Raw genomic sequence first — 72,089 nt, 5'->3', positions numbered from 1 at the left:
CACTAACATGCTGCTCACGAAAGCCATCACAGATGCATTCTATGAAGTCCTCCTCAAGACTTCCTTGACCAACCTGATTCACCCAATCTATGTGGAAGTTAAAATCCCCCATGGCAATTGCCTTTCCGTTCAGTTATTTCTTGGTTAATTGCCTCTGCCACTGCAATATTTTTATTCGGTGGTCTACAGACAATTTCCACCACTGATTTTTTTCCCTTCACTATTCTTAATCTCTACCTAGATGGACTCAACATTCTGCTCCATAGATCTTATATCATCTCTCACTATCGCCCTGATATCATCCCTAATCAAGAGCACCAACTCACCTCCACTGCCTTCCTGCCTATCTTTCTGTATTACCTGATACCCTTTGATATTTAATTAATAATAATAATATTAACAAATAATAAGGTGAACTTACGTCATAAGTTAAAAAGTAATCAGTACAACGCTACTGGCATTTCATAGATGATGAAACCTGGGGGAAGAAGCTGTTTCCCATCCTAACAATCCTTGACTTAATGCTATGATGATGGGGGGGGGGGGGGGGGGAGTCAAAGAGATTGTTGAAGGGATGATGCTCTCAGCAGTCCTCACAATCCTTGGTAGGGTCTTGTGGTCAGATACATTGCAATTTCTGTACTATATGGTGATGTAGCTGGTCAGGACACTTTCAGTGGTGCTCCTATGAAAAATTGGTTCAAATGGGGCGAGGGGGGAGCCTCACTCTCTTCATGAAGTGGCGATGCTTCTCTGCTTTCTTGTCCAAAACAGTGGTGATGAGACACTCGAGTTGTTGTGCTTGCACCATTCTACCAGCCACTCTCTCTCCTCTCTGTATGCCATCTCACTCTTACCTTGTTGTATACCATTATAATATATAAAGAGAAGAGTCATCAAAATATTTTCCTTATGACTTAAAGATGCCGGATGCAAATCTCAACATAGATTAATGGGAAAAGCACTGTAAATAATTTAATCAATGCATATAGATAGATAGATAGATAGATAGATACTTTATTCATCCCCATGGGGAAATTCAACTTTTTTTCCAATGTCCCATACACTTGTTGTAGCAAAACTAATTACATACAATACTTAACTCAGTAAAAAATATGATATGCATCTAAATCACTATCTCAAAAAGCATTAATAATAGCTTTTAAAAAGTTCTTAAGTCCTGGCAGTTGAATTGTAAAGCCTAATGGCATTGGGGAGTATTGACCTCTTCATCCTGTCTGAGGAGCATTGCATCGATAGTAACCTGTTGCTGAAACTGCTTCTCTGTCTCTGGATGGTGCTATGTAGAGGATGTTCAGAGTTTTCCATAATTGACCGTAGCCTACTCAGCGCCCTTCGCTCAGCTACCGATGTTAAACTCTCCAGTACTTTGCCCACGACAGAGCCCGCCTTCCTTACCAGCTTATTAAGACGTGAGGCGTCCCTCTTCTTAATGCTTCCTCCCCAACACGCCACCACGAAGAAGAGGGCGCTCTCCACAACTGACCTATAGAACATCTTCAGCATCTCACTACAGACATTGAATGACGCCAACCTTCTAAGGAAGTACAGTCGACTCTGTGCCTTCCTGCACAAGGCATCTGTGTTGGCAGTCCAGTCTAGCTTCTCGTCTAACTGTACTCCCAGATACTTGTAGGTCTTAACCTGCTCCACACATTCTCCATTAATGATCACTGGCTCCATATGAGGCATAGATCTCCTAAAGTCCACCACCATCTCCTTGGTCTTGGTGATATTGAGACGCAGGTAGTTTGAGTTGCACCATATCACAAAGTCCTGTATCAGTTTCCTATACTCCTCCTCCTGTCCATTCCTGACACACCCCACTATGGCCGTGTCATCAGCGAACTTCTGCACATGGCAGGACTCCGAGTTATATTGGAAGTCCGATGTGTACAGGGTGAACAGGACCGGAGAGAGCACGGTCCCCTGCGGCGCTCCTGTGCTGCTGACCACCATGTCAGACCTACAGTCTCCCAACCGCACATACTGAGGTCTATCTGTCAAGTAGTCCACTATCCAATCCACCATGTGAGAGTCTACTCCCATCTCCGTTAGTTTGTGCCTTAAGATCTTGGGCTGGATGGTGTTATAGTCAGTGATTTTACAGTACAGAACACACCATTTCAGCCCAAGCTACCAGAATGAGTTTTCTCTTTGTAGGCTTGTAGCGGTGTGCTACACGCAGCGCTGAAATAACGACACGTAGTTGGTGAGCTGCAGTTGCGAAAGAGGTTTATTCAAACTTCGCGGCCTCGCTTTAAAGCCTTCCTGATCCCGCCCTCCCCGGGCGGGAATACTGTAGGGGGCGCATATTCACAGTCCCGTCCCACGTGGGGGCTTTCCCCCTTGCTGGTGAAGCAGGCTTGGCGCCCTCTTTCGGACCGGCCTCAATGTCGGCAAAAAACGCCACTTTGTGAGCCGGTTCGAGTGCGCTGGGAAGTGGGTCGCCACAGGCTATGATTTTCTGGTGTGAAGTTCATTCTGCTGCTTAAGGTCTGCTCAAAGATACCCAAACACAATTTGGATAGCTTTGAGCTATTCAAACTGTGTTGAGGTAGCTCAAACACTAACTGCTGGATAGCTAACTGCCAGGTAATTTTGGATTACAGACCCCGCCGTCAATCTCAGTGGCTCTACCAACCCAGGGCATATTCAAATCCTGGACTCCAGCACCATCAATGCGGGTTACAAAGACCATGGACACCTTCAAAGCGATTCCGCAACCTCCTCCAACTTCGACTCCAGCCTTGAACTCCAGGCCGGGTCTTTATGTGCTGCTATTGTGACTCCCGTCTCCCCCTCCCTCACTACCACTCTGCAATCCGGTCTCCCTCAGATGCCATCGTCAGCTCCTAGACCCTCAGAGGCTCCATCTTCCTCTCACCCCAACCCTAACCTCTCCACTGATGCTACCAGCCTCCCTCCCCCCTCTGATCCCAGCTCTCATCTGTGTTGGGTCTTTACCACCCCCTCTGACCTTCAACTCTCTGAGGCAGAGCGCTCTGTCCTCAGTAAGGGCCTTACCTTTATCCTCCTGTGCCCACACCTCAGCAAGTTCCATGTGCACCATGATACTGAAGTCTTCTTCTGCCGACTCCATCTTCGAGTCTCCTTCGACAAGGACTCTCCCACCCCCACCAATAACCCCTTCTCCCATCTTCAACCCTCCTGCTCTTCATGGACACCCCGCTCTGGTCTTCTGCCTGCTCTCGATCTCTTTATTGCTAACTGCCGATGGGACATCAACCGTCTCGACTTCACCACACCGTTTTCCAATTCCAACCTCACTCCTTACAAATGCTCTGCTCTCTACTCCCTCCGCACCAATCCTAACCTTACTATAAAACCCGCTGATAAGGGGGGGTGCTGTTGTAGTCTGGCATACTGACCTCTACCTTACTAAAGCACAGTGACAACTCGCTGATACCTCCTCTTATTTACCCCTCGATCATGACCCCACTAAGGAGCACCAGGCCATTGTCTCCCACACCATCACCAATCTTATCAGCTCTGGGGATCTCCCATCCACTGCCACCAACCACATAGTTCCCACACCCCACACTTTTTGTTTCTACCTCCTACCCAAGATCCACAAATCTGCCTGTCCAGGTAGACCCATTGTCTCAGCTTACTCCTGCCCCACCAAACTCATTTCTGCATACCTTGACACTGTTTTATCCCCCCTTGTTCAATCCCTTCCCACCTATGTTCATGAGACTTCTCACGCTCTGAATTTTTTCAATGATTTTAAGTTCCCTGGCCCCCACTGCCTTATTTTCACCATTATACCTCCACCTCTACCAGGAAGGTCTCAAAGCTCTCTGATTCTTTTTGGATTTGGATTCCAGACCTCACCAGTTCCCCTCTACCACCACTCTCCTCTGTCTAGCAGAATTAGTCCTTACTCTTAATAATTTCTCCTTTAGCTCCTCCAAACTAAAGTTGTAGCCATGAGCACCCGTATGGGTCCCAGCTATGCCTGCCTTTTTGTTGGCTTTGTGGAACAGACCATGTTCCAAGCCTATACTGGTACCCATCCCCCACTTTTTCTTCACTACATTGATGACTGCATTGGTGCTGCTTCCTGCATGCATGCTGAGCTCATTGACTTCATTAACTTTGCCTCTAACTTTCACCCTGCCCTCAAATTTACCTGATCCATTTCCGACACCTCCCTCCTCTTTCGTGATCTTTCTACCTCTGTCTCTGGAGACAGCTTATCTACTGATGTCTACTATAAGCCTACAGACTCTCACAGCTACCTGGACTATTCCTCTTCCCACCCTGTCTCTTGCTAAAATGCCATCCCTTTCTCGCAATTCCTCTGTCTCCGCTGCATCTGCTGTCAGGATGAAGCTTTTCATTCCAGGACGAAAGAGATGAATTTCCTTTTTTAAGCAAAGAGGCTTCCCTTCCTCCACGATCAACTCTGCTCTCAAACACATCATTCCCATTTCATGCACATCTGCTCTCACCCCATCCTCCCACCACCCCACTCGGGATAGGGTTTCCCTCATCCACACCTACCACCCCACCAGCCTCCAGGTCCAACATATAATTCTCCGTAACTTCCGCCACCTCCAACGGGATCCCACCACCAAGCACATCTTTCCCTCCCCCCACTTTCATGCTTTCTGCAAGGATCGCTCCCTACGCGATTCCCTTGTCCATTCCCCCCCCCCCCCCCCCCCCATTCCTTCCCAGCGATCTCCCTCCCGGCACTTATCCTTGTAAGCAGAACAAGTGCTACACCTGCCCTTACACTTCCTCCCTCACCACCATTCAGGGCCCCAGACAGTCCTTCCAGGTGAGGCGACACTTCACCTGTGAGTCGGCTGGTGTGATATACTGCGTCCGGTGCTCCTGGTGTGGCCTTCTATTTATTGGTGAGATCCGACGCAGACTGGGAGACCGTTTCGCTGATCACCTATGCTCTGTCTGCCAGAGGAAGCAGGATCTCCCAGTGGTCACACATTTTAATTCCACGTCCCCTTCCCATTCTGATATGTCAATCCATGGCCTCCTCTACTGTCAAGATGAAGCCACACTCAGGTTGGAGGAACAACACCTTATATTCTGTCTAGGTGGCCTCTAACCTGATGGCATGAACATTGATTTCTCTAAATTCCTTTAAATTAAATGCCCTTCCTCCCCTTCTTGCCCCATCCCCTATTTATTTATTCCTCTCCCTCTCTCTCTCCCCCCCATAGAACATTACAGCACAGAAACAGGCCCTTTGGCCCTTCTTGGCTGTGCTGAACCCACAGAATGCAAAGAATGGTTGTAGACAGGTCATATTCTGCATGGAGGTCGGTCACCAGTGGTGTGCCTCAGGGATCTGTTCTGGGATCCCTTCTCTTTGTGGTTTTTATAAATGACCTGGATGAAGAAGTGGAGGGATGGGTTAGTAAATTCGCTGAAGACACAAAGGTTGGAGGTGTTGTGGATAGCATGGAGGGCTGTCAGAGGTTACAGTGGGACATTGATAGGATGCAAAAATGAGCTGAGAAGTGGCAGATGGAGTTCAACCCAGATAAGTGTGAGGTGATTCTTTTTGGTAGGTCAAATATGATGGCAGAATATAGTATTAATGGTAAGACCTTTGGCAGTGTGGAGGATCAGAGGGATCTTGGGGTCTGAGTCCATAGGACACTCAAGGCTGCTGCACAGGTGGGCTCTGTGGTTAAGAAAGCACTGGCCTTCATCAGTTGTGGGATTGAGTTCAGGAGCGGACAGGTAATGTTGCAGCTATGTAGGATTCTGGTCAGACCCCACTTGGAATACTGTGCTCACTATAGAAAGGATGTAGAAACCATAGAAATGGTGCAGAGGAGATTTACAAGGATGTTGCCTGGATTGGGGACCATGCCTTATGAGAATAGGTTGAGTGAACTCAGCCTTTTTTCCTTGGAGTGATGGAGGATGAGAGGTGACCTGATAGAAGTGTATAAGGTGATGAGACATAAATCATATGAATAGTCAGAGGCTTTTTCCCAGGGCTAGAATGGCTAGCATGAGAGGGCACAGTTTTAAGGTGCTTGGAAGTAGGTACAGAGGAGATGTCAGATGTTTTTTTATGCAGAGTGGTGAGTGTATGGAACCGGCTGCCGGCGGCGGTGGTGTAGGCGGATATGATAGGGTCTTTTAAGACACTCCTGGAAAGAAAAATAGAGGGCTATGGGTAACCCTAGGTAAGTTCTCAGGTAAGGACATGTTCGGCACAGCTTTGTGGGCTGAAGGGCCTGTATTGTGCTATAGGTTTTTTATGTTTCTATAAGGACAATAAAGAGGGGGCCACAGGAGGCAGAGCAGTGACTACAGGATTGCTTTGAGTAGGTGGATTGGGTCGTGCTCAAGGGCTCATCTGTGGATCTGAATAACTACACCATGGTTGTAATTGACTTTATTAGAACCCCTGTATATGATTGTGTCCCCACAAAATCATTCAGTCTTCCCCAATCAGAAACTCTGGATGAACCATGAGATCTGCAATCTGCTGAGGCATTCAGACTGGTGACCAAGGAAGTTACAAGAAGTCCAGGTATGATCTCTGCAAAGCCATCCATGGATGAAGTGGCAACTCTGAACCAAATTTGAATCAACAAAAGACTCTTGACAGTTGTGGCAAGGCTTGATTACTATCACCTCTTATAAAGTTAAATCAAGTGACAAGTGGGAGCAGAGCTTTGTTTCCAGATGAGCTCAATGCCTTCTATGCTCGCTTGGACAGTCAAAACATGGAGGAACCATCAAAAACTCCCACATCCCTTAACAATCCTGTGATTTCAGTCTTTGAAGCCAACGTGCGAGCAGCCTTAAGGAGGGTGAACCCATGAAAAGCATCCGGTCCAGATGGGGTACATGGCCAAGTACTAAAGACCTGTGCTGATCAACTGGCTGGTGTATTTGCTGGGATGTTTAAGCTCTTCCTCCAGTAGTGTGTGGTACCCACCTGCCTCAAGTAGGCTTTAATTACACCGCTGCCCAAAAAGAGCATGGTGACCTGCCTCAATGACTACTGCCCAGTAGCACTTACATCCACTGTGATGAACTGTTTTGAGAGGTTGGTTTTGAAACATATCAATTCCTGCCTGAGAAGTGACTTAGATCCACTCCAATCTACTGGAGCAACAGGTCCATACCGGAAGCCACTTTATTGCCTCTTCACTCAATCTTGGAACACTTAGGCAGCAAAGATGCATACATCATGATGCTCTTTATCGATTACAGCTCAACATTCAATCCCATCATCTGCTCAACACTAATCATTAAGCTCCAAGACATCTTCAAAACTTCCTTATGCAATTGGATCTGCGATTTCCAGTCAGTTTGGACAAAATCGAAAGGGGTTCACCCTCCTGAAGGCTGCTCGCATGTTGGCTGAAGGCGTTATATTTGAATGCACACAGTATAAGGATAAGGCAGATGAACTTGTAGCACAGTTACAGATTGGAATGTATGATGTTGTGGGCATCACTGAATTGTGGCTGAAAGAAGATTATAGCTGGGACCTACAAGGATACACATTCTATTGAAAAGTTAGACAGGAAGACAGAAAGGGTTGTCGTGGCTCTGTTGGTCAAAAATGAAATCAAACCATTAGAAAGAGGTGACATAGGATCAGAAGGTATTGAATCATTGTGGGTAGAACTAAGAAGCTGCAAGCGTATAAAGACCCTTATGGGAGTTATATACAGATCTCCAAACTGTAGTAAAGATGTGGTCTACAAATTACAATGGGAGATAGAAAATGCATGACAAAAGGGCAAAGTTATAATAGTCATGGGAGATTTCAGTATGCAGGTAGTTTGGGAAAATCAGGTTGGTGCTGGATCCCAAGAGGGGGATTTTCAAGAATGCCTACGAGATGGCTTTTTAAAGCAGCTTGTAGTTGAGCCCTACTAACGGATCAGCTATTCTGGATTGGGTGTTGTGCAATGAACCAGAATTGATTAGATAAAGGAGTTAAAGTAAAGGAACCCTTAGGGGCCAGTGATCATAATATGATAGAATTTACCCTGCAACTTGAGAAGGAGAAGCTAAAGTCAGATGTATCAGTATTATAGTGGATTAAAGGGAATTACAGAGACATGAGAGAGGAGCTGGCCAAAATTGATTGGAAAAGAACACTGGCAGGGATGACAGCAGAGCATCAATGACTGGCATTTCTGGGAGCAATTCGGAAGGCACAGGATATATACATCCCAAAGAGGAAGGATTATTCTAAAGGCAGGATGACACAACCGTACTAACAAGAGAAGTCAAAGCCAACATAAAAGCCAAAGAAAGGGCATGTATTAGAGCAAAAATTAGTGGGAAGTTAAAGGATTGGGAAGCTTTAATAAGACAACAGAAGCAACTAAAAAAGTCATAAAGGAAGAAAAGATGGAATACAAAGGTAAGCTAGTCAATACTATTTAAGAGGACACTAAAAGTTTCTTCAGGTATATAAAGTGTAAAAGAGAGGCGGAAGTAGATATCAGACCACTGGAAAATGGAAAATGATGCTGTTGAGGTAGTGTTGGGGACAAGGAAATGGAAGATGAACTGAATGAGTATTTTGCATCTGTCTTCACTGTGGAAGACACTCGCAGTATTTTGGAAGTTCGAGAGTATCAGGGGACAGAAGTGTGTGAGGTTGCCATTATTAGGGCAAAGGTTCTTGGGAAACTGAAGGTTCTGAAGGTAGATAGGTCATCTTTGACAAGGTGCCACACATGAGACTGCTTAACAAGTTAAGAGCCCAAGGTATTACAGGAATGACACTTGAATGGATAGAGCATTAGTTGATTGGCAGGAGGCAAAGACTAGGAATAAATGGAGTCTTTTCTGGTCAGCTGCCAGTGATCAGTGGTGTTCCACAGGAGTCTGTGTTGGGATCACTTCATTACGTGTCAATGGCTTGGATGATAGAATTGATGCTCCTATATCTTATGGTCTTGTGCAGAAGGGAAGCATTAGGTTGATTGTGGAGAAGCTCTATATAGGTTGGCTAGCTTTGTGAGCCACTGTGCTGTAATATTCTATGTTCTATCTTATTGGTGTGATACTTATGTTAGCGGTAACAAAGAAATTATATTGGTCAGAGCATTTCTTACCTGCTTTAGTTTTCAAAATTGTGCCAATGCATCTTTTATTCAGTCATACAGCACAGAAAAAAACCCTTATGTGCATCCAGTTTACCTTTTTCTGCCTTGTCCAATTTACCTGCTCCTGAGTGATAGCCCTCTCTCATCCATGTACCTATCCAAACTTCTAGTAAATGTTGGTATTAAATCCACATCATCACTTCCACTGACAGCTCATTCTGCACTTGTATCACTCTCTGAGTGAAGAAGCTCCCACTCAGGTTCCCCTTTAATATTTTGCATTCCATCCCAAACCTATGACCTTTAGTTCGAATGAAAACAAACCTGCATGTATTCACCCTATCTAGAAACATAGAAACATAGAAAATAGGTGCAAGAGTAGGCCATTCGGCCCTTCGAGCCTGCACCACCATTCAGTATGATCATGGCTGATCATCCAACTCAAAACCCTGTACCTGCTTTCTCTCCATACCCCCGATCCCTTTAGCCACAAGGGCCATATCTAACTTCCTCTTAAATATAGCCAATGAACCGGCATCAATTGTTTCCTGTGGCAGAGAATTCCACAGATTCACCACTCTCTGTGTGAAGAAGTTTTTCCTCATCTCGGTCCTAAACGGCTTCCCCTTTATCCTTAAACTGTGACCCCTTGTTCTGGACTTCCCCAACATCGGAAACAATCTTCCTGCATCTAGCCTGTCCAATCCCTTTAGAATTTTATACGTTTCAATAAGATCCCCCCTCAATCTTCTAAATTCCAGTGAGTATAAGCCTAGTCGATCCAGTCTTTCTTCATATGAAAGTCCTGCCATCCCAGGAATCAATCTGGTGAACCTTCTTTGTACTCCCTCTATGGCAAGAATGTCTTTCCTCAGATTAGGGGACCAAAACTGCACACAATACTCTAGGTGCGGTCTCACCAAGGCCTTCTACAACTGCAGTAGAACCTCCCTGCTCCTGTACTCAAATCCTTTTGCTATGAATGCCAGCATACCATTTGCCTTTTTCACCGCCTGCTGTACCTGCATGCCCACTTTCAATGACTGGTGTACAATGACACCCAGGTCTCGTTGCACCTCCCCTTTTCCTAATCGGCCACCATTCAGATAATAATCTGTTTTCCTGTTCTTGCAACCAAAGTGGATAACCTCACATTTATCCACATTAAATTGCATCTGCCATGAATTTGCCTACTCACCTAACCTATCCAAGTCACCCTACATCCTCTGAGCATCCTCCTCACAGCTAACACCACCGCCCAGCTTCGTGTCATCTGCAAACTTGGAGATGCTGCATTTAATTCCCTCGTCTAAATCATTAATATATATTGTAAACAACTGGGGTCCCAGCACTGAGCCTTGCGGTACCCCACTAGTCACTGCCTGCCATTCTGAAAAGGTCCCGTTTACTCTCACTCTTTGCTTCCTGTCTGCCAACCAATTCTCTATCCACATCAATACCATACCCCCAATACCATGTGCTTTAAGTTTGCACACTAATCTCCTGTGTGGGACCTTGTCAAAAGCCTTTTGAAAATCTAAATATACCACATCCACTGGCTCTCCCCTATCCACTCTACTAGTTACACCTTCAAAAAATTCTATAAGATTCGTCAGACATGATTTTCCTTTCACAAATCCATGCTGACTTTGTCTGATGATTTCACCTCTTTCCAAATGTGCTGTTATCACATCTTTGATAACTGACTCTAGCATTTTCCCCACCACCAATGTCAGACTAACCGGTCTATAATTCCCCGGTTTCTCTCTCCCTCCTTTTTTAAAAAGTGGGGTTACATTAGCCACCCTCCAATCCTCAGGAACTAATCCAGAATCTAAGGAGTTTTGAAAAATTATCACTAATGCATCCACTATTTCTTGGGCTACTTCCTTAAGGACTCTGGGATGCAGACCATCTGGCCCTGGGGATCTATCTCCCTTTAATCCCTTCAATTTACCTAACACCGCTTCCCTACTAACATGTATTTCCCTCAGTTCCTCCATCTCACTAGACCCTCGGTCCCTTACTATTTCTGGAAGATTATTTATGTCCTCCTTAGTGAAGACAGAACCAAAGTAGTTATTCAATTGGTCTGCCATGTCTTTGTTCCCTATGATCAATTCACCTGTTTCTGACTGTAAAGGACCTACATTTGTCTTGACCAATCTTTTTCTTTTCACGTATCTATAAAAGCTTTTACAGTCAGTTTTTATGTTCCCTGCCAGCTTTCTCTCATAATCTTTTTTCCTTTTCCTAATTAAGCCCTTTGTCCTCCTCTGCCGGTCTCTGAATTTCTCCCAGTCCTCAGGTGTGCCACTTTTTTTTGCTAATTTATTTGTTTCTTCTTTGGACTTGATACTATCCCTAATTTCCCTTGTCAGCCACCGGTACACTACCTTCCCTGGTTTATTCTTTTGCCAAACTGGGATGAACAATTGTTGTAGTTCATCCATGCGATCTTTAAATGCTTGCCATTGCATATCCACCATCAACCCTTTAAGTATCATTTGCCAGTCTAAATTAGCTAATTCACGTCTCATACCTTCAAAGTTACCCTTCTTTAAGTTCAGAACCTTTGTTTCTGAATTAATTATGTCACTCTCCATCTTAATGAAGAATTCCACCATATTATGGTCACTCTTATCCAAGGGGCCTCGCATGACAAGATTGCTAACTAACCCTTCCTCATTGCTCAATACCCAATCTAGAATGGCCTGCTCTCTAGTTGGTTCCTCAACATGATGGCTCAGAAAACCATCCCGCATACATTCCAAGAAATCCTCTTCCTCAGCACTCTTACCAATTTGGTTCACCCAATCTATATGTAGATTGAAGTCACCCATTATAACTACTGTTCCTTTTTTGCACGCATTTCTAATTTCCTGTTTAATGCCATCCCCAACCTCACTACTACTGTTAGGTGGCCTGTACACAACTCCCACCAGCGTTTTCTGCCCCTTAGTGTTATGCAGTTCTACCCATATCGATTCCATATCCTCCAGGCTAATATCCTTCCTTTCTATTGCGTTAATCTCCTCTCTAACCAGCAATGCTACCCCACCTCCTTTTCTTTCCCGTCTATCCCTCCTGAATATTGAATATTCCTGGATGTTGAGCTCTCATCCTTGGTCACCCTGGAGCCATGTCTCTGTGATCCCAACTATATCATATTCATTAATAACTATCTGCACATTCAATTCATCCACCTTGTTACAAATGCTCCTCACATTGACACACAAAGCCTTCAGGCTTGTTTTTACAACACTCTTAGCCCTTATACAATTATGTTGAAAAGTGGCTCTTTTTGCTTTTTGCCCTGGATTTGCCTGCCTGCCACTTTTACTTTTCACCTTACTACTTCTTGCTTCTACCCTCATTTTACACCCCTCTGTCTCTCTGCACTTGTTCCCATCCCCCTGCCACATTAGCTTAAAGCCTCCTGAACAGCAGCAGCAAACGCTCCCCCTAGGACATTGGTTCCAGTCCAGCCCAGGTGCAAACCGTCCTGTTTATACCGGTCCCACCTCCCCCAGAACTGGTTCCAATGCCCCAGAAATTTGAATCCCTCCCCCTTGCACCATTTTTCAAGCCGCATATTCATCTGACACTCTGACTAGCATGTAGCACTGGTAGCAATCCAGAGATTATTACCTTTGTGGTCCTACTTTTTAGTTTATCTCCTAACTCCCTAAATTCACCTTGTAGGACCTCATCCCGTTTTTTACCTATATCGTTGGTACCTATGTGCACTGCGATCACTGGTTGTTCACCCTCCCACTCCAGAATGTCCTGCAACCGCTCAGAGACATCCTTGACCCTTGCACCAGGGAGGCAATATATCATCCTGGAGTCTCGTTTGCGGCCGCAGAAACACCTATCTATTCCCCTTACAATCGAATCCCCTATCACTATAGCTCTCCCACTCCTTTTCCTTCCCTCCTGTGCCGCAGAGCCACCCATGGTGCAATGAACTCAGCTGCTGCTGCCTTCCCCTGATGAGACATCTCCCCCAACAGTATCCAAAACAGTATATCTGTTTAGGAGGGAGATGACCCCAGGGGACTCCTGCACTACCTGCCTACTGCTACACTGTCTAGTGGCCACCCCTTCCCTTTCTGCCTGTGTAGCCTTTACCTGCGGTGTGGCCAACTCACTGAATGTGCTATTCACGACTTTCTCAGCATCGTGGATGCTCCAGTATGAATCCAATCGCAGCTTCAGACACTCAATGCGGTCTGCCAGAAGCTGCAGTTGGACACACTTCCTGCACGCATAGTCGTCAGGGGCACTGGAAGTATCCCTGATTTCCCACATGCTGCAGGTTGAACAAACCACGGGGCCAATCTCAGCTGCCATGACCTACCCAATACTTGCCTCAACTTTTGAAACTTTCTCCTTTGAAAGGAACTTACCCTGCCTTACCTCACTTGGAGTGAAACTCGTCCTCAGCCTCTTCTCGTCGAAGCCTCTCGAGTCAAAGCCTCAAATCTCCACTCCTTCACTGGCCCACTCACTCACTGGCCGCTTTCTATACCATTCTTAATTTTGTATACCTCTATAAGATCTCTCCTCATTCTCCTATGCTCCATAAAGTTCTTACCTATTTAACATTTCCCTATAACTTCCAGCAACATCCTACTAGATCGTCTCTGTGGTCCTTCAATCTTATTGATAGCTTTCCTGCAGTTCTATGACCAGACCTGTACTCAATACTCCAAATCTTGCCTCACCGTTGTGTTATACACTTCAACAAAATATCCCAACTCCTGTACTTAATGGACAAATTGATGAGGGCCAAAGTACCAAAAGCTCTCTTTACAACCTTATCTACTTGTGACACTGCTTTCAGTATTCCCAGCCATTTGTTCTACTGCACAACCCAGTGCCCTACTGCTCACTGTGAAGTCCTACCCTGATTTGTTCTGCCAAAGGTGAACACATCACACAATCAGCATTAAATTCCATCTGTCATTTCTCAACACACTCTTCCAGCTGTGTCAGACTCCACTACAAACTTTGACAGCCTTCCTCACTGTCCACTAGACCCCCAATCTTGGTGTCATCCGCAAACTTGCTGATTTAGTTTACTATGTTAACATTTAGATCATTAATATAACTGAGAAACAACAATGGACCTAGCACCATTCCCTGCAGCACTCCACTAGTCTTAGGCCTCCAGTCAGAGACAACCATCTACTACCTGGCTTCTCCCTCTAACCTAATACTGAAACACATTTATTACTTCATCCTGAATATCAAGTGACTTAACCTTCTGGATCAGCCTCCCATGCAGGACTTGGTCAAAGCCTTTTCTTCATAATCCTCCCCATAACCTCCTCAAAAAACTCTATAAGATTGGCTAAGCGTGACTAACCATGCACAAAACTATGTTGATTATCCTCAACCAGGCCCTGTCTATTCAGCTATTGATGTATCAAGTCCCTTAGCACACTTTTCAATAATTTAGCCAAAGAAGCAGTGATAGGGGACTCGATAGTTAGGGGGTCAGACAGGTGATTCTGTGGAGGCAGGAAAGAAACACAGATGGTAGTTTGCCTCTCAGGTGCCAGGGTCCAGGATGTTTCTGATCGCATCCATGAAATCCTGAAGTGGGAAGGTGAACAGCCAGAGGTCATGGTACATATTGGTACCAATGACATCGGTAGGAAAAGGGAGGAGGTCCTGAAAATGGACTACAGGGAGTTAGGAAGGAAGTTGAGAAACAGGACCTCAAAGGTAGTAATCTCGGGATTACTGCCTGTGCCACGCGACAGTGAGAATAGGAATAGAACGAGGTGGACTATAAATGCATGGCTGAGGAATTGAAGCAGGGGGCAGAGATTCAGATTTCTGGATCATTGGGACTTCTTTTGGGACAGGCGAGACCTTTACAAAAAGGATGAGCTGCACTTGAATCTGAGGGCGACCAATATACTGGTGGGGAGGTTTGCAACAGCTATTGGAAAGAGTTTAAACTAGAATTGCTGGGGGAGTGGGAACCGAACTGAAGGGACAGAGAAAGGTGCAGTTGACTCACAAATAGAGAAAGCTTGGAGACAGTACGAGAAGGAGGATAGGTAGGTGATAGAGAAGGGATGCACTCAGACTGATGGTTTGAGATGTGCTATTTTAATGCAAGAAACATCATGAACAAAACAGATGAGCGTGGGTCAGTACTTGGAGCTATGATGTTGTGGCCATTACAGAGACCTGGTTGGCTCAGGGGCAGGAATGGTTACTTAGAGTGCCAAACTTTAGATGTTTCAGAAAGGACACGGAAGGAGACAAAAGAGGTGGGGCGTGCCACAGCTGCAGAAAAGGAGGAAGTAATGGAGGGATTGTCTACTGAGACTCTGTGGGTGGAAGTTAGAAACAGGAAGGGGTCAATAACTCTACTGGGTGTTTTTTATAGACCACTCAATAGTAACAGGGACATCGAGGAGCAGATAGGGAGACAGATTCTGGAAAGGTGTAATAATAACAGGGTTGTCATGGTGGGAGATTTCAATTTCCCAAATATAACCATATAACAACTACAGCACGGAAACAGGCCATCTCAGCCCTTCTAGTTCATGCCAAACACTTACTCACCTAGTTCCACTGATGCGCACTCAGCCCATAACCCACCCTTCCCTTCCTGTCCATATACCTATCCAATTTTACTTTAAATGACTATACCGAACCTGCCTCTACCACTTCTACTGGAAGCTCGTTCCGCACAGCTACCACTCTCTGAGTAAAGAAATTCCCCCTCATGTTACCCTTAAACTTTTGCCCCCTAACTCTCAACTCATGTCCTCTTGTTTGAATCTCCCCTACTCTCAATGGAAAAAGCCTATCCACGTCAACTCTATCTATCCCCCTCATAACTTTAAATACCTCTATCAAGTCACCCCCGAAACCTTCTACGCTCCAAAGAATAAAGAAATAACTTGTTCAACCTTTCCCTGTAACTTAGGTGCTGAAACCCAGGCAACATTCTAGTAAATCTTCTCTGTACTCTCTCTATTTTGTTGACATCTTTCCTATAATTTGGTGACCAGAACTGTACACAGTACTCCAAATTCGGCCTTACCAATGCCTTGTACAATTTTAACATTACATCCCAACTCCTATACTCAATGCTCTGATTTATAAAGGCCAACATACCAAAGCTTTCTTCACCACCCTATCCACATGAGATTCTACCTTCAGGGAACTATGCACCATTATTCCTAGATCCCTCTGTTCTACTGCATTCTTCAATTCCCTACCATTTACCATGTATGTCCTATTTGGATTATTCCTACCAAAATGTAGCACCTCACACTTATCAGCATTAAACTCCATCTGCCATCGGTCAGCCCACTCTTCTAACTGGCCTAAATCTCCCTGCAAACTTTGAAAACCTACTTCATTATCCACAGCACCACCTACCTTAGTATCATCTGCATACTTACTAATCCAATTTACCATCCAATTTTTCCTAACCAGGTTTCCAATATCCCTTGAAAACCATGGCTCTCTCAAACTTTTAACCTTTCCTTTCAACCTAACGGGAACATAAAGATTCTGTACCCTCAAAATTTCACCTTTAAATGACTTCCATTTCTCTATTACATCCTTCCCATAAAACAAATTGTCCCAACCCACTCCTTCTAAATCCTTTCACATCTCCTCAAAGTTAGCCTTTCTCCAATCAAAAATCTCAACCCTGGGTCCAGTCCTACCCTTCTCCATAATTATATTGAAACTAATGGTATTAGGGCATAATCCTAACCTTAATGATCACTGGACCCAAAGTGCTCCCCAACACATACCTCCATCACCTGACCTATTTCATTCCCTAACAGAAGATGCAACACTGTCCCTTCTCTAGTCAGTACCTCTATGTATTGCTGCAAAAAACTATCCTGCACACATCTTACAAACTCCAAACCATCCATCCCTTTTACAGTATGGGCTTCCCAGTCTATGTGTGGAAAATTAAAATCTCTCACAATCACATCCCTGTGCTTACTACAAATATCTGCTATTTCCTTGCAAATTTGCTCCTCCAATTTTCGCTCCCCATTAGGTGGTCTATAATACACCCCTATAAGTGTTACTACACCTTCCCCATTCCTCAATTCCACCCAAATAGCCTCCCTGGATGAGCCCTCTAATCTATCCTGCCAGAGCACTGCCGTAATATTTTCTCTGACAAGCAACGCAACACCTCCCCCTCTTGTCCCTCTGATTCTATCACACCTGAAGAAACAGAATCCAGGAATATTTAGTTGCCAATCACACCCTTCCTGAAACCATGTTTCACTAATAGCTACAACATCATATTTCCAGGTATCAATCCATGCTCTAAGCTCATCCACCTTTCTTACAATGCTCCTAGCATTAAAATAAATGCATTTAAGAAATTCTCCACCTCCTCCTCTGTTTATCTCTAACAGTACAAAGAACTTTACTGTATTCTTTTTCTTCCTTCTCCCATACATCTGTTCCTATACTCTGGTTCCCCTCCCCCCTCGTATCTAGTTTAAATCCACTGCAGCCTCTCTAGCAAACCTACCTGCAAGAGTATTTGTCCCCCTCCAGTTCAGATGTAAACCGTCCCGCCAGAACAGGTGCCACCTTCCCTGGAAAACTGCCCAATTATCTATAAATCTGAAGCCCTCCTTCCTGCACCATGTCTTCAGCCCCATGTTGATCTGCACTATCTTACTATTCTCTAAACCCACCTGCACGTGGCACTGGTAGCAATCCTGAGACTGCTATCCTGGAGGTCCTGTCCTTTAACTTGGCACCTAGCTCCCTAAACTCACCTTTCAGGACCTCCTCACTCTTCCTACCTACGTCATTGGTTCCTACATGGACGACGACATCCAGCTGCTCACCCTCCCTCTTGAGAATACTGAAAACTTGATCCGAGATATCGCAGACTCTGGCACCAGGGAGGCAACAGTCCATCCGGGATTCTCGATCTCTTCCACAGAACCTCCTATCTGCTATCGAATCCCCTATCTCTACTGTTCTTCTCTTTTCCCTCCTTCCCTTCTGAGCTGAGGGTCCAGTCTCAGTGCCAGAGACGCAACCACTGCAACTTGTCCCTGGTAGGTCGTCCCCACCAACAGCATCCAAAACGGTATACTTATTGTTGATGGGAACAGCCACAGGGGTGCTCTGCTCTTCCTGTCTATTCCCCTTCCCTCTCCTGACAATCACCCAACTAACTACCTGTCTCCTGACTCCTAGAGGTAACTATCTTCCTGAAACTCCTGTCTATTTCTGCCTCTGCCTCCCGAATGATCCGAAGTTCATCCAGCTCCAGCTCCAGTTCCCTAACACGGGCTGTCAGGAGGTGCAACTGGATGGACCTTTTGCAGGTGTAGTCATCAGGGACAACAGTGCTCACCCTGACTTCCCACATAATGCAAACGGAGCAAACTGCCCTAACTGCTGCCTTCATTATCTACTCCTAAACTAATTAGATTAATTAAAGCAGCTTACCCGGCCTTACCTCACCTGGAGTGAAGCTTGTACTCGGCCTCTGCTCGCTATTTAAATTCTCCTGCTGCCTCACGGGTCGACTTTCACGTGCCTGCGCAGTCTAGCCGCTTTGCCGCGATCATTTTTGAAAAAAAAGCTTCTCTCCGAGCTTCTTTTACCTCTTCCCTCTCCGCCTCTTGCTGCGATTTAAATTGATTATATTGATTGGCATTGTCCTAGAGTGCGGGGTTTTGAAGGGGTGGAGTTTGTTAGGTGTGTTCAGGAAGGTTTCCTGACACAATATGTAGATAAGCCTACAAGAGGAGAAGCTGTACTTGATCTGGTATTGGGAAGTGAACCTGGTCAGGTGTCAAGTCTCTGAGTGGGAGAGTATTTTGGAGATAGTGATCACAATTCTATTTCCTTTACCATAGCATTGGAGAAGAATAGGAACAGACAAGTTAGGAAAGCATTTAATTGGAGTAAGGGGAAATATGTAGTTATCAGGTAGGAACTTGGAAGCATAAATTGGGAACATATATTCTCAGGGAAATGCACGGCAGAAATGAGGAAAATGTTCAGGGGATATTTGCGTGGCATTCTGCATAGGTACATTCCAATGAAAATTCCAAGGAAAGGATGGTAGGGTACAGGAACCATAGTGTACAAAGGCTGTTGAAAATCTAGTTAAGAAGAAAAGAAAAGCTTACAAAAGGTTCAAAGAATCTAGGTAATGATAGAGATCTAGAAAATTCTAAGGCTAGAAGGAAGGGGCTTAAGAATGAAATTAGGAGAGCCAGAAGGGGCCATGAGAAGGCTTTGGCGAAGATTAAAGAAAACCACAAGGTATTCTACAAGTATGCAAAGAGCAAGAGGATAAGATGTGAGAGAAAAGGACCAATCAAGTGTGATAGTGGAAAAGTGTGTATGGAACCAAAGGAGATAGTGGAGGTACTTAATGAATACTTTGCTTCAGTATTCACTACGGAAGAGGTTCTTGGTGATTGTAGGGATGTGTCACCGGCAGCCCATTCCACACACTCACCACTCTCTGCATAAAAAACTTACCCCTGATTTCTCCTCTGTACCTACTTCCAAGCACCTTAAAACTGTGCCCTCTCATGATAGCATGATCCCAGCCCTGGGGAAAAGCCTCTGACTATTCATATGATCAATACCTCTCATCATCGTATACACCTCTATCAGGTCACCTCTCATCCTCCGTCGCTCCGAGGAAAAAAAGACTGAGTTCACACAACCTATTATCATAAGGCATGCTCCCCAATCCAGGCAACATCCTTGTAAATCTCCTCTGCACCACATCCTTCCTGTAGTGAGGCGACCAGAATTAACCACAGTACTCCAAGTGGGGTCTGACCAGGGTCCTATATAGCTGCAACATTACCTCTCGGCTCTTGAACTCAATCCCACGGTTGATGAAGGCCAATGCACCGTATGCAGAGTCAACCTATGCAGCAGCTTTGAGTGTCTTGTGGACTCAGACCCCAAGATCCCTCTGATCCTCCACACTGCTAAGAGTCTTACCATTAATACTATATTCTGCCATCATATTTGACCTATCAAAATGAACCACCTCACACTATCTGGGTTGAACTCCATCTGCCACTTCCTAGCCCAGTTTTGTATCCTACCAATGTCCCAGCTGTAACCTCTGACAGCCCTCCACACTATCCACAACACCCCCAAACTTATTGTCATCAGCAAATTTACTAACTCATCCTTCCACTTCTTCATCCAGGTCATTTATAAAAATCACGAAGAGAAGGGGTCCCAGACCCACCTTTGACAAAACAATGCTGACTATTCCTAATCATATTATGCCTCTCCAAATGACACCAAGATTGGGGATGTAGTGGACAGCGAGGAAGACTATCAAAGCTTCAAAGGTTCATTTTATTATCAAAGTATGTATGCAGAATACAACTCAGAGATTTGATTTCCCCAGGTAGCCATAAAACACAGAGAACTATAGAAGTAGTTGGAAGAAAGACATCAATCCCAGTGACATGAACCAGTGGCCCCTCCAAGGGCACAGACACAAACAAGCGGCCCCTCCAAGGGCAGCGGCATGAACCAGTGGCCCCATCTGAGGGAAGCGATTCAAACCAATGGCCCCTCCAAGATCTGCAACACGAACCAGCAACCTCTGTGAGGAAAGAGACTTGAATCAGTGGCCTCTCCGAGAACCACTTGCTCTCCTCCGCATTTTCCTCCGTGCTTTAATCGGTAGTTGATCATGGCTCCTTGTCTCTGTTCTTCCCCTCTTCTGTGGTTTTCTCAGTGACAGAGTGTCAGTTCCAGGCTCCAACAATTTCAAAAACAAAATTAAGATAAACAGAATACATAGAAAATGTAGAAAAACTAAAATGATTTGGAAGATGTTGCCCGAGGAGTCATTCGCTGGCACCATCTTCACCAGAAGGCCAGTCTTGCAGCAGGATCTGGATCAGCTGGAAAATGGCAGATGGAACTTAATGCAGACAAGTGTGAAATGTTGCACTTTGGGAGGAAAAACTAGGATAGGACTTACGTGGTGAGCAGTAGAGCACTGTGGAGTGCAGGTGAACAGAGGGGTGTGGGAATTCCTTGAAAGTCATGTCACAGGTAGATAGGGTCATAAAGAGAGCTTTTGGCACATTGACCTTCATAAATAAAAGTATTAAGTACAGGAGTTGGGATGCTACGTTGAAGTGGTACAAAATGTTCATGAGGCCTATTTGGAGCACTGTGTAGTTCAGGTCACCTAATTAAAGGATGATGTACATAAGATGGTCACATGGTGGATTGGATAGTGGACTACTTGACAGATAGACCTCAGTATGTGCGGTTGGGAGACTGTAGGTCTGACACGGTGGTCAGCAGCACAGGAGCACCGCAGGGAACCGTACTCTCTCCGGTCCTGTTCACCCTGTACACATCAGACTTCCAATATAACTCGGAGTCTTGCCATGTGCAGAAGTTCGCTGATGACACGGCCATAGTGGGGTGTGTCAGGAATGGACAGGAGGAGGAGTATAGGAAACTGATACAGGACTTTGTGATATGGTGCAACTCAAACTACCTGCGTCTCAATATCACCAAGACCAAGGAGATGGTGGTGGACTTTAGGAGATCTATGCCTCATATGGAGCCAGTGATCATTAATGGAGAATGTGTGGAGCAGGTTAAGACCTACAAGTATCTGGGAGTACAGTTAGACGAGAAGCTAGACTGGACTGCCAACACAGATGCCTTGTGTAGGAAGGCACAGAGTCGACTGTACTTCCTTAGAAGGTTGGCGTCATTCAATGTCTGTAGTGAGATGCTGAAGATGTTCTATAGGTCAGTTGTGGAGAGCGCCCTCTTCTTTGTGGTGGCGTGTTGGGGAGGAAGCATTAAGAAGAGGGACGCCTCACATCTTAATAAGCTGGTAAGGAAGGCAGGCTCTGTCGTGGGCAAAGTACTGGAGAGTTTAACATCGGTAGCTGAGCGAAGGGCGCTGAGTAGGCTACGGTCAATTATGGAAAACTCTGAACATCCTCTACATAGCACCATCCAGAGACAGAGAAGCCGTTTCAGCGACAGGTTACTATCGATGCAATGCTCCTCAGACAGGATGAAGAGGTCAATACTCCCCAATGCCATTAGGCTTTACAATTCAACCGCCAGGACTTAAGAACTTTTTAAAAGCTATTATTAATGCTTTTTGAGATAGTGATTTAGATGCATATCATATTTTTTTTACTGAGTTAAGTATTGTATGTTATTAGTTTTGCTACAACAAGTGTATGGGACATTAGAAAAAAAGTTGAATTTCCCCATGGGGATGAATAAAGTATCTATCTATCTATCTATCTAGATTGAAAGAATGCAGAAAAAATTTACAAGATTGTTCTGGGATTTGATGATCTAAGTAAAAGTTAGACCATTACACCATAAGACATAGGAACAGAATTAGGCTATTCAGCCCATCGAGGCTGTTCCGCCATTTCATCATGGCTGATCCCGGATCCCATTCAATCCCTTTCACCTGTCCTCTCACCATATCCCTTGATGCCTTGACTAATACGGAGTCTATCAACTTCCACTTTGAATATACCTATGGACTTGGCCTCCATTGCAGTCTGTGGCAGAGCATTCTACAGATTCACCACTCTTTAGCTAAAAATAACTCTTACTTCTGTTCTTAAAGGTTGCCCCTCAATTTTGAGGCTGTGCCCTCTAGTTCTGGATACCCCCATCATAGGAAACATCTGCTACACATCCACTTTATTTAGTCTTTTCAACATTCAGTAGATCTCAATGAGATACCCACACATTCTTCTAATTCTCAGTGAGTACAGGCCAAAGCTGCCAAATGCTCCTCATATTTTAACCCCTTCATTCTGGAAATCATTCTCATTATATAGGGAGAGTATAGGGAGTTAGGAAGGCAGTTAAGAAGAAGGACCGCAAAGGTAGTAATCTCGGGATTACTGCCTGTACCACGCGACAGTGAGAGTAGGAATGGAATTAGGTGGAGGATGAATGCGTGGTTGAGGGATTGGAGCAGGGGGCAGGGATTCAAGTTTCTGGATCATTGGGACCTCTTCTGGGGCAGGCGTGACCTGTTCAAGAAGGACGGGTTACACTTGAATCCTGGGGGGACCAATATCCTAGCGGGGAGGTTTGCTAGGGCTACGGGGCAGACTTTAAACTAGTAAGATGGGGGGGCGGAAATCAATTTGAGGAAACTATGGGAGAGGAGGTTAGTTCACCAGTAGAGCAAGTAAGTAGACCGTGTGTGAGGGAGGACAGGCAGGTGATGGAGGAGGGATGCTCTCAGCCCGAAGTTGTAGGGGAGAAGAAAGAAAAGGATAATAAATTTGAATGCATTGCTAGGGATGAAAAGAGAGGAGGAGGTGGAGAGTATCTTAAATGTATCTATTTTAATGCTAGGAGCATTGTAAGAAAGGTGGATGAGCTTAAAGTGTGGATTGATACATGGAATTATGATGTTGTAGCTATTAGTGAAACATGGTTGCAGGAAGGGTGTGATTGGCAACTAAATATTCCTGGATTTAGTTGCTTCAGGTGTGATAGAGTAGGAGGGGCCAGAGGAGGAGGTGTTGCATTGCTTGTCCGAGAAAATCTTATGGCGGTGCTTTGGAAGGATAGATTACAGAGCTCCTCTAGGGAGGCTATTTGGGTGGAATTGAGGAATGGGAAAGGTGTAGTAACACTGATAGGAGTGTATTATAGGCCACCTAATGGGGAGCGTGAGTTGGAAGAGCAAATGTGTAAGGAGATAGCAGATATTTGTAGTAAACACAAGGTGGTGATTGTGGGAGATTTTAATTTTCCACACATAGATTGGGAAGCTCATTCTGTAAAAGGGCTGGATGGTTTAGAGTTTGTGAAATGTGTGCAGGATAACTTTTTGCAACAATACATAGAAGTACCGACTAGAGATGGGGCAGTGTTGGATCTCCTGTTAGGGAATGCGATAGGTCAGCTGACAGATGTATGTGTTGGGGAGCACTTCGGGTCCAGTGATCACAATAGCATTAGCTTCAATATAATTATGGAGAAGGACAGGACTGGACCTAGAGTTGAGATTTTTGATTGGAGAAAGGCTAACTTTGAGGAGATGCGCAGGGATTTAGAGAGAGTGGAATGGGTCAAGTTGTTTTATGGGAAGGATGTAATAGAGAAATGGAGGTCATTTAAGGGTGAAATTATGAGGGTACAGAATCTTTATGTTCCTGTTCGGTTGAAAGGAAAGATTAAAGGTTTGAAAGCGCCATGGTTTTCAAGGGATATTAGAAACTTGGTTCGAAAAAAGAGGGATGTCTACAATAGATATAGGCAGCATGGAGTAAAGGAATTGCTCGAGGAATATAAAGAATGTAAAAGGAAACTTAAGAAAGAGATTAGAAAAGCTAAAAGAAGTTACGAGTTTGGTTTGGCAAATAAGGTGGAAGTAAATCCGAAAGGCTTCTACAGTTATATTAAAAGCAAGAGGATAGTGAGGGATAAAATTGGTCCCTTAGAGAATCAGGGTGGTCAGCTATGTGTGGAGCCGAGGGAGATGGGAGAGATTTTGAACGATTTCTTCTCTTCGGTATTCACTAAGGAGAAGGATATCGAATGGTGTAAGGTGTGGGAAACAAGTAAGGAAGTTATGGAACCTATGACAATTAAAGAGGTGGAAGTACTGGCGCTTTTAAGAAATTTAAAAGTGGATAAATCTCCAGGTCCTGACCGGATATTCCCCAGGACCTTGAGGGAAGTTTGTGTAGAGATAGCAGGAGCTCTGACGGAGATCTTTCAGATGTCATTAGAAACAGGGATTGTGCCGGAGGATTGGCGTATTGCTCATGTGGTTCCATTGTTTAAAAAGGGTTCTAGAAGTAAGCCTGGCAATTATAGACCTGTCAGTTTGACATCAGTGGTGGGTAAATTAATGGAAAGTATTCTTAGAGATAGTATTTATAATTATCTGGATAGACAGGATCTGATTAGGAGTAGCCAGCATGGATTTGTGCGTGGAAGGTCATGTTTGACAAACCTTATTGAATTTTTTGAAGTAGTTACGAGGAATGTTGACGAGGGTAAGGCAGTGGATGTAGTCTATATGGACTTCAGCAAGGCCTTTGACAAAGTTCCACATGGAAGGTTAGTTAAGAAGGTTCAGTCGTTAGGTATTAGTGCTGGAGTAATAAAATGGATTCAACAGTGGCTAGATGGGAGATGCCAGAGAGTAGTGGTGGATAATTGTTTATCGGGATGGAGGCCGGTGACTAGCGGGGTGCCTCAGGGATCTGTTTTGGGCCCAATGTTGTTTGTAATATACATAAATGATCTGGATGATGGGGTGGTAAATTGGATTAGTAAGTATGCTGATGATACTAAGGTAGGAGGTGTTGTGGATAATGAGGTGGGTTTTCAAAGCTTGCAGGGAGATTTATGCCGGTTAGAAGAATGGGCTGAACGTTGGCAGATGGAGTTTAATGCTGAGAAGTGTGAGGTTCTACATTTTGGCAGGAATAATCCAAATAGAACATACAGGGTAAATGGTAGGGCATTGAGGAATGCAGTGGAACAGAGAGATCTAGGAATAACAGTGCATAGTTCCCTGAAGGTGGAGTCTCATGTAGATAGGGTGGTGAAGAAGGCTTTTGGAACGCTGGCCTTTATAAATCAGAGCATTGAGTACAGAAGTTGGGATGTAATGTTAAAATTGTACAAGGCATTGGTAAGGCCAAATTTGGAATATTGTGTACAGTTCTGGTCACCGAATTATAGGAAAGATATCAATAAATTAGAGAGAGTGCAGAGACGATTTACTAGGATGTTACCAGGGTTTCAGCACTTAAGTTACAGAGAAAGGTTGAACAAGTTAGGTCTCTATTCATTGGAGCGTAGAAGGTTGAGGGGGGATTTGATCGAGGTATTTAAAATGTTGAGAGGGATAGATAGAGTTGACGTGAATAGGCTGTTTCCATTGAGAGTAGGGGAGATTCAAACGAGAGGACATGATTTGAGAGTTAGGGGGCAAAAGTTTAAGGGAAACACGAGGGGGTATTTCTTTACTCAGAGAGTGATAGCTGTGTGGAATGAGCTTCCTGTAGAAGTAGTAGAGGCCAGATCAGTTGTGTCATTTAAGGTAAAATTGGATAGGTATATGGATAGGAAAGGAGTGGAGGGTTATGGGCTGAGTGCGGGTAGGTGGGACTAGGTGAGATTAAGAGTTCGGCACGGACTAGGAGGGCCGGAATGGCCTGTTTCCGTGCTGTGATTGTTATATGGTTATATGGTTATATGGTTAACCTCCTCTGGACTCTCTCCAACAACAAATCATCCTTTCTGAGATAAGGAGCTAAAAACTGTTGACAATACTCCAAGTGTGGCCTGACTGGTGTCTTATAAAGCTTCAGCATTATCTCCTTGTTTTTATATTCTATTCACCTTGAAATAAATGCCAACATTGCATTTGTCTACTTTACCACAGACTCAATTTGTGAATTAACCTTTTGGGAGTCTTGCAGGAGGATTCCTAAGCCCCTTTTCAACTCTGATGTTCGAATTTTCTCCTTATTTAGATAATAGTCAGCACTAGAAGGCATTATGATACATTTCCTAACACTGTATTCCATCTGGCAGATTTTGCCCATTTTTCCAATTTGTCTAAGTCCTGCTGCAATTGTGTTACTTCCTCAACACTACCTATCTTCGTATCATCTGCAAACTTTACCACAATATTATCAATTCCATTATCTAAATCATTGACAAACAATGTGAAAAGTAGCGGTCCCAATACTGACCCCTGAGGAACACTACTGGCAGCCAACAAGAAAAGGCCCCCTTTATCCCCACTTGCTGCCTCCTGCCTTCAGCCATTCTTCTATCTATGCCAGTATATTTCCTGTAACACCATGTTAAGTGGCCTCATATGAGGCACCTTATCAAATGCCTTCTGAATATCTGAGTAAATGACATTCACTGCCTCTCCTTTGTCCACCTTGCTTATTACTTCCTTGAAGAATTCTAACAGATTTGTCAGGGAAGATTTCCCCTTAAAGAAACTATGTTGACTTTGACTTATTTAACCATTAGTCTCCAAGTACTCTGAAACCTTGTCCTTAATAATGGACTCCAACATTTTCCCAACCATTGAGGATAACTGGCCTATAATTTCTTCTCTTTTATCTCCCTCCCTTCTTAAAGGAATGGACTGACATTTGCAATTCTCCAGTCCTCTGGGTTATCCCAGAATCAAGTGATTCTTGAAAGATCATGACTGATGCATCCATTATCTCTTCAGCAACTTCTCAGGACTCCGGGATGTAGTCCATCTGACTTATCCACCTTAAGACCTTTGAGGTTGCTTAGTACTTTTTCCTTTTAATAGCAATGGCACTCACTCTTGCTCCCTGGCACGTATCTAGTGTTTTTCACAGTAAAGACTGAAGCAACTTATTAAGTTCTTCTGCCACTTCTTTGTCCCCCATTACTATCATCTCGGCATCATTTTCCAGTGGTCTAATATCAACTCTCACCTTGTGTTTATTCTTTATGCAACTGAAAAAAACTTTTAGAGTCCTGTTTTACATTATTGGCTAGTTTGCCCCCATATTCCATATTTCCCCATCTTATTGCCTTTTTTTAGTTGTCTTTTGTTGAATTTTAAAAACTTCCCAATCATCCAAATTCCCACTTACTTTTGCTACCTTATATGCCCTTTCCTGGGCTTTTATGTAGTCTTCAAATTTCCTTGTCAGCCATGGTTGCCCAGCCCTGCTCTTTCGAGAACTTTTTCTGTGGGACATGCCTGTCCTGTGCCTTGTGAATTATTCCCAGAAACTTCAGCCACCTTTGTTCTGCCATCATCCCCACCAGTATCCCCTTCCAATCCACCTGTGCAAGCTCCTCTCTCATGCCTCTGTAATTCCCTTTATTCCATAGTGATACAGATACAGGTGACTTGTGCTTCTTCCTCTCAAATTGCAGTAAGAATTCAATCATATTATGACTACTGCCTCCTAAGGGTTCCTTTATGTTAAGCTGACAAATAAAATCTGGGTCATTACACAACAACCATTCTAAGATGGCCTTTCCTCTAGTAGGCTCAAGCACAAGCTGCTCCAAAAAGCCATCTCATAGGCATTCAACAACAACCTGGTTTTCCCAATCTCCATTGAAGTCCCCCATTACAATTGTGACATTACCCTTACTACAGCTGCCTTTGCAATTTCAACCCCACATCTAGGGACTTTATTCCCTACAGCGTAGGAGAATGATGAGATTTGATAGAGGCTTACAAATTAATGAGGCATATAGATAGGGTAAATAAAAGCAGACTTTTCCCACTGAGACTGGAACTAAAGGTCATGGGCTAAGGGTGAAAGATAAAATGAGAAATTCTTAAAGGGAACAGCTTCATTCAGAGGGTTGTGAAAGTGTGGAATTAACAGCCAGTGCAAGTGGTGCATGCATATTTGATTTCAACATTTAAGAGAAATTTGGATAGGTACATGGATAGGAGGGGTATGGAGGACTATGGGGTACAGGTTGATGAACTAGGCAGTATAATAGTTCAGCAGACTAGATGGGCTAAAGGGCCTGTTTCTGTGCTATAGTTTTCTATGACTTTGAAAACAAGTGTTCATTGTGACATTAGTAAAAGTAGAGTCCAAATTTCTTCAGCAGTGTCCCCTTTTCACATTCACCTACGAATCAATCATGCATCCCAAAAAAAATTCCGCTGGGAACTATCCTCATGGTTTTTGTCCAATGATGGCATCAACTATACACACATTTGCCTCAGAGCTTTACTGGTGATGTATTTTGGGCTGGGGGCAGTAAGGGTAGGTTGTATACTATGAATGGCAAGGCTTTGGGTAGCTTTGAGGAGCAGAGGTTGTGTACAAGTGCAAAGATCCCTGAAGGTGGCAGTACAAATAGATTGAAGAAGGATTAAGGCAAACTTACCTTTGGGGCACAGAATAAGAACAAGGTCTTGGTACAACTTTATAAAACATTGATTACAGCATAGCTGTAATACTGTGCACAATTCTGGCTGACACAGTATAGGAAGAAAACAATTACAATAGGGAGGCTGCAGAAGATTCAATGAGACGTTACCCCGGATAGAGTATTTCAATTATGAGGAAGCACCAGAGAGGCTTTATTTTCCTTGGAGCAGGGGAGGCTAATGTGGGAACCAATGAATGTTAGCAAAATTTTGAGGGGTGTGGATAAGGAAGATGTGAAAAAGCATATTACAAATTTGCAAATGCTACCCTATTTGTAACCTCAGTACTCTATTCAAGTTCACACATTTGCTCCTTCATAGAGATCATCTACTTCTACTATTATATTGCCCACATCATCACCCATCTCAGGCCATCCAGAAATTCTTTTTGTAACTTCATTCACTGCAATATTGTCCTTCGTCAAAAAAAAATGCAAGCCCCAAACTCCAATTATTTTATGTATCACTGCCTCCTGTTTTCAACTTCTTACCACTGTGATGACTATGCCATGTATTATTAGAGCCCAATGCTCCAGAATTCTTTTTCCATCCCTCTTTGAACATCTAGTCAAAAGAAAGTGTTATGTACTCCCAGGGTTCATTTTTTCTGTGGACTGTCACTTTAGAACGCCGAGAGAATGAGACTGACTTTTGGACACTGTTGGATTTCTGCTGACTACAGATTTGCTTGGCTGCTGTGGTGAGCAGCTTGTGTTTACATCTACTTTATAGTGTGTTTGGACTTATGCAAGGACACTGAATACTGCTGTCGGCTTGAGTTGCTATGGCGAAGAGAGGTGGAGTTATTTGATGGACAATCGATTGTTTATACAAGTTCGCGGCTTGTTTTGAATAAGCAAGGTCAGATGATTCTCTTACAGACACACAGTCAGAGTCGAGATGGATTCGGTCAATGGAAGAAACTAGTGAGTCGCTGGTTTAAACTTTCAGTAGCCCAAAGGGGTGAGTTGAGATTGATCCAGAGTATTGATAAATGACTCTCACAAGTGCTGCAACCAGAAGTTTGCAGAGAGGAGTGGAGACGAAGGTTTGAAACAGCAGAAACCTAGTGACAAAGAGATCACTCCAAGTAGCCCGTGGGAGTGTTTGATTCCATTCGAATACGAAGGTGTGATTGTCACATAGTTAATCAACAAGAGTGGGTTCTCTGGTGAGGGGAAACCTTTGTGAATACCACGTGTGTGTTTACCCTCGTCTGGGTGTGGTATTTCACTGAAGAAGGCACCCCTGTGGCAAATCACTGTTGGAGTTATTTCGTATGTCGTGGAATGGATAAGTGGCTATCATGTTGTATGGTTGGGGTAACCTTGTGGAATCTACCGGTCTATCTACCCTCGCCTGGGTTGGTAGTTAACCACTGCAAGACGGGACCCCTTTATGGACACATTTGACCAAACCAAAGGATTCGGAGGACAACGGGAAGATCAACGACATCTGTTTGTTTGGGTTACAAATATCTCTCACTTCAAATTCCGTGAATTGAACTGAACGGAACTTTCTTACACACCATTGTAAGACTGTACCTCTTACTACCTGAGCCTGAGTGAGTTTGGGAACTTTATCTATACACCTATATATGCCTAACACTGAACCCTTGATTTACCTGGTTGAAGTTAATGCATTACGTAGTTACTAATAAAATAGTGTTTGTTAACAGCAACATCAGACTCCAGATGTGTTCTATTGCTGCTGAAACTTTTACAGGGTTGCGTGTACGTAACAAAAGAAGGAAGCATACTTAAAAGTTTAGGATGCAAGGATCAGACAGGGATCTTGAAAGAGTTATCAGGTAACAAGAAAGGAGCTTAAGAAGGAACTTAGGAGAGCTAGAAAGGAACATGAGAAAGCCTTTCCTTAAGGATTAAGGAAAACCCCAAGGCATTCTACACATATGTGAAGAACAGGATGATGACCTAGAATGAAAGTAGGACCAATCAGGGATAAAAAAGGACATATGTGCCCAAAGTTAGAGGTTCAGAGGCCCTTAATGAATACTTGTTTCAGTATTCACCAGTGAGAGGAATCTTAATCAATGCGAGGACAGCATATGCTGGAATATATCCTTTTTCATAACATTGATGTGCTGGAACTTGCAAAAAACATTAGATCTGTCCTAGTGGCTGAATGTGATATACCCGAAGTTACTATGGGAAATGAGAGTTTTTCTTGTGCAGGAAGGCATCTTCACTACTTGGAATACTCTTTATTCCATCTTACAGCACATGCTTAGCTGTCGACACTGGATCCTAGTGCATGAAAGTTGAAGTATTGTTCTAATTTATAATGTACTACAAATATTCTCTTCTAGAGGTATGATTAAAAGGCTTTTTAGAAATAGTCATTAGGCTTTTAATGACAGTGGTTGTCTTTAAAAGTTTGATTAATATTTGAACAGGATGAAGCCCTCAAAAGATAATGATTGATATATGTGGATAGTCGCTCATGGAAAAATCTTTCAAATGTAATAATGTCACAGGACAAACAAAATGTTGCTTTTCTGACAGTAGACCAATGCGGTACTGTGTCAGTATAAATGTTAGCAGTATTGTGGACTGTATCTATTCACCATGAAACAGCTGTAATTCTGAGATCAAAATTAACCATAACACCATCCATTCAGCTAAGATATTCCTATCCACTATGTTTTATTGCTATTTAAGACAACCCTAAAAATCACTTGCTGGTTTCAGGAAACCCATAAAACTTTTTTTTGAAAAAAATGAAAGCAATTTAATAGTAAAATCTATGGGAAAAATACATTTAACTACCAGGAACTACACTGATGTTTAAAATTAGGATAATAGAATGTCATACATTAGAGCTGTTTAACAGTATTTCTGAGAACTTGTCAAGCACCACAATCCCCCAAAAATAATGCACCTGATCTATGAAACTTCCACTCTATTCAACATATTGATGACATTTTTTGCAAGTCACAAAAGTAGGTTTTATTAGAGCCATTCCATGTCACTTTGATGTGTGTCAATTATATTTTATAATATTAACCCTCAAGAAAATAAACAATATTCAAATGTTTTGGAATTTACAAAAACTAAAAGTTGGCTTGATTTAAAACTAAATAGTTATCAGGCACACAGCACTGAAATCATTAAAACAGCATGTGTGACTACTTTTGAACATTAAATGCAATTCCTGTTCCTCCATAAAGTGCCAAAAAGGTGGTACCTGAAAAGCTAAGATTCACAATTAAGAGTAAAATATTACATAATACCAAGAAAGGCAAAGAGCACATTTTATTCAGAGTACAACTGTCTTTTTGTTTAATCAACTTCATATGAAGAGTTAATTTACTGCTGGAAAATTCTATTTTCATTGATAGATTTCTAATCCACACTTTCATTACAAATGTCAAATCCAAAGCAAAATTTATCTTATGCATCTTGAACTCCAAGATAACGGTTTCAAATAAAGCTTACCTAATACTTTGAACACTTTAATTACAGCTGTTATCTTAAAAGCTTAGATAACAGATGATGCACCCAAGTACATTTTGCAGAAGCTTCTCATTTTAAAGTGCTTACTAAGGCACCCAACAGATTCACAGCACAAATCATTGTTACTTTAATTTTTTTTGATTTCTTTCTCTTCTATTAACTTTTAATTTTACACACAGCTCAAATACAGTTTTGCTTTTACAGAAATACAATACAGTGTGCTGGTTTCCTCTGGAAATTCTTGCGTTATAGATGTGTTACAGTGAATCCATCTATAGTAGTGATCTATGCTTTCCAACTTTCCTCTCAAATGGCGTTTCTAGTTGAAATTTAAGATCTTCTGTTCTCCTCATCCCCATAGCAAACTATAAATAGAAAATCAACCAGAATCAGGTTTATTATAACTAACATATCATCATGAAATTTATTGTTCTGCAGCAGCATTACAGTACAATACACAAAAATTACTATAACACAATAATATATTAAAAAATAAATCATGCAAAATGAGAGCAAAAGAGGTAGTGTTCATGGACTGTTCAGAAATCCGATGGCAGAGAGGAAGAAGCTGTTTGTAATATGTTAAGCATGTTCTGGGTAATGAGGGCCTTTCATGATGGATGCCACCTTCCTGAGGCATCGCCTTTTGAAAATGCCCTCGATGGTGGGAAGCCTAGTGCCTATGATGGAGATGGCTCTTTGGCACCAGCATACCAGACAGTGATGCCACCAGTCAGAACACCCTCCACAGTACAACCATAGAAATATGCTAGAGCCTTTGGTGACATACTAAATCTCCTCAAACTCTTAATGAAATTTACTTACAGATGTGCCTTTTTCAAAATTGCATCATTATGGTGGGCCCAGAAAAGATCCTCAGAGATGTTGACATCTAGAAACTTGAAGCTACTCACCCTTTCCACTGCTGACTCTTCGATTAGAACTGCTGTGTTCTCCCAATTTCTATTTAACTAATTTACAGAATTCTATTTGGTTCATTCAAAATACTTTACCCGAATAGACACAAGTAAAATAAGTAGCTAGGTCTCCAACTTTTAGCCTACATAATACGGCAGGCAGATTTATAATGATTGGTATTGATCATGTCATTAGTCATTACATGATTTGGCATTGTGAGTCAGAAAAAAATAGCAAAATGGAAAGAAGAACGAGAAATAAGCACAGAATATTATAGCATAATACAGAGCCTTTGGCCCATGATATTGTGCTGAGCTTTTAACCTACTCTATGATCAATCTAACACTTTCCTCCTGCATAACCCTCTATTTTTCTTTCATCTACTGTATGTGCCTAAGCTTCTTAAATGCCCTCAACTCTGGCAGAGCATTACAAGCTTCCACTACTCTCTTTGTAAAGAACTTATCTCTGACATCACCTCCACCCCCACCCCCCATACATTTAAGGTGACTGACTGGAAGTATGTCTTCTCATATTAGCCATTGCTGCCTGGGGAAAAAGTCTCTGCTGGTTCACTCTATCTATACCACTTATAATCTTGTACTTATCTATCAAGTCACCTCTTATCCTCCTTCCTCCAAAAAGTCCTAGCTCACTCAAACTATCTTTATAAGACATGTCCTCTAGTCCAGGTAACATCCTGGTAAATCTCAGTTGAAACTTTGATAAAGTTTCCACATCCTTCCTATAATGAGGTAACAAGAACTAAACACAATACTGCAAGTATGGTTTAACCAGGGTTTTTTATAGAGTTGCAACATTACCTTGTGGTTTTTGAACTTAATCCTCTGACTAATGAAGAACAACACACCATACACCTTCTTAACATCCTCATCTACTGGTGATCAACTTTGAGGGATCTATGGATGTGGACCCAAAGATCCCTGTGTTCCTTCACATTGCTAAGAATCCTGTCATTAACCGTGTATTCTGGCTTCAAATTCAACCTTCTAAATTGAATCACTTCACACATTTCTGGGTAGAATTTCATCTAGCAATTCTCAACCCAGCTCTGCATCCTGTCAATATCCCATTACAACCAACAACAACCCTCCACACTATCCACTAAACTTTGTGTCCGCAAATTTACCAACTCACATTCCGCTTCATCATCCAAGTTATTTATAAAAATCACAAACAGAAGGAGTCCAAGAACAGATCCCTGCTGAACATCACTGGTCACTGACCTCAAGGCAGAATACTCTTCATCAATTACCACCCTCTGCCTTCTATCAGCAAGCCAATTCTGTATTCATGCAGCAAGTTTCCCTAGATCACATACATCCTGACTTTCTGAATGAGCCACAGGGAATCTCATCAAACGTGTTACTAAAATTCATATGACACCTTGCCTTATTGTCTTGTTTATTATTTATTGTAATGCCTGCACTGTTTTTGTGCACTTTATGTAGTCCTGTGTAGGCCTGTAGTCTAGTGTAGCTTTCTCTGTTTTTTTTAACGTAGTTCAGTCTAGTTTTTGTACTGTGTCATGTAACACAATGGTCCTGAAAAACGCTGTCTCATTTTTACTATGTACTGTACCAGCAGTTATGGTCGAAATTACAATAAAAGTGATTTGACTATATACCACATCCACTGTTCTACCCTCATCAATATGTGCTTTATCACATCCTCAAAGAATTCAAATCAGGCTTGTGAGGCATGATCTGCTCCTCAAAGTCTTGCATATCATCCGTAATCAGACTATGCCTTTTCCAAATACTCGTAACCACTGCCTTAAGAATTCTCTCCAATAATTTGTCTACTACTGAAGTATGACACACTGGTCTATAGTGTCCAGGTTTATCACTACACCCTTTCAAATGAATAATATTTGCTATTCTCCAATCATGTAGTAAGGTGCAGCAAACTCTTCCCTCACTTCCAGCAGTAACTCAGGGTATATCTCACCTGACTCCAGGGATTAACCCACCCTAATGTTTTTCAAGAGTTCCAACACTAGCTCTTCCTTAACATCAATATGTCCAAGTATATAAGCCTGTTTTACCCAGTCCTCACAATCATCAAGGTCTTTTTCACTGGTGAATATTGAAGTATGTCCTCTGACTCCTGGCACACATTTCCTCTACTATACTTGATCAGCTCTACCCTCACTTTATCTTTATCCTCCTGTTCTTCACATGTGTAGAACACCTTGGGGTTTTCCTTAACACACCAAGGTTTTCCCATGCCCCCTTCTAGCTCTCCTAAATTCAATCTCCAGCTCCTTCCTAGCTACATTAGAGCCCTGTCTGATCCTTGTTTCATAAACATTAAATAAACTTCTTCCTCTCAACTAGATGTTCCACATCTCCTCTCAACCAGGTTTCCCTCACCCTACCATCCTTTCCCTGCCTCAGTGGGACAAACCTGTCCAGAACCACCAGCAGGTGCTCTGTAAACAACCTCCATATTTCTGTTGTGCATTTCCCTGAGTACATATATTCCTGGCAGAATTTTTCCAGCAGCCCAATCGAATCAAGAGAGAAAGCTACACAAAGACCGAGCAAGAAATTTTTAAAAAAGAACATTCACGGGCTTTCAACTTTTTTTGACAGCCCAATTAATGCACAATTCATTTACAAGGGATAAATGGAGCTGCTGTGCTGTGAGGCAAGTTTCTTCTTCTTCATTCTTTGTCTGTTAGTGCATAGTTAGTGAAATCCATGAGCCAGTTCTCATCATAAGAACAGAGGTGGAGAGGGTCAGTAGCATTAAATTCCTTGGTATTAGAGGACCTAATCTGGACCCAGTACGCAAGTGCAATCAAGACCATATAACAATTACAGCAAAGAAACAGGCCATCACGGTCCTTCTAGTCCGTGCCGAACACTTACTCTCACCTAGTCACACTGGCCTGCACTCAGCCCATAACCCTCCATTCCTTTTCTGTCCATATACCTACCCAATTTTACTTTAAATGACAATACCGAACCTGCCACTACCACTTCTACTGGAAACTCGTTCCACACAGCTACCACTCTCTGAGTAAAGAAATTCCCCCCGTGTTACCCTTAAAAATTTTGCCCCCTAACTCTCAACTCATGTCCTCTTGTTTGAATCTCCCCTACTCGCAATGGAAAAAGCCTATCCACATCAACTCTATTTATCCCCCTCATAATTTTAAACACCACTATCAAGTCCCCCCTCAAACTTCTATGCTCCAAAGAATAAAGACTTCACTTATTCAACCTTTCTCTGTAACTTAGGTGCTGAAACCCAGGTAACATTCCTCTGTACTCTCTCTAATTTGTTGACATCTTTCCTATAATTCAGTAAACAGAATTGTACACAATACTCCAAATTCGGCCTTACCGATGCCTTGTACAATTTTAACATTACATCCCAACTCCTATTCTCAATGCTCTGATTTATAAAGGCCAGCATACCAAAAGCTTTCTTCAGCACCCTATCCACATGAGATTCCACCTTCAGGGAACTATGCACCATTATTCCTAGATCACTCTGTTCGACTGCATTCTTCAATGCCCTACCATTTACCATGTATATCCTATTTGGATTATTCCTACCAAAATGTAGCACCTCACACTTATCAGCATTAAACTCCAATGCTGATAAGGATTGGAGTTTAAGGCCCGCGGGCCAAATCCGGCCCGCGGTGGAATTATCTTTGGCCCGCGAGATAATATCTAATTACTATTAAAGCTGGCTCCAGTAAGCGAAGCGCCTATGGCGTATGATATGGCTAATGCTGAGTTTATTCAGGTACCAGGTTTTCAGGGTTTTTAGTGTTTATTCGGCAGTCTTCTTCATAAGAAACGGAATTTGTAAAGTGAAACACTTTGTAGTTATAGCAGAGACTGAGACACATGAGAGCAGGCTGAAAAAACGGAGGCAACGAAAGCTGCGTTCGCACGCGTCCGACTGATCCAGTCCACATGAAGCTGCATTTTGCTCAATCCGGCCCGTGACCTAAAATGAGTTTGACACCCCTGATCTAGATCATTAATGTAAATGACAAACAACATTGGACCCAGCACAGATCCTTGAGGCACACCACTAGTCACCGGATTCCAACCTGACAAACAGTTATCCACCACTACTCTCTGGCATCTCCCATCCAGCCACTGTTGAATCCATTTTACTATTTCAATATTAATACCTAACGATTGAACCTTCTGTGCGGAACCTTGTCAAAGGCCTTACTGAAGTCCATATAGACAACATCCTCTGCTTTACCCTCATCAACTTTCCTTGTAACCTCTTCAAAAAATTCAATAAGATATGTCAAACATGACGTTCCATGCACAAATCCATGCTGACTGTTCCTAATCAGACCCTATCTATCCAGATAATTATATATACCATCTCTAAGAATACTTTCCATTAACTTACCCACCACTGCATCAAACTGACAGGCCTATAATTGCTAGGTTTACTCTTAGAACCCTTTTTAAACAATGGAACCACATGAGCAATACACCAATCCTCCGGCACCATCCCTGTTTCTAATGATATTTGAAATATTTCTGTCAGAGCCCCTGCTATTTCTACACTAACTTCCCTCAAGTTCCTAGGGAATATCGTGTCAAGACCCGGAGATTTATCCACTTTTATATTCCTTAAAAGTGCCAGTACTTCCTCCTCTTTAATCATCATAGTTTCCATAACTTCCCTACTTGTTTCCCTTACCTTACACAATTCAATATCCTTCTCCTTAGTGAATACTGAAGAAAAGATATTGTTCAAAATCTCCCCCATCTCTTTCGGCTCCGCACATAGCTGTCCACTCTGATTCTCTAAGGGACCAATTTTATCCCTCACTATCCTTTTGCTATTAATATAACTGTAGAAACCTTTCGGATTTATTTTCACCTTACTTGTCAAAGCAACCTCGCATCTTCTTTTAGCTTTTCTAATTTCTTTCTTAAGATTCTTCTTACATTCTTTACATTCCTTGAGCACCTCATTTACTCCATGCTGCCTATATTTATTGTAGATATCTCTCTTATTCCTAATCAAGTTTCCAATATCCCTTGAAAACCATGGCTCTCTCAAATTTTTAACCTTTCCTTTCAACCTAACAGGAACATAAAGATTCTGTACCCTCAAAATTTCACCTTTAAATTACCTCCATTTCCCTATTACATCCTTCCCATAAAACACATTGTCCCAATCCACTCCTAAATCCTTTTGCATCTCCTCAAAGTTAGTTTTTCTCCAATCAAAAATTTCAACCCTGGGTCCAGTCCTATCCTTCTCCATAATTATATTGAAACTAATGGCTTTGTGATCACTGGACCTGAAGTGCTCCCCAACACATACCTCCATCACCTGACCTATTTCATTCCCTAACAGAAGATGCAACACTGCTCCTTCTCTAGTTGATACCTCTATGTATTGCTGCAAAAAACTATCCTGCACACATTTTACAAACTCCAAACCATCCATCCCTTTTACAGTATGGGCTTCCCAGTCTATGTGTGGAAAATTAAAATCTCCCACAATCACAACCCTGTGCTTACTACAAATATCTGCTATCTCCATGCAAATTTGCTCCTCCAATTCTCGCTCCCCATTAGGTGGTCTATAATACACCCCTATAAGTGTTACTCCACTTTTTTCATTCCTCAATTCCAATCAATTCCTCAAGTCTCCCTAGACGAGCCCTCTAATCTATCCTGCCAGAGCACTGCTGTAATATTTTCTGACAAGCAATGCAACACCTCCCACTCTTGTCCCTCCGATTCTATCACACCTGAAGCAACGAAATCCAGGAATATTTAGTTGCCAATCACACCCCTCCTGCAACCATGTTTCACTAATAGCTACAACATCATATTTCCAGGTATCAATCCATGCTCTAAGCTCATCCACCTTTCTTACAATGCTCCTAGCATTAAAATAAATGCATTTAAGAAATTCTCCACCTCCTCCTCTCTGTTTATCTCCAACAGTACAAAGAACTTTACTGTCTTCTTTTTCTTCCTTCTCCCATACATCTGTTCCTACACTCTGGTTCCCCTCCCCCCTCATATCTAGTTTAAATCCACTGGAGCCTCTCTAGCAAACCTACCTGCAAGAATATTTGTCCCCCTCCAGTTCAGATGTAAACCGTCCCGCCGGAACAGGTGCCACCTTCCCTGGAAAACTGCCCAATTATCTATAAATCTGAAGCCCTCCTTCCTGCACCATGTCTTCAGCCCCATGTTGATCTGCCCTATCTTACTATTCTCTAAACCCACCTGCACGTGGCACTGGTAGCAATCCTGAGACTGCTATCCTGGAGGTCCTGTCCTTTAACTTGGCACCTAGCTCCCTAAACTCACCTTTCAGGACCTCCTCACTCTTCCTACCTACGTCATTGGTCCCTACATGGACCATGACATCCGGCTGCTCACCCTCCCTCTTGAGAATACTGAGAACTCGATCTGAGATATCGTGGACCCTGGCACCAGGATATCGTAACCCTTCCGTCCTGATGAAGGGTCTCGGCCCGAAACATCGACTGTACTTCTTCCTATAGATGCTGCCTGGCCTGCTGCGTTCCACCAGTGTTTTGTGTGTGTTGCTTGAATTTCCAGCATCTGCAGATTTCCTTGTGTGTACTTCTATCATTCAATTGGTTTCAATGATGTCGCCGTCATTCTTCTAAATTCTAGTGAATACAGGTCCACAGCCATCAGGGGATGCTCTTCATATGACAAGCCATTCAATCCTGGAATCATTTTCGAGAACCACCTTTGAACCCTCAACAGATTGAGCACATTCAGTGATAAGAGACACAAAATGGCTCACAATACTCCAAGTGAAGCCTCACCAGTGCTTTATAAACTTTCAACCTTGCTTTTAAATCCTAGGCCTTTTCAAATTCAATTCAATTCAATTGAATGCTAACATTACATTTGCAGACCTCACCACAGACTCAACCTTCAAATTGACCTTTAGGGAATCCTGCACAGGGACTCCCAAGTCCTGTTGCGACTAAATTTTTGTATTTTCTCTCCATTTAGAAAATAGTTAACACTAATTTTTTTTCTACCAAAGTACATGACCATACAATTCCTGACACTGTATTCCATCTACCATTTCTTTGCCCATTTTCCGAATCAGTCCAAGTCCTTCTGTAGCCTCTCTACTTCCTCAAAACTACCTTCCCCTCCAGCTACCTTCATATTGTCTGCAAACTTTTCAATAAATCCATCAAGTCCATCCATTGACATATAAAGAATCGGCCCCAACACAGACTCCTGTGGAACACCATTAGTCACTAGCAAAGCCAGTCAGAAGACACTCTTTCCACCCTTTGCCTCCATGCTAGAATCTTTCCTGTAATACCATGGGCTTGTAGCTTGTTAAGCAGCTTCATGTGTGTCACCTTGTCAAAGGCCTTCTGAAAATCCACATACACATCAACTGATTCCAAAGAATTTCCACAGATCTGCCAGGCAAGATTTTCCCTTGAGGAAACCATGTTGTCTAAGGACTATTTTTATCATGTGCCCCCAAGTACCCTGAGAACCCATCCTTAAAAATTGACTCTAACATCTTCCCAATCACTGTCAGACTAACTTGCCTATAGTTTCCTTTCTTCTGCCCCTCTCCCTTCTTGAAGAGTGGAGTGACATTTGCAATTTTCCAGTCTAATGGAACCTGGTGATTCTTCAAAGACATTAATGTCTCTACAATCTCTTCAGCCACCTCTTTCAGAACCCTGGAGTGTACACCATCTGGTCCAGATGACTTTATCTACCTTCAGACCTTTCAGTTTCCCCAAGAAGGTTCTCTCTAGTTATAACTTCACATACTTCATGCCTCCTGATACCTGAAATATTCACCATTCTGATAGTGTCTTCCACAGTGAAAGCTGATGCAAAATACTTATTCAGTTTGTCCGTTATAGAAAGGAGAAAACTATGTACAAGTAGGGAGTGATTTTTTTTTTACAATATATTCATTGATTTGTGAGGATAAAATCAGGCCTATGAGGTGTTATATAGTTCAACCATTTTGAAACTAGTAGGAATCAAATTGTTCCAACTTATGATTAACAGATGCTGTTATCTTCTCCATTTAGTAAATATCCATTGTAATTTCCATCTATGTATTTAAGGTTGGGCTCTCCTGTGATAACCATTTCCTAGTAAGAGTCTTTTTACCAGCCAACAGCAGTATATTCATTAATCATTTATCTTTTCAACCATTCTTGAGGTATATACCCAAAATATAAAGTCTTACTTTCTAAGGGTATTTCACATTTAAAGATGTCTTGTAGGGCATTGTTTAGGGCACTCCAATAGTCTTTGATAACAGGGCATTCCCAGAAAATATGGTAATGGCTTGCATTTTGATTTCCACAGTTTCTCCAGCAAACAGGGAGGTTACTATCATAATGAGATTTCTGAAAGGATATAATAAAATACCTTATCAAGTTTTTCCATCTGAACTCCCTCCATTTCTGTGAACTGGTACACTTCCATTGATATCGTCATATTATTGTCCATTCTTCCTTAGATATAATTATCCCTCCCTCCTTCTCCCATTTTGTTTTAATGTATGAAGTCGAATGTGTTTTAAGATTTGACAAACCCTTACACACGCTTGAAATGATTTTACTACTGTTATCTGAATTATATGCTTTTCTAAATAACTCTATCAAACATGTTCTTGAATTGGTTACATTTTTAACCGTCCTATTAACATATTGTCGCATCTGCAAAAACCGGTAAAAGTCTTGTTTTTCTAATAAGCGTTTCTTTTTAAGCATTTCAAAACTAAACAGTGTTCCTTCTTTCATTATATTGCAAAGAACTGTTATTCCTTTAGCTGTCCAGTCCATAATCTAGCATCCAGTTTATTCAGTGCAAAATCTGAGTCATATGCACACCATTTAAGAATTGCAATATCTCCCTCTAGTTTATATTCTTTTATAACACTTTTCCATAATTTAAGAGTCCATTTCACCCATGGGTTATCAGTATTTTGTAGGCTGTTATCAGCCAAAATTGCCTGTATGGGGATGGGAAGGATCCCCTCCTCAATGTTTTTCCATTGAGTGTCATATGATGGGTTGCACCATCCCCCCTTTTCCTTGGCTAATTGCAAAGTTTTGAGATGAACTCTAGGCCTTTTACCTTGCCAAATATATCTTGATAACATTTGGTTCCATTCATTGAATTGATTTTGATTACCGGAAATTCCGGACTACAGAGCGCACCTGATTAAAAGCCGCAGGCTCTAATTTTAGAAAGAAAATCAATTTTGTACTTGTACAGGCCGCACCGGATTTTAAGCCGCAGGTGTCCCACGTTGTAATATGAGATATTTACACAGAAAGATATTACACGTGAGGATTTTTTAACTTTTAATTAAATCCGTATGGTAACATAAACAAATACATATTGCAAACGCTTTTTTTCGAACCATGCCTGTAACACGGCTACTTTTAAATATACATACGTATCGGTAACACACAAATTACGTTGCGTATACTTTTTTACTGAACAGTGCACGAACAACATTCCAATATCTCCTAACGACTGGTAAAAAAAATATATACTGCAGCCTACCAGGAAAAGTTATTGATCGCCTTTAACTTAAAAGCTGCATCATATGCGTGCAGCGTTCTCGGTCGGGTCTAATGCGCTCACCCCCTCCTTTCCGTTTATCGCAAACCGGTATTTTCCCACAAGACGCGGCAAAACCGGATGTGACGTCATAGCATTCCGGGATGTAGTACAGAAAACAAATATACTTAAAACACTTCTAACTTTAACTAGAAAATACTAACAAATGAATTACTAAGCGAAAATATTATAAACTAAATAACTGCCATAAAGGCAGCACAATGCTTTTCTTCAAGTGTTTTCCATGTTGATGAGGGTGAGTACAAATGACTGATTTACAATAATTTAATTGTGAAAGTGCGCTTGATTTATCGTACAATTTCATTGGACCTCTGTGAACTACTCATCAATTTTATTGGTCTACTGTCACGAGGCAAAATGTTTTTGGCGGCATGAAAAAAAACCATGCATTAGCCGCACCGTAGTAAAGGCCGCAGTGTTCAAAGCGTGGGAAAAAAGTAGCGGCTTATAATCCGGAATCTACGGTAATCTCTATTGGTAGGGTCTGAAAGAGATATAATAGTCTGGGCAATATATTCATTTTAATAGATTCAATCCTTGAACTGAGACTAAAAAAAGGAATTAGATTCCATCTTGTTATATCTTCCTTAATTTTTTTATATATAAGCTTATAATTGCATTTTGATAATTTTGCCAAACCTTTTGTCATAATGATGCCCGAATATTTGAAAGACTGTTTGCCATGCCCAGGGATATCTGCTTTCAATTTCTCTTGGTGGGCTATAGTTATATGAAAGTAATTGGGTTTTATCTATGTTGATCTTGTATCCTGATAATTATAACCAAATAACAATTACAGCGCAGAAACAGGCCATCTCGGCCCTTCTAGTCCATGCCAAATGCTTACTCTCACCTAGTCCCACTGACCCGCACTCAGCCCATAACCCTCCATTCCTTTCCTGTCCATATACCTATCCAATTTTACTTTAAATGACAATACCGAACCTGCCACTACCACTTCTACTGGAAGCTCGTTCTACACAGCTACCACTCTCTGAGAGAAGAAATACCCCCTAGTGCTACCCTTAAACTTTTGCCCTCTAACTCTCAACTCATGTCCTCTTGTTTGAATCTCCCCTACTCTCAATGGAAGAAGCCTATCCACGTCAACTCTATCTATCCCCCTCATAATTTTAAATACCTCTGTCAAGTCCCCCCTCAACCTTCTATGCTCCAAAGAATAAAGACCTAACTTGTTCAACCTTTCCCTGTAACTTGGGTGGTGAAACCCAGGTAACATTCTAGTAAATCTTCTCTGTACTTTCTCTATTTTGTTGACATCTTTCCTATAACTTGGTGACCAGAACTGTACACAATACTCCAAATTCGGCCTTACCATTGCCTTGTACAATTTTAACATTGCTTCCCAACTCCTATATTCAATGCTCTGATTTATAAAGGCCAGCATACCAAAAGCTTTCTTCACCACCCTATCTACATGAGATTCCACTTTCAGGGAACTATGCACCATTACTCCTAGATCACTCTGTTCTACTGCATTCTTCAATGACCTAACATTTACCATGTATGTCCTATTTGGATTATTCCTACCAAAATGTTGCACCCCACACTTATCAGCATTAAACTCCACCTGCCATCATTCAGCCCATTTTTCTAACTGACCTAAATCTCTCTGCAAACTTTGAAAACCTACTTCATTATCCACAACGCCACCTACCTTAGAATCATCTGCATACTTACTAATCCAATTTACCGCCCCATCATCCAGATCATTAATTTATATGACAAACAACATTGGACCCAGTACAGAACCCTGAGGTACACCACTAGTCACCAGCCTCCAACCTGACAAACAGTTATCCACCATTACTCTCAGACATCTCCCATTCAGCCACTGTTGAATCCATTTTACTACTTCAATATTAATACTTGATATAATTCAATATTAATACAATATTAATAATTGAGAATATTGTTCAAAGGATTGCATCAATTTAGGTAAAGAGTATGTTGGTTGCCCTAGATAGATCAGAATGTCATCCACGTAATAGGCCAATTTATGCTCTGTCCCTTTAATTCCCCTAATATCTTCATTTTGTCTAATGTATTAAGCTAATGGTTCCAGATATAATGTGAAGAGTAGCGGTGACCATGCACAACCCCGTCTTGTACCCCTTTCTAGGGTAAAACGATTTGATAAATATCCATTGATTTTAATTCTAGCAGTAGGGTTGTCTTATAGTGCCTGTATTGTTTTAATAATTGTGACATGGAAATCAAATCTATGTAAAACTCTGTAAAGAAAATTCCAATGAACCGAATCAAATGCCTTTTCAGCATCCACGCTTATCATTATTGCTTTGATTCTTTTTGTATATGATCCATAATGTGAAGAGTCCTTCGTATATTGTCTTGTGTTTGGCGTTGTTGTATAAAACCTGTCTGATTGTTAAGTATCAGTATGGGTAGAAGCTCTTCCAATCCTTTGGCCATGATGGAGGTAAATAATCCATAATCTACATTAAGAATGGAGGTGGGTCTAAATGACCCACATTCCATTTTATCCTTGCCTTCTTTTGGTATAGCTGAGATAACTGCTTCTTTCCAGCTGGGTGGCATTTGTGCCTTTTTTAGAGCCCAGTTCTGTGTGGGGAGTAAGACAGGAATTAACTAATTTTTAAATTCTTTGTACCACTCTGCCAAATACCTATCTGATCCTGGTGACTTGCTTAATTTAAGCCTACTAATTACAACTTTTAGTTCAATTTCAGTTATGTCAGCAGTCATCCTTCTATTTTGTTCTTCGCTTAAAGTGGGTAACTCTAGAGAATTCAGGAAGGTGTCAATTTGGGTTATGCTTCTCCCTGGGACTTTGGAATATAGAGTTTTGTAAAACACTTCAAAAGCTTCTTGAATTTCACTTAGTTTATTTTTTATCATTTTGTTCTTGGATCCCTAGTTCTATGAATTGTACTTTCTACTATCTTTTTTTTCCAGTTTCCATGCCAGTATTTTCATAGACTTAGGTCCACTTTCATAATGTCTGTTTCAGAAACATTAAATTTTTCCTGATTTCATGTGTAACCAAATTATTAATTTCATTCCTAACTCCTAAAAAACTTACCCCTGATGTCTCAGCTAAACTTCCCTCCCTTCACTTTGTACATATGCCCTCTGGTGTTTGCTACTCATGCCCTGGGAAACAGGTACTGGTTATCCACCCTATCTATGCCTCTCATAATCTTGTAGTCCTCTATTAAGTCCCCTCTCATCCTACACTCCAAAGAGAAAAGTCCCAGCTCTGCTAACCTTGCCTCATAAGACTTTTTTCCCAATCCAGGCAACATCCTGGTAAATCTCCTCTGTACCCTCTCCATAGCTTCCACATCTTTCCTATAATGAGGTGACCAGAACTGAACACAATACTCAAAGTGTGGTCTCCCCAGAGATTTGTAGAGTTGCAACAATGACCTCTCTCTTCTTGAACTCAATCGCCTATTAATGAAGCCTAGCATCCTACAGGCCTTCTTAACTATCCTATCAACCTGTGCAGTGACCTTGAGGGATGTATGGATTTGAACTCCAAAGTCCCTCTGTTCATCCAACTCTTAAGTAACCGACCATTAACCCTGTACTCAGTCTTCAGGTTTGTCCTTCTAAAATGCATCACCTCACACCTATCCCGACTGAACTCCCATCTGCCACTTTTCTGCCCAACTCTGCATCCTGTATAAATCCTCTTATAACCTTCGACAAACTACAGCTCCATCCATAACTCCTCCAATCTTCCTGTCATCTGCAAACTTACTCGCCCAACCTGCTGCCTCTTTATCCAGGTCATTTATAAAAACCACAAAGAGCAGGGGTCAAAGGACAGATCCTAGCAGCACTCCACTAGTCACCGACCTCCAGGCAAAATACAAACCCCATTTCCAGAAAATTTGGGATATTTTCCAAAATGTAATAAAAACAAAAATCTCTAACCCTTTCTTATAATATGGGTGGTTTGTATCTTTTATTTAACTTTTTTTGTTTGAGTTGCCATTTTGAGACATGGGGGTAAATTTAGTATTAGATCGCTTGCTTGCCTCTTTTTGGCTTTTTTCCTGGGGTTTTGAGGGTGGAGGGAGGGGGATTTTTCTTTTTGCTTGCTTCACGCTTAGTTTTACTTCATGGGCTGATTCGAAACTACAAAAATGGTTGCAGTGTCATGACTTCTGGCTCCTCCTTGAACTTACTTCCCTCTTCCGGATTCATGAGTTCATTTTTTTTAACCTTATGTGTTAATTGTAATAAATATTGGCAATATGGATAAGATTATTAATTTTGTTTCTTGGAATACTAATGGTTTAAATCATCCGATCAAACGGAAAAAAATATTCAAAGTATTCCACAGAATGAATGCTAATATTATCTTTGTACAAGAGACTCGTGTGAGGAAGGTGGATAGTCAACGCTTTTTAGGTTTTGGAAATGCCAACAGTATCACTTGAATTCCCAAGCCAAAGTAAGAGGTGTTTCCATTTTTATAGATTCTTCAACCTCCTTTATACACTATGAAACAATTTCAAACCCACAAGGTAGATTTTTGCTTATTACTGGTCTACTTTTTAATCAAAAAGTTGTTTTAGTTAATGTTTATGCTCCAAACACTGATTGTCCTGAATTTTTTAAGTGTCTATTTACATCCTTTCCTAATTTGAATCAGTACATGCTGATAATGGGTGGAGATTTTAACTGTTGTTTAAACCCTTCGATGGATAGATCTAAGCCCACCCAAGCTCTTCCGAATAAATTGGCCTCTCTTATTAATTTCTTTATGATTGATTCTGGAATTTCCGAAATTTGGCGTTTTTTACACCCCAATGACAAAGAGTTTTCATACTTTTCTCATGTTTATCATAATTATTCAAGAATTGATTACTTTTTTATTGATCACCGTTTACTTACAAATGTTATTGATTGTAAATATGACTCCATTATCATTTCTGACCATGCACCTTTGAAGCTATCTATTAAGACAATGGACTCATCTACTAATGCTAAATCTTGGAGGTTCAACTCTATTTTATTGCAGGACTTAGACTTTCTTAATTTTATTAAACAACAAATTGATTTGTTTTTTTCAACAAATTCTACAGCAGAGATCTCTAGTGGAATTTTATGGGACACTTTTAAAGCATTTATTCGTGGACAGATTATTTCATACTCTGCTGGAGTTAGGAAACGAACTAATTCGAAAATATTAACATTGGTTGATAAAATCAAAGCAATTGATAAGATTTATTTAGTGACCCCCAGCAAAGAACTTTATAGAGTTGAACTTCAAATGGAGCATAGTTTGTTATTATCCTCTTCGATTGAAAATCAGTTAATTAAATCTAGAACCCAGTTTTATGTACATGGAGATAGTCTGGCAAATTATTGGCTAATCAATTGAAAACTGCTTCGGTTAAACAACAAATTACTAGGATTCGTAAACGAGATGGCACTCTGACGATCGACCATAAAGAGATAAATAAAGCCTTTTAAGATTTTTATAATTCTTTATATCAATCAGAATTTGTTGAGGATTCTTCTATAATAGATGAATTTTTAAGAAAATTGAATATCCCAAAATTAACAACAGAGGATAGTGTATTCCTAGATGCACCTATTACAGAAACTGAAATAAAAAAGGCTTACTTTTTCAATGAATTCCGGTAAAGCTCCTGGTCCGGATGGTTATACTGTAGAATTTTTAAAATCCTTTTCCTCTATACTTTCTCCTTGGATTTGTAAAATTTTTAAAGATGCTTTAACTATAGGTAAATTGCCACAATCTTTTTATGAAGCCTCTATTTCTTTAATTCTTAAAAAAGATAAGGACCCCACTGAATGTGCATCCTATCGGCCTATATCCTTGCTGAATACGGATTTTAAGATTTTTAGTAAAATTTTGGCCACTAGATTAGAAAATATATTACCTCAAATTATTTCTGAAGATCAGACTGGATTTATTAAAAACTGCTACTCATCTTTTAACATTAGAAAATTAATTAGTATTATTTATACTCCTTCACCCAAAATACCAGAATGTGTCATTTCCTTAGATGCTGAAAAAGCATTTGATAGAATTAATACATTGCAGCATTTTAATTTTAGTTCAAAATTTATATCATGGATTAAAGTAATATACTATAAACCCTTGGCTTCGGTCTTTACCAATAATCAAAGATCTCCTTTTTTTCCAGTTATTCCGTGATACAAGGCAAGGCTGTCCTTTAAGTCCTTTACTATTTGACATTGTTTTGGAACCTTTAGCTATAGCCATTCGTGAATCACCTAATATTTTGGGTATTACTTGTGGGGAAGGGACGTACAAGTTATCATTATATGCTGATGATTTGTTACTATACATATCCGACCCTGAGAGATCTATTCCTGCTATTTCGTCCTTGCTTGCTCAGTTTAGTAACTTTTCTGGTTACAAATTGAATTTTAATAAGAGCGAATTATTTCCATTAAATATGCAAGTTCCAATTTATAAACATTTACCATTTAAAGTTGTCACAGATTATTTTACTTATTTGGGTATTAAAATTACCAAAAAACATAAAAGATTTATTTAAAGTTAATTTCTTACCTTTAATTGACCAAATTAAGCAACTTGTTACCAGGTGGTCTCCATTATCTTTGTCATTGGTTGGTCGAATTAATGCTATTAAGATGATGATATTACCCAAATTCTTATATTTATTTCAAGCATTACCAATTTTTATTCCTAAATCTTTTTTTGATATTACTGACTCCAAAATATCTTCCTATCTGTGGCAGAATAAAAATCCTAGACTAAGCAAAAAATATGTACAGAAGCCTAAGAAGGAGAGTGGTTTGGCTTTGCCAAACTTGAGATTTTACTATTGGGCAGTTAATATATGATATTTAATATTTTGGACACAAGAATCGACTATAGCAGCTTGCCCACAATGGGTAAATTTGGAATGTAAATCTGTACAAGACTTTTCATTGTTTTCAATTTTAGGATTTTCACTTCCTTTTTCTTTATCTAAATTGAATAAACAAATAACTAATCCTATAGTTAAACATACATTGCGAATATGGTTTCAATTTCGTAAATTTTTTGGCTTGAATAAGTTCATCTTATCAAGCCCTATAATATCTAACTTTCTTTTTCGGCCCTCTTTTATGGATCAAGCCTTTGTTTTATGGAAAACAAAAGGTATAACATGTTTTCATGATCTATTTTTAGATAATAGTTTTATGTCCTTTGAACAGCTATCTAATAAATATAATTTACCTAAAACTCATTTTTTTTAGATATTTGCAAGTTAGAAATTTTTTGAATAATGAGTTACAGTCTTTTCCGAAACTATGTTCATTGGACATTACAGAAATTTTTTTAGCTCTGAGTCCTTGTCAGAAGGGTTTAGTAGCTATCATTTATAATATGATCATGAAAATACAGCCAGAAGTATCAGAAAAAATTAAGGAATGGGAAAAAGAACTTCATTGTCTTATACCCACTGAGCAGCGGGAGAAAATTTTACAATTAGTCAATTCTTCTTCTATTTGTGCTAAACATGCCCTAATACAATTTAAGGTTGTACATAGAGCTCATATGTCTAAGGACAAACTTGCTCGATTTTATTCTTATGTTAATCCAACCTGTGACAGATGTCATTCTGATGTTGCTTCATTGACCCACATGTTTTGGTCTTGCCCTTGTTTGCAAAATTACTGGAAAGATATTTTCGGTATTATTTCAACAGTTCTGAATATCAATTTCCAACCGCATCCTATTACTGCAATTTTCGGTTTACCAATGGCGGATAATAGTCGTTTATCCCCCTCATCTCGACGGATGATTGCATTTGTTACATTAATGGCTAGAAGATCTATTTTATTGAATTGGAAAGAAATTAATCCTCCAACTATATTTCAGTGGTTTTCTCAAACTACCTCTTGTTTGAGCTTAGAAAAAATTAGAAGTGTTGTCTTTGATCCTTCAGTTAAATTTGAAGAAACTTGGAGACCATTTATTCAACATTTTCATACGAGTTAAATTGTCTTTTCCTAAACCTCACTTTTATTATCCTTAATTATTTGGATGGAGGTTCGGAGTTATTGGCACTATTGTATATATTTGACATAATGCAATGGCCCATGTTGGTTAGTTTTTTCTCTCTCATTTTTTTTTACTTCTTTTGTTCGCAATTACCATGAGTTTGGGAGGTTATTATATATTGATTATCATCTATTTGAATGTTTATTTAAACTACTATGTACTCTCAAACTCTCTGTATTCATGTTTCATTTATGTTTGTTTAAAAATTAATAAAAAGATTTAAAAAGAAAAAAGAAAAACAAAAATGTGATGTTAATTCACGAGAACCTTTATTTAACTGACAAAAGTACAAAGAAAAGATTTTCAATAGTTTTACTGACCAACTTAATTGTATTTTGCAAATATACACAAATTTAGAATTTGATGGCTGCAACACACTCAACAAAAGTTGGGACAGAGGCATGTTTACCATTGTGTTACATCACCTTTCCTTTTAATAACACTTTTTAATTGTTTTGGAACTGAGGATACTAATTGTAGTAGATTTGCAATTGGAAATTTTGTCCATTCTTGCTTGATATAAGACTTCAGCTACTCAGCAGTCCGTGGTCTCTGTTGTCTGATTCTCCTCTTCATGATGCGCCATAAATTTTCAATAGGAGATAGATCTGGACTGGCAGCAGGCCAGTCAAGCACACGCACTCTGTGTCTACAAAGCCACACTGTTGTAGCCTGTGCAGAATGTGGTCTGGCATTGTCCTGCTGAAATAAGCATGGACGTCCAGGGAAGAGACGTCGCCTTGATGGCAACATATGTCTCTCTAAAATCCTAATATACGCCTCAGAGTCAATGGTACCTTCACATACATGCAACTCACCCATGCCGTGGGCATTGATGCACCCCCATACCATCACGTAAAAACATAGAAAATAGGGGCAGGAGTAGGCCATTTGGCCCTTCGAGCCTGCACCGCCATTCAGTATGATCATGGCTGATCATCCAACTGAAAACCCTGTACCTGCTTTCTCTCCATACCCCCTGATCCCTTTAGCCACAAGGGCCATATCTAACTTCCTCTTAAATATAGCCAATGAACCGGCCTCAACTGTTTCCTGTGGCAGAGAATTCCACAGATTCACCACTCTCTGTGTGAAGAAGTTTTTCCTCATCTCGGTCCTAAAAGGCTTCCCCTTTATCCTTAAACTGTGACCCATCGTTCTGGACTTCCCCAACATCGGAAACATCACAGATGCTGGCTTTTGCACCTTTCGCTGATAACAATCAGGATGGTCGTTTTCATCTTTGGCATGGAGAACTCGACACCCGTTTTTCCCGAAAACTAGCTGAAATGTGTACTCATCTGACCACAGCACACGGTTCCACAGTCTTTCGGTCCATTTAAGATGAGCTCGGGCCCAGAGAACTCGCCGGCGTTTCTGTATAGAGTTGATGTATGGTTTCCTCCTTGCGTAATACAGTTTCAAGTTGCATTTCAGGATGCAGCGACGGACTGTGTTAAGTGACAATGGTTTTCTGAAGTACTCCCGAGCCCAGGTGGCTATAATTGTCACAGTAGCATAACTGTTTCTTAGGCAGTGCTGCCTGAGGGCTCGAAGATCACACGCATTCAACAGTGGTTTCCGACCTTGCCCTTTATGCACTGAGATGTCTCTGAATTCTCTGAATCTTTTCACAATATTATGTACTGTAGATGTTGAAAGACCTAAATTCTCTGCAATCTTGCGTTGGGAAATGTTCCTTTTGAACTGACTAACAATTCTCTCACGAATTTTGGCACAAAGGGGTGAGCCACGACCCATCCTTGCTTGCAAAGACTGAGCCTTTGATGGACGCTACTTTTATACCCAGTCATGATACCTCACCTGCTACTAATTAGCCTGCTTAATGTGGAGTCTTCCAAACCAGTGTTACTTGAATATTCTGTGCACTTTTCAATCTTATTTTAACTCTGTCCCAACTTTTGTTGAGTGTGTTGCAGCCATCAAATTCTAAATTTGTGTACAAATTGTATTTACAAAATACAATTAAATTGGTCAGTAAAACTATTGAAAATCTTTTCTTTGTACTTTTGTCAGTTAAATAAAGGTTCACGTGAATTAACATATCACAGAATTTTGTTTTTATTGCACTTTGGAAAATATCCCAACTTTTCTGGAAATGGGGTTTGTACTTTCCTTCCACTACTACCCTCTGCTTTCTTCCTGTAAGCCAATTTTTATCCAAACAGCCAAGGTTCTACTGATCCCATGCCTCATGACTTTCTGGATGAATCTCTCATGGGGGACCTTGTCAAATGTCTTGCTAAAATCCATGTAGGCCACATCTACCGTCCTACCCTCATCAATTTCTTTTGTTACCTCTTCAAAAAATTCAGTTAGGCTCGTGAGGCACAACCTTCCCTTCACAAAGCCATGTTGACTATCCTTGAGTAGACTGTACTTCTCCAAATGCTCGTAGATCCAATTCTTAAGAATCCTTTCCAATAGTTTGCAGACCACCGACGTAAGACTGACCGGTCTATAGTCCCCAGGATTCTCCCTATTACCTTATTTAAACAAGGGAACTACATTTGCCATTCTCCAATCCTCTGGCACCTCCCCTGCAGCCAAAGAGGATTCAAAGATCATAGCTACTGCTCCAGTGATCTCATCTCTCACTTCCCATAGCAACCTGGGGTATATCACATCCAGCCCTGGGGACTTATCAATCTTTATGTTTTTAAGAAGATCCAACACTTCTTCCTTAATCTCCACACTGTCCAGCACATAGGCCTGTTCTATTTCGACCTCACCCTGATCAAGGTCCTTTGCACTTGTGAATACTGAAACAAAGTATTCATTTAGGACCTCCCCAACCTCTTCCGCCTCCAGGCACATTCTGCTTTCTTTATCCTTCATTCTTGTCATCCTTCTGTTCTTCACATACACATAGAACACCTTGGGGTTCTCCTTAATCCTACATGCCAAGGCCTTCTCATGCCCCTTTCGAGCTTTCCTAAGTCCTTTCTTAAGCTCCTTCCTGGCTACCCTATATTTCTCAATGAGCCCCTCCTGCTTCCTGTTTCTTATATCTAATATATATCTGACCAGTTGCCTCACATGTTTCGTCAGCCACGGTCCCCTTTTCCTACCATTTTTTCCTTGTCTCAGTGGGACAAACCCATCCTGAACCCAGCACAAGTGGTCCCTAAACTTCCTCCACATTACTTCTGTGCTTTCACTCTTGAACATTTGTTTCCAATTTACTCTCACTAGTTCCTGCCTCATCCCTTCATAGATAGCCCTTCCCCAGTTAAGCACTTTCCCATTTTGTCTGTTTTTATCCTTTTCCATAGCTATGCTGAAGCTAAGGGAGTTGTGGTCACTCTCACCAAAACGCTCCCCCACCAAGAGGTCTGCCACCTGACCAGATTCATTACCCAGATCTAGATCCAGTATGGCCTCTCCTCTCGTTGGCCGGTCCACATACTGTGTCTGGAATCCTTCTTGAACATACCTGACAAATTCAGCCCCATCTATCCCCCTTGCAGTCAGGAGGTGCCAGTCAATATGAGGGAAGTTGAAATCATCCATAACCACAACCCTGTATTTCCTGCACCATTCTAAAATCTGCCTGCTTATCTTCTGCTCAGTGTCCCAAGGGCTATTTGGGGGCCTACAGACTACTCGCAACACAGTGATTGATCCCTTCCTATTTCTAACTTCCACCCAGACCGACTCAGTGGATAGCCGTGATACTATCCCTGACCAGTAATACTACTCCCCCCCCCTTTTTTTTTACCTCCCATCCTATTCCTTTTGAAACACCTAAACCCCTGTACCTGCATCAACCAATCCTGCCCTTCCTCCAGCCAAGTTTCAGTAACGGCTGCAACATCATAGTTCCACGTACTGATCCATGCTCTAAGTTCATCCCCTTTATTCCTAATACTCCTAGCGTTGAGATAGACACAGTTCAACCCCTCTGACTGGCTACATTTATGTTTTGTCCCCTGCCTGTCCTTCCTCATCAACTCAGAACATATAGCATCATGCCCTCGCCTTTCTAACCTAATCTCTGCACTCACATTCCGATTCCCACATCCCTGCCAAACTAGTTTAAACCCTCCCCAACAGCTCTAGCAAACCTGCCCGCCAGGATATTGGTCCCTTTCCAGTTCAGGTGCAACCCGTCCTTTTTGTACAGGTCAGACCTTCCCCAGAAGAGATCCCAATGATCCAGAAATCTGAATCCCTGCCCCCTGCAACAACTCTTCAGCCATGCATTCATCTGCCATCTGTTCCTACCCTCTCTGTCTCATGGCACAGTCAGCAATCCCAAGATTACCACCCTCGAGTCCTGTTTTTTAACTTCTTTCCTAACTCCCTATATTCCTTCTTCAGGACCTCATTCCTACTCCTATGTCATTGGTTCCCACGTGGACCATGACATCTGGCTGTTCACCTTCTCTCCTGAGAATACCGAGAACTGGATCCGAGATATCGTGGACCCTAGTAACAGGGAGGCAACAGACCATTTGGTATTCTCGATCTCTCCCACAGAACTTCTTATCTGTCCCCCTAACTATTGAATCCCCTATCACTACTGTTCTCCTCTTTTCCCTCCTTCCTTTCTGAGCTGAGAGTCCAGTCTCGGTGCCAGAGACACGACCACTACAACTTGTCCCTGGTAGGCCGTCCCCACCAACAGTATCCAAAACAATATACTTTTTGTTGATGGGAACGGCCACAGGGGTGCTCTGCTCTTTCAGTCTATTCCCCTTCCTTCTCCTGACAGTCATTCAGCTACCTGTCTCCTGACTTTTAGGGGTGACTGTCTCCCTGAAACTCTGATCTACTACTGCCTCTGCCTCCCGAATGACCCAAAGTTCATCCAGCTCCAGTTCCCTAACTCAGTTTGATAGGAGCTGCAGCTGGATGCACCTTTTGCAGGTGTAGTCATCAGGACTGTAGGGTACAGGATCCATGGTGTACAAAGGCTGTTGGAAATCTAGTCAAGAAGAAAAGCTTACAAAAGGTTAAAAAAAACTAGGTAATGATAGAGATCTAGAAGATTATAAGGCTAGCAGAAAGGAGCTTAAGAATGAAATTAAGAGAGCCAGAAAGGGCCATGGGAAGCCTTGGAGAGCAGGATTAAGAAAACCCCAAAGCATTCTACAAGTATGTGAAGAGCAAGAGGATAAGATGTGAGCGAATAGGAACAATCAAGTGTGATAGTGGAAAAGTGTGAATGGAAACGGAGGAGACAGATGAGGTTCTTAATGAATACTTTGCTTCAGTATTCACTACAGAAAAGAATCTTGGCGATTGTAGAGATGACTTACAGCAGATTGAAAAGCTTGAACGTATAGACATTAAGAAAGAGGATGTGCTGGAGCTTTTCGAAAGCATATTAAGTTTCCGGGACCGGATGAGATGTACCCCAGGCTACTGTGGGAGGCAAAGGAGGACATTACTGAGCCTCTGGCAATAATCTTTGCATCATCAATAGGGGCAGATGGAGGGTTGCAAATGTTGTTCCCTTATTCAAGAAAGGGAGTACAGATAGCCCAGGAAATTATAGACCAGTGAGTCTTACTTCAGTGGCTGGTAATTTGATGGTAAAGATCCTGAGAGGCAGGATTTATGAACACTTAGAGACGCATAATATGACTAGGAATAGTCAGCATGACTTTGTCAAAGGCAGATCGTGCCTTATGAGCCTGAGTGAATTTTTTGAGGATGTGACTAAACACATTGATGAAGGAAGAGCAGTAGATATTAAAAAGAGCAGTCATATTAAAAGCAAGAGGATAGTGAGGGATAAAATTGGTCCCTTAGAGAATCAGGGTGGTCAGCTATGTGTGGAGCTGAGGGAGATGGGAGAGATTTTGAACAATTTCTTCTCTTCGGTATTCACTAAGGAGAAGGATATTGAATGGTGTAAGGTGTGGGAAACAAGTAAGGAAGTTATGGAACCTATGACAATTAAAGAGGTGGAAGTACTGGCGCTTTTAAGAAATTTAAAAGTGGATAAATCTCCGGGTCCTGACCGGATATTCCCCAGGACCTTGAGGGAAGTTTGTGTAGAGATAGCAGGAGCTCTGACGGAGATCTTTCAGATGTCATTAGAAACGGGGATTGTGCCGGAGGATTGGCGTATTGCTCATGTGGTTCCATTGTTTAAAAAGGGTTCTAGAAGTAAGCCTGGCAATTATAGACCTGTCAGTTTGACATCAGTGGTGGGTAAATTAATGGAAAGTATTCTTAGAGATAGTATTTATAATTATCTGGATAGACAGGATCTGATTAGGAGTAGCCAGCATGGATTTGTGCGTGGAAGGTCATGTTTGACAAACCTTATTGAATTTTTTGAAGTAGTTACGAGGAATGTTGACGAGGGTAAGGCAGTGGATGTAGTCTATATGGACTTCAGCAAGGCCTTTGACAAAGTTCCACATGGAAGGTTAGTTAAGAAGGTTCAGTCGTTAGGTATTAATGCTGGAGTAATAAAATGGATTCAACAGTGGCTAGATGAGAGATGCCAGAGAGTAGTGGTGGATAATTGTTTATCGGGATGGAGGCCGGTGACTAGCGGGGTGCCTCAGGGATCTGTTTTGGGCCCAATGTTGTTTGTAATATACATAAATGATCTGGATGATGGGGTGGTAAATTGGATTAGTAAGTATGCTGATGATACTAAGGTAGGAGGTGTTGTGGATAATGAGGTGGGTTTTCAAAGCTTGCAGGGAGATTTATGCCAGTTAGAAGAATGGGCTGAACGTTGGCAGATGGAGTTTAATGCTGAGAAGTGTGAGGTTCTACATTTTGGCAGGAATAATCCAAATAGAACATACAGGGTAAATGGTAGGGCATTGAGGAATGCAGTGGAACAGAGAGATCTAGGAATAACAGTGCATAGTTCCCTGAAGGTGGAGTCTCATGTAGATAGGGTGGTGAAGAAGGCTTTTGGAACGCTGGCCTTTATAAATCAGAGCATTGAGTACAGAAGTTGGGATGTAATGTTAAAATTGTACAAGGCATTGGTAAGGCCAAATTTGGAATATTGTGTACAGTTCTGGTCACCGAATTATAGGAAAGATATCAATAAATTAGAGAGAGTGCAGAGACGATTTACTAGGATGTTACCTGGGTTTCAGCACTTAAGTTACAGAGAAAGGTTGAACAAGTTATCATTGGAGCGTAGAAGGTTGAGGGAGGATTTGATCGAGGTATTTAAAATGTTGAGAGGGATAGATAGAGTTGACGTGAATAGGCTGTTTCCATTGAGAGTAGGGGAGATTCAAACGAGAGGACATGATTTGAGAGTTAGGGGGCAAAAGTTTAAGGGAAACACGAGGGGGTATTTCTTTACTCAGAGAGTGATAGCTGTGTGGAATGAGCTTCCTGTAGAAGTAGTAGAGGCCAGTTCAGTTGTGTCATTTAAGGTAAAATTGGATAGGTATATGGACAGGAAAGGAGTGGAGGGTTATGGGCTGAGTGCGGGTAGGTGGGACTAGGTGAGATTAAGAGTTCGGCACGGACTAGGAGGGCCGGAATGGCCTGTTTCCGTGCTGTGATTGTTATATGGTTATATAGTGTATATGGATTTCAGCAAGGCATTTGATAAGGTACCCCATGCCAGGCTTATTGAGAAAGTAAGGGGGCATCGGATCCAAGAGGACATTGCTTTGTGGATCCAGACTTGGCTTGGCCACAGAAGGCAAAGAGTGGTTGTAGACAGGTCATATTCTGCATGGAGGTCAGTCACCAGTGGGGTGCCTCAGGGATCTGTTCTGGGACCCTTTCTCTTCGTGATTTTTATAAATGACCTGGATGAGGAAGTGGAGGGATGGGTTAGTAAATTTGCTGATGACACAAAGGTTGGGGGTGTTGTGGAGAGTGTGGAGGGCTGTCAGAGGTTACAGTGGGACATCGGTAGGATGCAAAACCGGGCTGGGATGTGGCAGATGGGAGTTCAACCCAGATAAGTGTGAGGTGATTCATTTTGGTAGGTCAAATATGATGGCAGAATATAGTATTAATGGTAAGACTCTTAGCAGTGTGGAGGATCAGTGGAATCTTGGGGTCTGAGTCCACAGGACACTCAAAGCTGCCGTGCAGGTTGTCTCTGTGGTTAAGAAAGCATATGGTGCACTGGCCTTCATCCAACATGGGATTGAGTTCAAGAGCTGAGAGGTAATGTTGCAGCTATATAGGACCCTGGTCAGACCCCACTTGGAGTACTGTGCTCAATTCAGGTCACCTCACTACAAGAAGGATGTGGAAACCACAGAAAGGGTGCAGAGGAGATTTACAAGAATGTTGCCTGGATTGGGGAGCATGCCTTACAAGAATAGGTTGAGTGAACTTGGCCTTTTCTCCTTGGAGTGACAGAGGATGAGAGGTGACCTGATAGAGTGTATAAGATTATGAGAGGTATTGATCATTTGGATAGTCAGAGACTTTTTCCCAGGGTTGAAATGGCTATCAGTTTTAAGGTGCTTGTAAGTAGGTACAGAGGAGATGTCAGGGGTAAGTTTTTTTAAAAATGCAAAGAGCGGTGAGTATGTGGAATGGGCTGCCAGCAATGGTGGTGGAGGTAGATATGATAGGGTCTTTTAAGAGACTCCTGGATAGGTACATGGAGCTTAGAAATATAGAGGGCTGTGGGTAACCCTACGTAATTTCTGAAGTACATGTTTGGCATAGCATTGTGGGCTGAAGGGCCTGTATTGTGCTTTAATTTTTCTATGTTTCTAGAAGGAATAAAGTTGATCGAGCAGACAACGTGAATGAGAATCCCAAGGGATTTCACAGATATGCAAGACCACATTGGGTCTCTGGCAGACCAGAAAGGCAATCCATGTGTGGAGCCAAAGCACTTGGGGGAAGATTGTAAGCGCATTCTTTGCATTTGTATTTGCTCGGGAGATGGATACAGAGTCTATAGAAGTGAGGCAAAGCAGCACCAACTTCGTGGACCCTGTACAGATTACAGAGGAGGTGTTTACTACTGAGGCAAATCAGGGGGAATTAATCCCCATGGCCTGACAAGGTGTTCACTCAGACCCTATGGAAGGCAAGTGCAGAAATTGCCGGGACCCTGGCAAAGATATTTAAAGCATCCTTAGTGACAGAAGAGGTACCAATCTCCCAGATGTAACAGTGGCCAGAGGACCTGGGGTAACAGGGGAACTGAAAGAAACTCACATTAGGCCGAAAATGGTGTTGGGTAGACTGATGGGACTGATGGCTGATAAATCCCCAGGGCCTGATGGTCTGCATCCTAGGGTACTTAAGGAGGTGGCTCTAGAAATCGTGGACGCATTGGTAATCATTTTCCAATGTTCTATAGATTCAGGATCAGTTCCTGAGGATTGGAGGGCAGCTAATGTTATCCCACTTTTTAAGAAAGGAGAGACAGAGAAAACAGGGAATTATAGACTAGTTAGCCAGACATCAGTGGTGGGGAAGATAGCGGCACATTTGGATAGTAGTAACAGGATCAGTCCCAGTCAGCATGGATTTACGAAGGGGAAATCATGCTTGACTGATCTTCTGGAATTTTTTGAGGATGTAACTATGAAAATGGACAAGGGAGAGCCAGTGGATGTAGTGTACCAGGAGTTTCAGAAAGCTTTTGATGAGGTCCCACATAGGAGATTAGTGGGCAAAATAAAAAACATAGTATTGGGGGTAAGGTACTAACATGGATAGAAAATTGGTTGTCAGACAGGAAACAAAGAGTAGGGATTAACGGGCCCTTTTCAGAATGGCAGGCAGTGGCTAGTGGGTACTGCACGGCTCAGTGCTGGGACCATAGCTATTTACAATATACATTAATGATTTAGATGAAGGGATTAAAAGTAACATTAGCAAATTTGCCGATGACACAAAGCTGGGTGGCAGTGTGAAATATGAGGAGGATGTTAGGAGAATGCAAGGTGACTTGGACAGGTTGGGTAAGTGGGCAGATGCATGGCAGATGCAGTTTAATGCGGATAAACGTGAGGTAATCCACTTTGGTGGCAAGAACAGGAAGGCAGATTACGTACTATCTGAATGGTGTCAAGTTAGGAAAAGGGGAAGTACAACGAGATCTAGGTGTTCTTGTACATCAATCACTGAAAGTAAGCATGCAGGTACAGCAGGCAGTGAAGAAAGCTAATGGCATGTTGGCCTTCATAACAAGGAGTTGAGCATAGGAGCAAACAGGTCCTTCTGCAGTTGTACAGGGCTCTGGTGAGACCACACCTGGAGTATTGTGTTCAGTTTTGGTCTCCAAGTTCGAGGAAGGACATTCTTGCTATTGAGGGATTGCAGCATAGATTCATGAGGTTAATTCCCGGGATGGTGGGACTGTCATATGTTGAAAGATTGGAGCGACTGGGCTTGTATACACTGGAATTTAGAAGGATGAGAGGGGATCTGATTGAAACATATAAGATTATTAAGGGATTGGACACGCTAGAGGAAGGAAACATGTTCCCGATGTTGGGGGAGTCCAGAACCAGAGGCCACAGTTTAAGAATAAGGAGTAGGCCATTTAGAACGGAATTCAGGAAAAACTTTTTCACCCAGAGAGTTGTGGATCTATGGAATGCTCTGCCTCAGAAGGCAGTGGAGGCCAATTCTCTGGATGCTTTCAAGGAAGAGTTAGATCGAGCTCTTAAAGATAGCGGAGTCAAGGGATATGGGGAGAAGGCAGGAACGGGGTACTGATTGTGGATGATCAGCCATGATCACATTGAATGTTGGTGCTGGCTCGAAGGGCCGAATGGCCTACTCCTGCACCTATTGTCTATGGTACCAGAGGACTGGCGGTTAGCCAGTGATGTTCCGCTGTTTAAAAAGGGCTCAAAACAGAAACCAGGAAATTATAGGCCTGTGAGTCTGACATCAGTGGTGGGAAAGTTATTAGAAGGTATTCTAAAGGACCAGATATACGCAGACTGATTTAAGGATAGTCAGCAAGGCTTCATATGCAGTAGGTCATATCTACCCAATCTTGAGTTTTTCGAGGACGTTACCAGGGAGGTGGATGAATGCAAGGCAGTGGATGGCCTTTAGTAAGGCAATTGACAAGGTCCCATATGGGAGGCTAATCAATAAGGTTCAGTTGCTCGGCATTCAAGAAGAAGTAGTAAGCTGAATTAGACATTGGCTTTGTGGTAGAAGCCAAAGAGTGATAGTAGAGGGCTGCCTCTCTGAATGGAGGTCTATGACTCGAGGTGTGCTGCAGGGATCAGTGCTGAGTTCTTGGTTGTTTGTCATCTATATCAATGATCTAGATGATAATGTGGTTAACTGGATCAGCAAAGTTGCAGATGACACCTAGACTGGGGGTGTAGTGGACAGGAAGGAAGGCTATCCTGGCTTGCAGTGGGATACAGCTGGAAAAATAGGCAGAAAAATGGTAGATGGAATTTAATGCAGAGTTGTTGCACTTCAGTACGACCAGCCAGGGTAGGTCTTACACAGTGAATGGTAGGGCACTGAAGAGTGTGGTAGAACAAGGGATCTTGGAATAGAGATACGGGTTTCCCCCGCCATCTGAAGGTAGAGCGTTCCAATGAAACAGTTTGTAATCCGAAAAGTCGTAAATCGAAGAAGCAATTATCATTAACATATAGGAAAAATTTTTAAGCGTTCCCAGATCCAAAAAAAACCTACTAAATTAAAGCAAATAACACATAAAATCTAAAATAACACTAACATATAGTAAAAGCAGGAATTATATGACAAATATACACCCTATATAAAGTAGAAATGTTGTAGGTATGATGTAGTTTCACTTATCAAACTCGGGAAGACAGCTAGCCAAAATCGATTTGCAGAAAAAAAAATCATGTGTGTAAACAACTGCCTGCACAAGGCTTCACGGTCAATGTAGTCCTTCTCGGGGTAAACACACGTATAAAGCAGGCGTCTTTTTTTTGTAAAAGCGAAAATCCTCTTTGGTTAGCGAAAACAGGCACTAATGTAGGTCTTTCGTAACAGCAAGTCATCATAAAGCGAACGTACGAAAAGCAGGGGGCCACCTGTACATAATTCATTGAAAGTGGTGTCAAAGGTAGATAAGGTCATAAAAGAAAGCTTTTGGCACATTGGCCTTCATAAATCAAAATACAGGAGGTGGAATGTTAGGTTGAAGTTGTATAAAATGTTGGTGAGGCCAAATTTGGAGTATTGTGTGCAGTTTTGGTCACCTACCTACCTGAAAGATGTAAATAAGGTTAAAAGAGGTCAGAGAAAATTTACAAGGATGTTGTCAGGTCTGGAGGACCTGAGTTATAAGGAAAGATTGAATAGGTTAGGACTGTATTCTTTAGAACGTAGAAGATTGACATGAGACTTGATAGAGATGTACAAAATTATGATGGGTATAGATAAGGTAAATTCAAACAGCTTTTCCAACTGAGGTTAGGTGGGACTACAACCAGGTCATGGCTTAAGGGTGAAAGGTGAGAATTTTACATGAGGGGAAACTTCTTCACACAGAGTGCCATGAGAGTATGGAATGAGCTGCCAGCACAAGTGGTTCATGCAAGCTTGACTTCAACATTTAAGAGAGGTTTGGATAGATATATGGATGGGAAGGGTATGGAGGACTAAGGTCCCAGCGCAGGTTGATGGGAATAGGCAGTTTAAATGGTTTTGGCATAAACTAGTTGGGCCAAAGGCCCCATTTCTGTGCTGTACTTCTTTATGACTCTAACCAAAATTACTAGTTACAGCCTGTTACACCGCTGGCATTTTGGGCAGTAACCAAAATTATTATTCATTACTTTTTAGAATGGCTAATTTCAAATCTACATGGACATTTGACTGATAGAAGTAAATATCAATTGCAAACTGCAACTGAAACTACGAAACACATATCCTAAGGTGTACAATGGTCCCCTAAACACTGGCATTTAGTGTTTGGAAGAGAATGCAAGCAAGACTTCAGGCACACTATTTACCATACCAAAGCACAACATACAACAAAGTTCCTTCAACTAATCACAATAATTTCAGGGGTTTACCTTAGAAGACTGGGCTCTGGCATTCCTGGATCGCCACCTCTTCTAAAACCTGGAAGGAAACAACATATTAGTAAAGCCAACATAAAATCACGATTTACAGACACAGTACATATTATTATCATTGCTGCTGGTACACTCCATTCATTTACCTCATAGAAACATGTGGTAGGGAGGTCAAAATATACACACTGATCCTCAAGTTCCTCTGGCCACCTACTATACATATCTTCCCTGCTGTCTTCCAGAGTCTGACTCTACACAAAATGAGTTTGACCAATCGTAATACACAGAATATGTTGATATTACTACAGAGAAATGTCAACATCCACAAAGAACATGACAGAAAAATCATGCAAGGACTGCCAGGACAAACATTTATTGTTCGTCCCACTGAGGTGATATAATTCTCCTATGCTGTTGTCCATAAGGTGAAAGTACTCCCATAGCACATTTGGACAGGGAATTGGAGAATTAGAGGCTCTGAAGGCAGACAAACTCAAGGTTGGTGCCGCTGCAGGAAACTGGTGTGTCATGGGAGACAGAAGATCGTAAGCAGCGATCCATGTTCTTTGGGCACAGAGCTCGGAAGAAGTGATGCATCAGACTTTTAACATCATAAATCAGTGAGTTGTTTGTTATGTCACCCCTCTTGCTGTGAAACGGGGACACCTCTTTTTCCCATATTATGGAGAGAGAAAGAACCTGTGGTATGTTAAATTACCGGGTGAACGAGTAGTTTTCAGGGTACTGCAAGTCTGTGTCTTTATTGATGTTTTGTTGCACACTTGAGTACACAGTGGAGGTGCAGATGCTTTTTTTTCTGGTGGGGGGAGTCACTGTTTTGCTGCTGCTTATGTGTGGGTGGGGGGAGCTGAGGGGGGGACTTCGGGGTTCTAGAAAGACAAAGCTACCCTAATAATTATACCAAGAATGATTCACAAGGTGCTAGTTGTCACTGACCCCTGAATCCAACAGTGGTACAAGAGGACCTGTACTCACTGGAATTTAGAAGAACGCTGGGAGATATTATTGAAATCTACCAAATGTTGAAAGGACTAGACAGGGTGGATGTGGAGAAGGTGTTTCCTATGGTGGAGGCATCCAGAACTAGAGGGCACAGCCTCAAAATTGAGGGGTGACCTTTTAGAATAGAGTTAAGAAGGAATTCTGTTAGCCAGAGAGTAGCAAGTCTGTGGAATGCTCTACCACAGACTGTGTTGGTGGCCAAGTCCTCAGGTATATTTAAGGTGGAAGTTGACTGTTTCTTGATCAGTCAGGGCATCAAAGGCTCTGGCGAGAAAGCAGGTATAAGGGGTTGAATTTGATCCAGGATCAGCCATGATGGAATGGCGGAGCAGAGTTGATGGGCTGAATGGCTAAATTTGCTCCTGTCTTATGGTCTAACTTTTCAGACCAATTTTGTTCTTCATATATACTGTACATTGCTCAGAACAATAGGAACAGGCCCTTGGCCCACAATGTTTGTGGCAAACTAAATAAATTAGTAATCAAATGCCAAATTAAATGAATCCCTTCTGCTTACATGTCATTTTCCTCCATTTCCTGCACATTCATGTACTAATCTAACAGCTTCTTGAACACCTCTATCTATCCTTCCATTCAATCAACCAATTTCTTTCCCATTAATGATAACTACGGCCTTCAGGCTCTTTAACCAGCACACGCAGGGACTTTTAATAGAACAGTTTTAAACATTCAACCATTTGACATTAATTATACAATTTGATTTGGTATGTCAGGAACTGAAAACGTCAGAGAAAGTTTGGCTTACAGAACAACAAATGCTTCAGGTCAAAATCCTTACATCAAGACTCACAAAGACATTGGGACTCAGGACTTATAGGAAGTTTCCTTCCCTAAATACACTGCTTTACTTGTTATCATTGTAGAACTACACTATTTAGATTTGTTCGGAGCCTTTTGAGAATATGGCAGTTGATTTGCTTTCCTTGGAGATTTCCCTATATTTAATGAATAATCACAATGAAGGTAAAAAATACTATACTTCCTCTCTAATCATGTGAAGTTTTGGAATGTACACAACTTCTAATGGGATGTGCAATACTATATTTTTGTGTACTCTTCAGCACTAATTTTCAGGACGTACTCAAAAATGGCAAGGTACCTTTATTTTACTCCACAGGGAACAAATTCCACACCTTTGTAAATATTAGCAATAAATTTGGAATTCAATACTTTTAACAGAACATTTAACAGAATGGGCTTCACCTGCACCATCTCTGAGTAGCAGCCTGCCTGGTCTAACATTAATTAACAACTGAAAGTAATTGCATAACCATGAAAATGGCCCATCGGTTAAAAACTAAAGAGTAAACAGAAAATTCGCCAACTAATTTCCTAAACTGCCACTGCTATCATCAAGGCAGGATTAACAGATGAAACTGGAAACCTTGTGTTGAAAATAGATTATTTTAATTAATTTCAAAATCTTGCTCAGTGATGTCAGGGCATCACAAGGACAGCCACAAGAATTTCTGTGCTTTTTATAGCCTCCTTACTCATTGTGCTGGGGCTTTCTTAAAAACCTCAAATTTGTAGATGATAAAGGATCCTGGACATGAAACATCATCTGTTTTTCTTTCCACAAATGCTGTTTGATCTGAGTGTTTTCAGCAGTTTTTTTTCCCATACCACTTTAAAATAAATGCTTACAAATTAAACACAAGTCTTAGACCATAAGACAGGAGCAGAATTAGGCCATCTGGCCCATCAAGTCTGCTGTGCTCCACCGTTCAAATCATGGCTTATCCTTTTCTCCCCCTCTTCCTCAACCCTATTTTTCCCAGCGTTCTCCCTGTAACCTTTGATGCCATGTCCAATCAAGAACCTATCAATCTCTGCCTTAGATACACCCAACGACCTGGCCTCCACAGCTGCACGTGGAAACAAATTCCACAAATTCATCACCTTTTGGCTAAAGAAATTTCTCCGCATTTCTGTTTTCAAAGGGTGCCCCCTATCCTGAAGCTGTACACACTTGTCCTAGACTCTCCCACAATGGGAAACATTTTTTCCACATCTACTCTGTCTAGGCCTTTCAACATTTGAAAAGTTTCAATGACATCCCCCCTCATCTTTCTAAATTCCAGCAAGTACAGACCCAGAGCCATCAAATGTTCCTTGTATGACAACCCAATCATTCCTGGAATCATTCTTGTGAACCTCCTCTGGACCCTCTCCAATGCCAGCACATCTTTTCTAAGAAGAGGGGCCCGAAACTGTTCACCATACTCAAGGCAAGGCCTCACCAATGCCTTATAAGCCCTCAGCATCACACTTGCTCTTGTATTCTAGACCTCTTGAAATGAATGCCAACATGGCATTTGCCTTCCTCACCACCGACTCAATCTGCAAGTTAACCTTTTGGGCGTTCTGCCCAAGGACTCCCAAGTCCCTGTGCACCCCAGATTCCTGGATTTTCTCCCTGTTTAATAAATAGCCCACACATTTATTTCTACTATCAAAGTGCATGACCATGCATTTTCCAACACTGTATTTCATTAGCCACTTTCTTGCCCATTCTCCTAATCTGTCTAAGTCCTTCTGCATCCAACCTGTTTCCTCAACACTTCCTGCCCCTCCACCAATCTTCATATCATCTGTAAACTTGGCACCAAAGCCATCTATTCCATCATCTAAATCACTGATATACAGCATAAAAAGAAGCGATCCCAACACCGACCCCTGTGGAAAACTACTAATCACTGGCAACTAACCAGAAAAGGATCCTTTTATTCCCACTTGCTGCCTCCTACTAATCAGCTAATGCTCTAACCATATTAGTAACTTACCTGTAATACCATAGGCTCTTATCTTGGCAAGTAGCCTCATGTATGGCACCTTGTCAAAGGCCCTCTGAAAGTCCAAATATACATCCACTGCATCACCTTTATCTAGCCTACTTGTAATCTCCTCAAAGAATTGCAACAGGTTCGTCAAGCAGGATTTTCCCTGAAGGAAACCATGCTGACTTTGTACCATCTTGTCCTGTGTCACCAAGTACTCCAACACCTCATCCTTACACCTCATCCAAACATCATCCCAATCACCGAGGTCTGTAATTTCCTTTCACCAAGTCTTAGCTGAGAGAGCACGTGTAGTTGACTCACATCCAACTATATATAAAAATACTAAATTTAACACAAAGAAACTGCACATGTAGACAGTAGGAACCACTGTGAATCCACGCCTTCAGCTGGAGTGTATCAAACATTCATCAGCAACTACACAGTAACTTACATTCAATTGTGAATTCACCTAGAATAAAGACATATTTATTTTTTGCATATACAAATCTTAGAAAGAACACTCAGATTCTGGTAAATTATTGTAGCCATTTTGTTTTATTGACTGTCTCCTCAAGGGCCCCTGCAATAGACATACAACTACCACATCATTACATTCATATAGAACATACAGCACAGTACAGGCCCTTGGGCCCACAATGTTGTGCCGACCCTTAAATCCTGCCTCCCATATAACCCCCACCTTAAATTCCTCCATATACCTGTCTAGTAGTCTCTTAAATTTCACTAGTGTATCTGCCTCCACTTCTATTAGATGAAGTTCCTCATTATCATAATTCAAACAATAAATCACAAGATACTGTTACGAAGGATGAACAGCTCTGATGGGCAGAAGGGTGCAAGGTTGCCCATGTCCCCCTCCTCTGGGAGAATTACAAACCGTTACTGTTGCCAGGCTGTTAATGAGAGAGAAAGAGATGGAACAAAACATACTGGGACTGGAACATTTGCTTCAGACAAGGGCGAGATAACACCGGGGAAGAGAGACCATATTATGACTCCTGTAAGACTCATGGTTCCGGAGAGGGCTGGTTTGATGGGCTAAGCCATTCAAAACTGATTGACACCTGAGACCCCGTGAGTAGGGATAAAAGTGAGGTCTGGGGAGACACCCCTCAGACACACCAAGAGACGCACGAGTGAGCACTGCTTAAGTGTTGGAACCCACGAGAAAAGTGTGGGGCATCGGAGACCGAACGAAGGATCGGTCAATTCTAACTCACAGTGTTTATAGCGAGGCCGGTGGGGGCTTGTGTGTGTGTCCACCCTTGCCTGGGTGATGAGTCCACCATAGAAGAACGGTCTAGCTAAAGGACAGAGGGGTCATACCTGAATGGCCACAACAACACATCGATGGATCAAGAACGTAAAGGAAGGTTTGACTGGCTGTCACTGTTCGCTCTCTCTCTCCAACAATTACAACAAAACCACCAACAACTACCTCAGCCTCTATGAACTGAACTGAACATTATATTCACATAAGACAATTCATTATCCCCTAGACATTGATAGAGCTTGTTTATTATTGATTATTATTATACCCACACTTTTAGGTTTAGTATTGCTAACGTGTATTATCTGTATATTTGCATTGTTGATATTGATTTGTATATTTTACTAATAAACACTGTTTTGAAAATAGTACTAGACTCCAACGGATACTTCTATCTTTGCTGGTAAGACACCCAGTTACGGGGTACGTAACAATACCAATATAGTAAAGTGGAAGCAAAGACAGGAGACTTAATTATACAGTAAATGATATGCCAGTGAGTCAGATCCCCTAAAATGCTGAATATTTCTTATGCTTGTGACATAGATTTATGAATAGAATTGGCTCTATCTTGGTTTTCACAACAATTCCATTAATTTCCTCTCGCCACTTATTTTCATTGAAAATCTATATATATTCTGATTCTCACTCCTCACCCCTCCACACATAGACCTCTGCCTCGCCGGCCCTGCCCCTACCCACCAGGCCCAGCCGTATTTAAGCCCTCACCACCCTCAGCCGCTTTTAGCGCTCTCAACACCTTCCCGTCCTTGCTCCCCCTCCCCATCTGCTCAGCCGCGATTAGGCCTTTGCCACCCCCTTAAGGCGCCCTTGGGACCCACCCCCTCCGGTGCCCTTGGGTTCCCCTCTTCCTCCACACCCTCAGACGCCCTGGGGACACTCCCTCCCACACCATCATGCGCCCTGGGGACACCCCCTCCCACACCATCATGCGCCATTGGGTCACCTCACCTCCCCTCCACACATTCAGCCCCACTTAGCCCCTCGCCACCTCCCCCATATCCTCCGCAGCCGTTAGGCCTTCGCCCCCACCCCCGACCTTTAGCTAGCTGGCTATCCTTAGCGCCCCCACCCCCATGCACCCTCAGCCGTCCTGGGCCTCACTGCGAGGACTAAAGCCACTCCGTGAGCCCCGGCCCAGCGCAAGCCACCGACGGTACTGACCTAGGTAAAGCACGGTAGGAATGAAGCCCCAGCGGATGGCGAACTGGGTGACACGGAACACCTGCTGCAGCCGCTGTTTGCTCTCTTTACTCAGTTTGACCATCTTCACACCGCGAGTAGTCCACGCCAGAAGACGCCAGCACACGCAGCAGGACCTGAACGAGGCATCCTCCGCATTGAGCGCCGCCTAAAGCCGGGATGACTCCCGTCTCCCCCTCAGTGTCTTGTAATTACGAAAGTCTGCAGAAGTTGGAAATCCAAAACAACACACACAAAATACTGGAGGGACTCAGCGGATCAGCTCGCACCTACGGAAAAAAGTAGAGTCAACGTTTCGGGCGGAGACCCTTCATCAGGACCATCATTGAGTTGTTGTGTTCACTTCAAGAGACGGCGTTTGACATAATGCTGTCCGTGTAAGGCGACTACTTTTGGTTTGTTCGTAATGGAAGGGCTACGGCTTTTAAGTACATAAAACTACACCCGCATTTATTCACAAAAGCCTACACTGTCATTACATTCTTTCTGTAGTGTGCTGACTGGAACTACAGTATATTTCAGTAAGATAAAATTAATGTATGCAGTTCTTACCATCAAAACCTCAAAGGAGGAGCTGTGGTAACGTGGCGTATTGACCTCTCCTTGCTGAAGCCAGGCAGTAACTCTCAGACACCTCTTCAAACCCACACCTTGAAGAGGACTCCACTCTGGACCATCAGAAAATTGTCTCCGAAATCATTACTGACCTCATCAACTCTGGAGACTTCTCATGCACTAGAAAAATAGAAAACCTACAGCACAATACAGGCCCTTCGGCCCACAAAGCTGTGCTGAACATGTCCTTACCTTAGAACTACCTATGCTTACCCATAGCCCTCTATTTTTCTAAGCTCCATGTATTCAGTCAGGAGTCTCTTAAAAGACCTTATCATTTTCGCCTCCACCACCACCACCGTGGGCAGCCCATTCCACGCACTCACCACTCTGCATAAAAAATTTTCCACCAATATCTCCTCTGTACCTACTTTCAAGTACCTTAAAAATATGCCCTCTTGTGATAGCCATTTCAGCCCTGGGAAAAAGCCTCTGACTATCCACACAAGCAAAGCCTCTCATTATCTTGTACACCTCTATCAGGTCACCTCTCATCCCCCTTTGCTCCAAGGAGAAAAGGCCGAGTTCAGTCAACCTATTCTCATAAGGAATGCTCCCTAATCCAAGCAACATCCTTGTAGATCTCCTTTGCACCCTTTCTATGGTTTCCATAACCTTCCTGTAGTGAGGAGACCAGAATTGAGCACAGTACTCCAAGTGGAGTCTGACCAGGGTCTTATAGCTGCAACATTACCTCTCAGTTCTTAAACTCATTTGCAAGATTGATGAAGGCCAATGCACCGTTTGCCTTCTTAACCACAAGGTCAACCTGCATAGCAGCTTTGAACTATGGACTTAGACCCGAAGATCCCTCTGATTCTCCAAACTGCCAAGAGTCTTGCCATTAATGCTATATTCTGCCATCATATTTGACTTACTAAAATGAACCACCTCACACTTATCTGGGTTGAACTCT

At 42.0% G+C, this 72,089-nt stretch overlaps 1 protein-coding gene across 1 annotated transcript; it reads right to left on the bottom strand.

The window, feature by feature from the left end:
• Positions 1-32,348: 32,348 nt before the first annotated feature.
• tomm7 (translocase of outer mitochondrial membrane 7 homolog (yeast)) lies at positions 32,349-70,700 on the bottom strand. Its single transcript, XM_073024624.1, has 3 exons — positions 70,520-70,700; positions 64,214-64,262; positions 32,349-32,932 (listed from the first exon to the last, which is right to left on the bottom strand). Exons 1-3 carry the CDS (start codon positions 70,620-70,622, stop codon positions 32,917-32,919), a joined length of 168 nt encoding a protein of 55 aa, XP_072880725.1. The 5' UTR covers positions 70,623-70,700; the 3' UTR covers positions 32,349-32,916.
• Between the last annotated feature and the right edge of the window lie 1,389 nt (positions 70,701-72,089).

Source organism: Hemitrygon akajei, chromosome 20, assembly GCF_048418815.1.
Source record: "Hemitrygon akajei chromosome 20, sHemAka1.3, whole genome shotgun sequence".
NCBI lineage: Eukaryota > Metazoa > Chordata > Chondrichthyes > Myliobatiformes > Dasyatidae > Hemitrygon > Hemitrygon akajei.
Note: the sequence above shows the minus strand (reverse complement) of the source record. Positions and strands in the feature narration are given on the sequence as shown.

What these genes read in the sequence shown, in the direction of transcription:
- tomm7 (XM_073024624.1), bottom strand. Translation starts at nt 70,622, where the DNA reads ATGGTCAAACTGAGTAAAGAGAGCAAACAGCGGCTGCAGCAGGTGTTC. An exon ending in TCCTACCGTGCTTTACCTAG is followed by an intron (nt 64,263 to 70,519) that starts GTCAGTACCGTC and finishes GTTTCCTTCCAG; the next exon opens with GTTTTAGAAGAGGTGGCGAT.